The following is a 64,653-nucleotide window of genomic DNA, read 5'->3' on the forward strand; positions in this document are numbered from 1 at the left end:
GAAGAAAAATGGAATTGGAAGCCATTTCTGGAGCAGGGACCAGAAATGTGGGAAGAAGAGTGTAGAGCTTGTTGGACAGTGTTAAGAAAGAACTGGTTCTTGGTGTATTATATAGAGGTCAAGAGAAAAAGTTAGGCACGGTAGCAGAAAAACACGTTTTAGGTCTGAAGAGTGTTGTAAATAAAATTTTGTAATATATTTTTTTGCTGGTTTAAACATTTGTCTCAAATTCTGAATAAGGTTTAACAATGTATAATGTACAAGTGAAGAAATTTCGTATGTTTATTATTTTGAGATTATAGATTGAATGCTATGTTATGTTATGTTGTATTGTGAGTGATGAAAATTTCTCAATTTTCTTCTGTCATGAATCTCTCAGCAAACACTACAAAAACCTTTTCCAAACAAAATACCAACGAAACAAATCATATCTTAGAGGCACAAAGCAGAGAAATATTGTTAAATTTTTGTTTAGGTTATATGATTATGGTGGGAGAATTAATACCTAGCTGTCACCAAGTTACACTGACTCAAACAGCTTCGACCCACGTGCCTCTAACATTGTGTCTGTGCAAGTAGCATTATCTTAATGCAGAGTTCTTATTATGAGAGTGTGTGTTACCACTAATCAATGCAGATTATGTATTTGAGAAATTGAGTCAATCCACAACCTATAGAGAACACAAGTCCAAAGTTAATGACATAAGTTATGACGAAATCTTGGTTTGACAACCAACTAGTCAAACTAATGCAATTGTTATTCTTCACAATATTAAAGGTGGGGTTATTAATTGTTATCCATAGAAACTTAGTTTATGTTAGAAAATTTACAATTACTCACGTATTCTAATCAACTAATTTAGTTAGACTCGTGATATTACGGTATGATACAATGTGATGAAACCTATACTATAATAAAAACGTTTATTAGTGTTAGAAGTTCCACCTTGGTCAGAGATTAGACAATTTCATATTATATAAGTGAGGTGTAAATCTCACCTTATAAACCAATTTTATGGAGTTGAATTAGACTTAAACTCTACCTCTAAAAATAAGTTTTAACTACTTAAATATGTTAATAAAATAAAGTATTTAATAAAAGAGATGTCTAACGAGCGCAATCAAAATAAAATAAAGTATTTAATAAAAAAGATGTCTAACAAGAAACTACAAGCACAATCAAAATAAAATAATGTAAAAAAATATGAAGAATAGAAGAAAAAGTTAGAATAATTAACCAAATGCTTCAAAACTTTTATAAGAGTAATGATCAAAAGTTTAATTTTATGTTTTTGGAAAGTTCTTAGAAGTCGTGTGTTTGTAATTGTTTAATTGATTATTTTTGAAACTTAAAAAAAAATTATACCAAACACTACTAAAAAAATTCATATTTTTTTATCAATTTTGTTTTGAAATTTTTTTCGTAGGAAATATTTACAAATTTTGTTGTAAGAAAATTTTTGCAAGAAATTACTACCAATTTTTTTGTAAAATATTTTGTATAAAATACTTTTTGCAACAAATTTTGAAGGAAATAATTATCCGCGAAGGAATTACCTATGAATTAAGATTCTTAGAATAAATGACAGAAAAAAAATTACAATTTTTTTTAACAAATTTGCAAATGTAATATAAAAATTTTTAGTAGTAAAACTTATTTTAATAAATATAATTATTATTATGAGGTATAATTGACTGCATTATTGTTAATTTATTATAAGAATATAAGAAAAATAATATAATCAATTATTTAGGTCATAATGAATTATGTGTGAATGCTTTTATTTCAGACCAACTTCATATTTGAGACATATAGTTGAGCAAGCCTCTTAATATAATACATTAGATTATTTAATATAACCATCAATGAAGTAATTTATTATTGGTTAATGTAACACTTTTGTAATTTAAAATATAATAGATTATGTTATCAATTAATATCTTTTTAAAACAATTTTTAAAATGATCTACGTTTCTTTAAAGACACAATGAATATGATGCATACATTTATTTGCACTTAATCTAATACATGAAAGCCATTTATTGATATATAAAAATTAAAATTGGCACCAATATAAAATAGAAGGTATATGATAAAAAAAAAACAAATTGAAGAGTTTTCAATCTTGAAGGTCGTTTGACCAATTAAACCTTAAATTCTAAATCTTAAATTTTAAATTATAAATTAATTTGAACAATAAAAAATGAGTACCTTGCATAAAGTGAAAAAAAAAACTTTTACAATCTAGAGGTAGGTTTGTTGTGTTTTTTATTGAAAATGAACATGGAAGAAAATAAAAGAAAAAAAGATTAATTTAAAATAACCTTAGCATAAAATAGAGGTTTAAGAACAGTATAATAGCGGGAAAAAATAAATAATCTGTTAATAATATATCTGTCTAATAGTTCAACCTAGAAAGGGATCAGAATTGATTAATGAGTCTTTCACTTGGTTAAGTGAAATCTTGAAAGAATCTTTTAAGTCTTATAACCCATTTAATCAATTTCGCAGTTCTGTGTTAATGGACTGTTTAATGCAATTAAGAAAGATTGTAAGAGAAGAGATAAATCAAGACACAACAGTTTATACTGGTTCGATTCAAGATGAATCTACGTCCAGTCTTCTCCTAAGTAAACCCACTTAGGAGGATTCCACTAATACAATTAGGATCCAAGAATTACAAGAACACCTATATAATTCTATAACCTAAAACCCAAGAACTTGATCTACCAATCAAGAACCCCCCCTAGGAGCAATGCATCCACGCAATTGCACCTAGGCCTACACTTCACACAATGAAGCAATTGTAATCAGAAATACAATAAAAAGAATCAAGAAACGAATACACCTATTGTTGTGCAGATTTGTCAATTTGCTCCTAGATTCAAGCTAGACCCATCAAGGTAGAATCAACCATCAATCTCTTTGAATCTTCACTTGAATGATCTTCAAGAATGCTTAAGAACTCTATGAATCTCAGAGGGCTGTTTCTCAGAATGTTTTTCAGTGATTTGTAACTTTTTTCCCGACTAAAACAAATTTCATAAAACAACTTTTATATAGAGTTCTCTGTTGTCATTAATGGATTAGGAATTTACCTAATCGATTATCATGAGTGTATTTTCACTGCCTTAGTGCAGTACTCACAGCTAATCCATTAGTTAAACAGCTAATCAATTCATGATTGTACAAGCAAGAGTGTGATGGTTAATTACAACTTAATGCAGACTTGATTTAGATATGATATTTCATACTAACAGCCTAATGCACAGCCTAACTAAAACAGGACTAATTCTAAACTGGTAATGCACATGAAGTGTAGTCTTGGACATCATCAAAACCATCTTCATATGTGTTGAAGTAACTCCTCCTTTCAACATAATCTATTATAATCACGACATAATCAATTATATAGTTAAAATGAAATAATAATAAAATAAGATAACTCGACACTCTAAACAAATTAACTTATATATTATTTTCTATTTGTTCAAATCCAACCAAATCAATATTATTCAAAAAATCATATAGATGAAGTAATATATCCATTAAATATTGTGTTTGTTTTTAGTCCTCCAATTTTTAGTAAAAATTGGATTTAAATAATTAAATCATGCATTTCTAAATATGAGAGACTAAATTGGTTGAAGGTTTTCAAGAGAGAATAAGTTTAATTTTTACTGAAAATTGAAAGACAAAAAACATATTTAAACCTTAAATACGAAACATAACTCATGTGAATAAAAATTATTAAATAAAACTAGCATCAAAAACATCAATATTAACTAATATTTTACATTTTTTAAATATTAAATCATTTAATTTATTAATTATTAAATAATATATTTTGTTTTATAAAAATATTTTTGAAGTGCAACAACAAATGCCTTTACAAATTTAATAGGAAAAAAAACTTGTTCAAGTTATAGAGTCTATTGTCTAAACTTTATAAAAAAAAATCATTTGTCGAAAAAACTTGAGTTGATTTCACTCTAATTATTTTTTGTTCTATTTTTATCGAAAAATATTAAATTGTTATTTTAATTTAGTTTTAATTTTAAAAAAATATAAATTAAATTAATTTTTAAAAATTAAGATCAAATTGAGAAAAAAAAATATTAAAAAGACCAACTTACACTTTTCATCAAAAATAAAGATCATATGTATAATTAAATCTAAGAAAAACGTTGAAATATAACTCTAGTTAATGACTGACCCATCTGATGACAAAATAAAGAAGTGTTCTTTAATTATCATAATTAATTATATGATACCTATAGTCCATTATGGTTGCATTTTTATTATTAAATAACATTATACAATAAACAATTATTCTTTTACTGATTTATTTTCACCTAAACATTTATTTTTTATGATTTATGTGGTTGTGTAGGAAAGTAAAGTCCATAAGGTACCTGGTGTGGTGACAGCTCATACATAAGATGTAGGGATGTGACTGAAAAGGAAGGACAGTGTGACCCATTATTTTATCATTCCTTTCTCACCATTTTTAGAGTCAACTTTATATAAAGAGGATAACAGCTATACACATCCAGTTTCGCTTTAAATGTCTCATTTTTTTATTAAATAAAAAAACTTAAATATTTTTCATATAAAAAACTTTGATTTCTATATTTTTGGGTTAAATATATTTTTCATCTTTCAATTTTTATTAAAAATTAAAATTAGTCTCTTTTAAAAATTTTAAACCAATTTAATCTCTCAATTCTATAAATACGTAAATTTAGTCATTTTAATCAAATTTTATTAAGTTTATTTCACATTTCATTATAGCATTTTAGTTTATTTATATCGTCTGACACATGTTTGCTTCAATGTTAGTTGAGAAACACGTTTGAAACGTCAAATAAACTTAACAAAATTTGGTTTGAATGACTAAATCCGCGCATTTATAAAGATGAGAGACTAAATTGGTTTAAAGTTTATGAGGTGACTAGTTCCAATTTTCACTACAAGTTGAAGAATTAAAAACATATTTAATCCTTATATTTTTTATCCTTATCAAACTTAAGAGTATTGTTTCTTAATTCTTGTGTAAATATAATTTTAGTTTTTATAAAAAGTTGTCTTTTAATTTTGGGTTAAATATATTTTTGTCTTTTAACTTTTAGATAAAATCAAAATTAGTCTCTTTTAAAAAAATTTGTCCAATTTAGCCTTCCACCTTTAAAAATATGTAGATTTAATCCTTTTAACTAAATTTGGTTAAGTTTATTTGATGTTTTAAACACATTTTTCAGCTAACATTGAAGCAAAAATGTGTTAAATGATATTAACAACTCAAATACTATAATGAAACGTATTTGAAACGTCAAATAAACTAAATAAAATGCATTTTTAGAATTGAGAGATTAAATTGAACTAAAATTTCAAAAATGAATTAATTCTATTTTTGAGTGAAAGTTAAGAGATAAAAAAATTATTTAATAATCCTTAAAATTTTGTTCCTTCAAAATTCTTAATTGTTTTCATTTCGCAATATTTATTTTAAAATAAATTAATAACATTTATATTACACATTTTAAGATTTTTTTTAAATGATATAAGTGAATGTTATATATAACAGTAATATGTGTTTTTTGAAATAGTTGTCTACACAATTAGTTAGTATTATAAATAAAAAAATATAAAAGTTGTGATCATTTTCAATTTTACGTGAATTAAATACAAATTTCTTACAGCAATCAAAATTATAACTTATTGATATTAAATTAAAAACATATTTAAGTTATTTTGACGTGTAAATCATATGAAAGATGAAGATATAACAAAATTGTAAAGTTTGAAATGAGACTGTTACTTTGTATTTATGCTAGCGTGCTTTTATGCTTTGAGAATATCAATGCTTCATGTATTTTTTCAATTTGGATTGTTTTTCATAAGTTGTTTGATCATAGTTAAGACATTGATAATCTGTTTAAACGTTTTAATATTAAAATAATCGAGATTTAATATTTTAATAATATTATCAATTTAAAATAAATTAATAAATATAATTTTTTTTAATTTTTCTTTATATTCATAAAAATTGAATTGGATAATAAAGTTTAGCAATACACGCACTCGTTTAGATCTGTTAGATAAATTCTTTTCAGTAACGGGTTGAAATTTTATCTCACACCATTCATATTATTCACATTTAAACAAATATAGATAACAAATACAAATATAACTAAAAAATGGTGCTGAATTAAATTATATAGTGTTTATTTTTCACTGTATAAAAACTGTTTCTAATATTGTCATATATTAAAAACTAAATTATAAGAAATAATTAAAATCAATATTTAAAAATTTTCAACTAATTTTATTAATTTTAAAAACTAACATTTTTTGGAATTTATTTTAGCCCTACAGAGTTTTGAAATTAAAAACTCAACCTCTTAAGTTTTTTATTTAAGAGTTAAATATGTTTTTTATCTCTTAACTTTTAATAAATTTTGAAATTAGTACAATTTAAAATTTTTGATTAATTTAATCCTTGATTATTCGAAATACATGAATTTAATCCTTTTAATCAAATTTTATTAGATTAATTTAATATTTTATATACATCTCAAAATTATATTTAAATTATTTATATTATTTAATACATTTTTACTTTAATATTAAATCAGATATTATTATAAATTCCATTTAAAATATTAAATAAATTTAATAAAATTTAATTAAAATAATTAAATTTATATATTTTAAAAAATAATAAATTAAATAAATTCAAAATTTTAAAATAAATTAATTTTAAAATTTATAAAAAAATTAAGAATTAAAAAATATATTTAACCTTTTATTTAAATAAATAATCGTATTGCAGAGATTGCAATTATCATAAAGGTTAAAAGACAACGCTGGGGTTCTCGGTAGTCGTGCTCTATTCTTCAGATTGCGTTATCTTCGTCGATGTGTCAGTATCAGAATAAAATGTTAAATAAAAGTATAATCATTTAAAAAAAAATCATATAATGTCGCATAATGTGAAACAGCTGGAATTTATATTAGCTGTGATTTATTTACAACGTAGTCATTATTCAACATTATTCAAAAATAATAAATTTATTTTAAAACTGTGGAATGACGATAGGAAATCTTATGATATCGCTAATATAGTTAGATTAAAATTGTTCGATACATTTAAAGTGTTTGAATTAGTTGTAAACTGATATTTTAATAATTCTGTGTTTCATATAAAATTAAGAGTTAAATATGTTTTTTGTCCCTTAATTTTTAGTAAATTTGGAAATTAGTCTATTTTAAAATTTTGGACCAATTTAGTCATTTATTTTTCGAAATATGTAAATTTAGTCCTTTTAATCAATCAAATTTTGTTAAGTTTATTTGACATTTCAAACACGTTTTAATATAGTATCTGACTTAATATTAAAACAAAAATGTGTCAAACAATATAAATAACTCAAATACAATTCTGAAATGCATACGAAACATCAAATAAACCTAACGAAATTTGATTAAAAAGACTAAATTTATGTACTTCGAAAAATAAATGACTAAATTAATTCATAACTTCGAAATAAACTAATTCCAAAATTCACTGAAAGTTAAGAAACCAAAAATATATTTAACCCTAAAATTAATGTACGAGCATGTTAGATAAAAAAGCTTAAAATCACGTTTTGGTTGTGTAGTTTCATGAATTCGTCATCTTTTGCTTCTATTAAATTTTAGTTGCGATTTCATTTTTCAATTTTTTTCATATAAAGCATTTTTTTATTCAATATTAGTATGTTCTATTCGTTTAAAAATGTTACACAGTCCTAAATAATAACAGTATCAATTACTAATCAAAGTGAAGTATTAATAGTAGGTTTAAAGATTAATTTTAATGTCTTATTTTGATGCGCGTGTGTGGATATATATATATATATATATATATATATATATATATATATATATATATATATATATATATATATATATATATATATATATATATATATAGCTTAAATATTTAATATAAAAGATTGTGATTGGAGTAATTATAGTAATAAGAGCCGTTGGAATTATTTTTTATACGTGGGAAGAATCTATTTTTGTTATTAATAAATTAGAAAGAAAAAAATTTATTTTTGAAAATATCATTTATTAATAATTATAATTAAACGAGAATATATAGCTTAAAAATTTGTTTATTTGTATCAAGAACTATTCAATATATATATATATATATATATATATATATATATATATATATATATATATATATATATATATATATATATATATAAAATAGTTAATTTATATATTAAGAGTGAAATAAAATTTCTTAATTTTAAAATATTAGAAAACTAAATATGTAATTGAAATTTTATAGAAATAAAAGTTGCTTCCTTTGTCAAAGTATATAGAAAAAAAATGTATTTAAACCTAGATTTTAAGTTACATTGTTTTGTTTGTACTATTTAAAAAACTAATTTTAGAAAGTTATATATTATTATTATTATGTATTTAAATTCATAATTATCAGAACCAAAATTGAAGGGAAATGGTAATAAATTTATGTTAATTATAGTTAAAAGTTTTCACCGGATAAAAATTGTTCATAGTTTTTTAGTTTGACAATTTTTGTCAAATATATTAAAATTTTTAAAAATATAAAAAAATATATTTATGCAGACCTTTAATTTTTATTATTCATTATATTTTTTTATCATAAAGCTTAAGTGTTTCTTATGTGCTCGGTGATATAACTATTACAAAATATTAGACATTATATTATTTTTAATTAGAATTTATCATATTATTAAGTCAATAATAACTAATAATACAGTTATATTGATTTTAATTAATAATTACAGATTTGTTATTGTGTTTAAATTCTATCCATGCTATTATTACGTACAAGCTGTAAACTTGAAGTAAAAGACACGTAAGTTGACACATTTGTCTTTTTATTATCAATGCCTACTTTTTCAGTAAAAAAAAAGAATGTTTTTCATCCCTGCTTTAAAAAAATTAATAATTCAACTAAATTTATAATATATAATATTTAATTTGTAGATATATGTCCGATTTGTGGATATTAATTTGTAGATATATGTCCAATTACAATGTTGGTTAAAGTCTTAAATTTAATATGAATAAATTATCATCGGAGTTAACTATACTTATTTATAATTAATTAATTTGTTAAGTTATAAAAGGTTGCAGTGAAAATAAAAAAGTTATAACGGATTTTATGAGGTAAAATTTAAAGAATATTTTTAAAATGATAAAATGCGGTATTGGAAGTCCATATTGATCACAGATAAGATCCACATAAACTAGAAATAAAACAATTTCATAGTATATAAGTGAAATTTCATAGTATATAAATCTTACCTTACAAGCCAGTTTTGTGAGGTTAACTAAATTTAAAACTCAACTCTAAATTCATGTATGAGACGTATATATCATGACGATAAGGCCATTTCATAGTATATAGGTGAAGTTGAATTAGACTCAAAATCTACTTTTAACCTGTGATGAAAGTCTCTTAAAATTAAAGGAGATGTATATATCTTGACGATAAAACCATTTCATAGTATATAAGTGGAATTGAATTAGACTCAAAATCTATTTTTAACCTGTAATGAAAGTCTCTTAAAGTTAAAGAAGATATGACGAGAAAGATTAAATGGTTTAAGAATTTATTTAAATTAGTTTGAAAAATGATATTATTTTAATAAATAACTATTATAAACAAAATCAATAACTAATAAGCAGATAACGAGATATTCAATTTTAAATAACCAGATAATAATAAATAAATAAATTCGAATTACAGGAAGAGAGATAGAAGAGAAAAAGTTCGTGAAAATTGCACCAAAATTTTTAATTTTCAAGTAATGAATAAGAAACTAAACTATCATACCTTTTATCATATATGAAAAAGAAAAATCAACCTTTTCTCCATTGTCTATTTCTTATGAAAATATCAACCCTTTGTTTTTATTTTACCGCAAACACGAAAGTTGCAGTGGAAAAGGCATAAAAGTCTTCTTTTTCTTGTTTCTTTTTACATAAAAAAGGCATAAAATCAAGATAGTAGAAAGTGTGAAGATGTAGAAAATGTACCAGGATATTTTATTGATTAAAATTAAATAAAAAGGACAAAAATAGAAGAGAGCCTCGTTAAATAAGTTATGAGACTCCAAAATTGCGATTTTGGAAAAATTAAATAATGAAAGATATTGTATTAAACCAATCCAGATACAAATATATTTCTAACATTTCTCTTACATACTTTAGAATAATGTATATTATGTTTAACTTAAACTTTTAATATAGTAATTCTGAAGGAGGAAAGGGTTCAGAAAAAAAATTATTTATTTTATTAATTGTTAGGAAAATGGTAAATAAATACGAGTGAAACACATGTATCTATCACTAGATACGGTGGTTGTGAAACATGTTACTTAATCTTGTAGAGTAAGGGTGTAACATCACCAAACGTTGGAAGTAGGGCATGTGACATCACGTGCACTGTCCAACAAATTCTCAATGGGAATGGTCGACATGTTTTTTGCAGTCAAATTTAGGGTTCATATTTTAATGTTTCTTAATTATATATCCTACATTTTCAACTACATCTCACTTCTACACTTATTTTCTACAACTAATTTAGACAAAATAAGAATTGTACACTATTTAAGATCAAATAATATGTAATTAGTTTTTGTTTATTTATTGAACAGGTTAATTTACCATGGAGCAAAACTTTATTCAAATACTACTTCAACTCAATTTTGTTTAACCTTATTTTTATTTCCATCAAGTTAGATTAGTATCTAACAAGTTTTGACGAACAATATTCTTAAAATATTAAAAAAATTAAATTTAATTACGAATTAATCCATACATTTATATCTATAATTTAATTTTGGTTCCTATATATATATATATATATATATATATATATATATATATATATATATATATATATTAATCTCAATTGAATTATAATATTTATTAAATAAAACTAATTTGGTTTCTTCTTGATGTTAATGTTATTTGAAAGTATTACTTATCAAAATTTAATTTATCCTTCATTTTGAATTGAATTTATCTTCTACTATTTTCCTTCACCTTCCACTACATATTTATTTGGCATCATTTTAAGATAATAAAACACTATCATATCAAAAGGGTAATTCTATGCAATTCCAAAAATAAAATGTAATTCATGGATTTGAATCTCTCTTTGAAAATATCAGTTAACACTCAAAACTGATATGAATAAAAATAAAATACAGATAAATTTCTTTCGGATACTTCAACTAGAAATCTATAATTTTTTTGAATACTTGAAATAAAAACTAACCATATATTAAAATTGAAGGCAAAAAAAAATCTTATCTTTATTACGAGGTGATAGCATATAGGAGTAAATTACAATTAAATTGTTTTCGATAGACAATGGGGATTTTTATTTTTATTTATTTTGATTTGTTTTGTGCGAGAGTGGTTGGCACGTGGAGAAGGTTACCATAGGATTCCGAAGGTTATGATGAAAGAATATTATTATTAACAGTATATTGTAAAACATAACACATGTCCAAAAAATGGAGCTATTTATTTATCTTCCTTTTTCAGTAAGTCCTTGTTGGAAGACCCATTGCCAACCTAGCACTTCCATGATGGGACATCACAACCACATTACCAAATCTTCACTTTCATTTCATTGGGCCATACTCCCCTTCACCATCTACTCATCATCATAATTTTTTTTAAGTAAAGTTTAATTATTCAGATTATACCCATTTTAGTAAATGTGTCTTAATTTGTTATTCAGTTTTAAAAAAGTGTCAATTGTATCTTAATTTTTGAAAAAGTGTAGTTGACTAAAGTTGTTAACACTTTTTTAAAAATGGGTACCAGATTGACACACCTCTATCAAAGTGGGTACCATCTCAGTAATTAAATCTATCTTTAACCCTAATAATAATTATCATTACTATTCTTTAAAAATAATAGAGTTAAATATCTTATTGGTCCTTCAACTTTTAGTGAAAATTAAAATTAGTCCCTCTTAAAAATTTTAAACCAATTTAATCTTTTGTTTTTAGAAATACGTAGATTTAGTCCTTTAAACCAATTTTTTTAAAGTTTATTTGATGTTTTAAACATGTTTGTCAGTTAATATTGAATCAAACATGTATTATTATAATTGTATTTTTAATTGTTCAAATGATGTAGAAAAACTTATAACATTGAGGAAGGTGTGTGTGAACTGATTGAGATGTGTTAGAATTTGTTGTATTATGGTGAAGGTCTCACATGGGTCCATGCAGACCATGATCCAAAGCAAGTTTGCAGACACAATTTTATTTCATAAAAAGTTTGGTGTCTATGAATAAAAGGAACATGACCCCAATTGTTAGACAAGTCAAACCTAGGGGCCATTTTTTTTAGCATAATTTGGTGTTTATGAAACCTAATTCATTGCAAATAATGTTATTTTAACTCAACTTTTCCAAAATCACTTTTGAGTGATGCTTTATCGCTTCTCATCTCGTCTTTTTCCTCACAATAATATTAGAATGTCAAGTGAAATTAACTACTCATTATTCATTGTAACAAATAAGGGTAACTAAAGGTGGATTTATTTCTTTTTCATGTATATAAATGTTTGTATTCATTAATAAAAACATAAAAATGAAATTTGTTGAACTTAATGTTTTGGAAGGCGGACATAGATGGAGTAAATGAAAGTTTGTTATGAATACACAATTGTTCAAGAGAAATTTATCATTTAACAAAATATAATACACCGGTTGAAATGAATATAATTACAAAACTTGAATTTGTATGAACCAGCAAATTAAGATAATAGATTAATCAAATATTGTTGGGTAGTAATAAAAAATAAACTGAAATACGTTATATTATAATGTATTATTTAATTGTTATAAATATATTCGTTTACAAAAATATATTTAGATATTTTAAAATATGGATTGTAACTAAAATAGTCCATAAAACTCCTTCATTGTCATTCCTATGTTATTTAAGGGATACAACTCTAAGAAATAAGATTGATTTTGTTTTTTTTTACTCATACGCTCACTCTTCACTTAATTACTCATCGCGTGAACGTCCTTGTAACATTTGAACGATGCACTTGTTTCATCATACACAGCAAGTTTCAAAAGCAAAAGATGCATTGTTCACTAATGTTTTAGCGATCATGATATTGTTTGAGCATTGACATGTAACTCTATGTTCTCATATGTTTCAGAAAGTCATACATCACTGTCAAGACTAAATGCTTGAGCATCATTTACACTAATGAGAGAGAATTGTCTCAATTTCTCTTGAGCTTCAAGTCATCATTTGAGCATATGTGACGATGTTTGAGAAAGAGTGAGTGGTGCATGTAATCATAACTCGTTGTTTGAGTGTCACTTAAGTGATATGTTATTGCTTAAGTAATATCAACTTAGAAAGCATATATCACAAACAATGAAGAATGCGACTTATCATTTAACACTTATGATTTAAAAAATTTCAATTATATTGGTAATAAGATTATACCAATAAACAATATTGTATATCCTTTACATCATTCCAACCTTTTATATGCAAAGATTAACATATAAGTTACTAAGTGCATATAAATTCAATAGCCACACCACACATCTAAATAATCATTCAATTAATTAATACTAATGTTAACTTTCCTTATCTAGAGATAATGTGTTTACTTAACAACTCTTCTTTATAAATTTTAAAAGATTCAACTAAGATTTCACTAAGTCTCCAAATATCAAACTTTACACCAACAATATCTCCCTTTTGCAAAACACCAAGCAGGAAATGAACTATTTACCTTAATCAAGAATCTAAATAGTCATACTTGATCCTCACCTTACTACATCTTCAAAATTGTAAGTTATTCTTTAACTTAAAAAGGAGAAATAGACATTTTAAAGAGACACCTTAAACCATTCTTAAAGTTGGTCCTCTAAATTTTTTCTTCACTTGTTACTTGACTCTACTAACATAGAATGAAAAATAGTGAGTTTGTTTTTTATAGAGAGAAGCGAGAAAAAAAAAACTAAAAACGTTGTCTACAAAGAAATTTTTGAAACTCTTTAACAAAAAAGATATTCTAAGTATGTTAGTCAATATTTGTGATTCTTATTTCAACTTATTCAATTGTTCAAATATAGATAAATTTACTGAAATTAACTACAATGATGAAAATTACATATCATCCTAATCATGGTGGTTGTCTTATTCAAATTACACGTTATGAGGGATGAAATACCTTTTGTCCACCAATCAAAATGGTATTCAATGTTTATCATATTTTTGTAAACACTAATTTCTTTTTGATTATGTTGTCCATTGATTACATAACATGGATGACACAATATTTTTATACATCATACACTTCACAAATTAAAAATACGTCATTTTTTCATCATAAATATCATTATATATCACTCATTGTTTATTGTACGGGTAGAAAAACTAATAAAAAAAATATACCTATAACCATTCTTAAAGTTGACCCTCTAAATTTTCTCTTCGGTAGCTATTCGACTCTCCTAACATAGAACCAAAAATAATGAGTTTTTTAATAAAGAGAAACGAGAAAAAAAAAATAGAACAAAAAGACATAATAGAAGAAAACTTACAATTTCAATTTACTAAGAGCACCTCATGCTCTTACTATGTCTACCCCCATTTGTTTGGAATCTATTTAAATCTCTAACCCACCTCTTCAAGGTCCAAATTGTTTACTAACCACACCATCTATATTTATTTTTATCATCTCTCAACTTAAACACTACTATCTTCCTTCAACGGAAAAACAAAAACTAACCCATACAAAATTGAATTAAAGCTTATAAAGATAATATAAATTTAATCATCATTTCTCAAATTATATCACACATTTATATTAACATCGAACAGAAAATTGTTAAAGTCAAACTCACGTTTTGAAGGGAAATTTTTTTTTTTTTTAACTATTACTACTTTTTTAACAATTAAACTCGAGAATAAGAACCACATAATTTTGTAATTTTAATTAATATAAAAAGTTAAATTACTGACATTTATTTATAGAATATAATGTCCCAGTACTACTTGCATATTTATCACTGGACCAAGAGTGGTCTTTACAGCACTGCAGTTAATGCATTAAATGAAATTTGTTGTGGATACAATTAAATCACAGCAGAATGGTTACAGTAATGAGTATTGTACGATCAATTTTTAAAGTTAAGAATAGTCATGATTCTTTCCGGTGTGGAAAATAAAATATAGTAGAACAACTAGTTTATTTTTGAACTAAATATAGTTAGTTTGAGTGAAATTTTAAATTAGCCGAAACTTGCAAATATTTAGAGGTACGTAAATATATTTTTTTAATTAAATTTTGTTAAATTTATTTAATATTTTAAATACATTTTTGTGATTAATATGAAATGAATGATGTCAAATAGGATAAATAACATTGACTTATATCATTAAATGCATTTGAAATATCAATTAAATTTAACAAAATTTGATTAAAAAGATCAAATTTATACATTTCTAAATTTGAAACTAGATTAGGACAAAATTTTAAAGAGAAACTAATTTTAGTTTTCACTAAAAGTTCTAAAGGTGCCCCTATGACTAGGATTTCCTCTATTTGAGTATTGTTAGCTCTATACATCAGATGGATGTTACAACCGCATTTTTAGATGGTGAATTAGAGGGAGAAATTTATATGACTCAACCTCAAGAGTGTGTTGTTCCTGGTCAAGAAAATAAAATGTGCAAACTTTCAAAAATTTTGTACAGGTTGAAACAAGCACCAAAACAGTAGCATGAAAAACTAGAAAGTGTCTTACTTTGTGATGGTTTTTCACCTAATGATGCTGAAAAATGTGTATACTCTAAATGTAAAATTTGTGATTGTGGCATTATATGTTTGTATGTCATGCTAATATTTGGTACATGCATTAATATATTCTATAACTAAATTGTTTCTAGGATCTAAATTTGAAATGAAAGAGATAAGTGAAGTCAATGTGATTTTAGGTGTTATAATCATAAGGAAAGGAGATAGTATATTACTACCCCAAGAACAATACATTGAGAAACTTCTTAAGAAGTTTGAATATTATGAGTACCCCTTATGATGCTAACTCTAAATTAAAGAAAAATAGAGGATAGTTTATTTCTCAATCTTAGTATACCTAGATAATTGGGAACTTATTGCATATGTACACTCAAAGCCCAAATTAAGAGCATTGGGATGCAGTTGCAAGACTTATGAAATACCTAAGAAGTTTAATGGATTATACCATTAAATATAGAGGATTTCCTACTATACTAGAAGGATATGATGATGCTAATTGGATCTCTGATTCATAAAAGACAAAATTCACTAGTGATTATGTATTCACACTTGGAATGGTGTGATTACATAGAGATCAACCAAACAAACAATTATTACAAGATCAACAATAAGAATTGAGTTTGTTGCTGTCGAAATGACTAATAGTGAGATTGAGTGGTTGAAAAGCTTTTTAGCAAACATTCCACTAGGAAAGAAACTAAACTCATCTATGCCAATACATTGTGATTGCCAACAGACAATAACAATAACTAAAAACAATAATTGCAATGGAAAAAATAGATATATACAATTTAAAATGCTATTTAATACGTAAAAAAAATTGAGTTAAAAGAAGTATATTCTAAACCAAATTTAGGAACTATGAATATATTTAACTTTTTCTTTTTTAACTTTTCTGTTCTAAAAGTGTGTGCGTGGAGATTCCTAATCTCACTTCCACAGGATTTCATTAAGAAGAAATCTTTCACTTTTAAGAAAATAATAATTACAACTAACAAAGATAGTATCATAACTCATTGGTATCAAATTTTCTCGGTGTTTCTTCTGACAAGAAGATAACATGTTGCAATGCAACAACAATAATAATAAGGACGAAGAGGAAAGTTAACCAACAACAATAGTCAGATCTATACAAACCAAAATGTTTGTTGGAAGCTCTACTCAGGTAAGTGTGAACAGATGACTTCCCTAAAAAAAATTCCCTGAAACTATTGCTATTACACCAACACATTTAGTCTAGGCAACTGCAACTTCTTCATCTTCAAAACTAAGATTTAATGTCTGCAATTTAAAGCCTGAACCTTGTATGGTTTCTACCAGACCAGAAGCCACACCTGTAGCTTGAACAGTTGTCTGTTTCTTCAACTGAACCATAACACAAAGCCATTAATGACATTGCACAAAAACTAAACTCATTCAAGGATGTTTACTTAATAGATTGACATATTCTACAAAAAAAAAAAAAAATGCTTAATGGCAAGGTATTAGGATTCAGGAATAGGATGTGTCTCAACAATTCAACTCTGGCATTACTATTTTCAAATTTTCAATTCTATTATGGTGCCAACCAAGCCTGTAAGAAAATTAGTTTAACTCATGTTGGAGTTCATCCTTTAAAAAATTAAGCTTTGTGGCAATTGACAATTCCATTGAAGTGCTTGAAGCATACCTCTAAAATTGCAAGTCCCTCAGAAAGCTGAACCTTCAAATCAGTAACACCTTCTGTGTCCTAATGTACAGTGAAACCATGATAACCAAGTGTTAAGGATAACAAGAAAAGTTTCCCAGAGACAATGACATGATATGTTTCAGAGGAATGATTTTAATAAAACAAGGACATGAATCATAGGAATTGTTGCTGCTATGTTCATTAAGGAACCAATGGAAAAATAACAGCATGGGAAAACATATGAAGATACACGTCACCAAAGTTATTTACATCAAGTTTACACTCACATTGAAGCAATTGAGAAAAATAAAAGATTCAAAAGATCATAGAGATACCTCTAAAGCTTTGGTTAAAGCAGGAATAGCTGATTCACTCAATGTTCCCTCTGCCTTAATATATGCATAAAGTACACAGTCAGTCTCAAGAAAAGTGATACAATTACAAACAGAAAATGTATCTACTTTAAGATCCAATTGCACAACTTTTTAAGGGGAAAAAATAATTCTAAAACACTAGAAACTACGACTTAAAGCTATGATATCTAATCTGTTATAGATTTCGACAGCTAAAATGTTGATTAGTGTGAGAAATATTTTAGGCCTTAGTTCATTGGCCCGAGATGGGAGGGCACTAAGGTTAGTTATTGAATAACCATCAATCTACGCTTTGAATGATATTGTGTCAAACACGTTGGAACAACTCTGATCCAGGAGCTTATGCTGGTTTTAAAGTTAAGCAACTTGAATCGAAAATATCATTGCAGCAAATGAGTTATTATAGAAACTGCTTATATAATAAGTACAACCAAGGTTGTTTAACCATTATAAAAACATTTTCAAGTCAAAACTAGGGTTCCTTCTGTGAATGAAGAGACAAAATGAAACCAACTAAAATAAGTGAGTGGTTAAATCAATTCTTGCCTTCCAACACTCTTAGGACATGGAAATTACCCTCCCTACTGATCCTTAAATATATATTTCACTTCATTGACTGTTAACTCGGACTAATTTGAACAAAGAAATGCATATATCAACGTCTTAAGTACTAATCTTCATTTGTTGGGACTAACACAATGATGTTATATCTTTCATAAAGTTTGGTTCTTTTCACGCTATATGAGATTAGTGTGGTTATTTATTCTAATTTACACGACTTGGTCCAGTCTAGATTTGCAAAGACACAGCTTGTCCTATCCATGTTCAAATTTGATGCAATCCCCTTATAATTTTAACACCCCAATTGCAGGAAAATGACACTGATCGAGTCATTGGGTTGAAAAAAGATCAAAATTTGTGACTTGGGTAAGTGAGCAAAATTCATGAAAACTTCAATCCAAAGCCACATTGACAAAAACACATTGTTGTACCTGAAAGAACATGGTGAGAGTGTCTGATGGGGAAACTGGAACCACAACAGGTTGCTGTTCCGAGGATGATGGTTCTTCACTCTCATCAGCGTTGAGTTCTTCTTGCTGGGTTTCTTCTTCCACTGCCTTCACCACGCGCTTCTTAATCGTTCGTGCCTTCAGAGACGAACTGCGAGTGCGCAAGGGGAAGCTGCAAAAGACAAAGGAGGGAGAAGAAGATGAAGAAGAAGGGAGTGTTGAAGAAGAGGGGCGAATGGAGTGCAGAGAGAAAGATGAGAACAGTGTCGCCATTTTCAAACACAGTCTCAGAAAAGAGAAGTTCCTGTTCTTATTTCGCACCCTATCTATATCTATCTATTTATCCAAACCAGAAAACAACCTTGTATTACAACACATAAAAAAACTAATAATTGTTTAATGTTTTTTTATTTTTTATACATTTATAAATATTTTAACATCAATAATGTTTACTCACCTAAATTTTTTTTCTTCACATTTTTCATTAGTTTCTGTATTTTATTTACTCAGATTTTTATTTTCAGAAACCAATATTTGAAGAAACAAAAAATATAATCTTTAAAAAAGAAAAAATTTAAGTAACGAAATCTTAAAAACCAGTAGTTTTCAATTATGGTTTAAATTTTAACTTTTTAGCCCAACTTTTTCGATACCGTCGTTTATGAATCCAAATTAGATTTATTGGTAGAAGAAAGAAAAAGAAAAAGAAAAAGAAAATATGGTTGCTTGTAGATAATAATGTCGAGAATGAAAGAAAAAATGTCGGATCAATTTAATAATTCATATGGTTATAAAACTTATTATGTTTTTACTTCATAAAATCTGAAAATGAATCTGATTTTGGTTTCCCATTGTTTTATAGAATATTTTAGTCTCTTAAATTAAGAAAAAATCTTTTAAATTGACTGTTTGAGGTCTACAATGGTTTTAAAAAACAATTTAATCTCTCAAATTTAATATTAATAAATTAAAAACACATTTCTTTCAAATTTAAGAAATTAAGATTATTTTAACTTTCGAAAGATGGATTCATTCCAAATTTCAGAAACTGAAAATATAGTTGAACCTTAAATAAAATTATAAACCACTTATATTTTAATACTCTAAAGAATTTTAAGTAGTAGTACTGAACAATTATCTCTATGATCCTACCTGATCTCAATATAACACTATTTAAGTTTTCAATTACTCAAATGATCCTACCTAATTTCAATATAACAAGTGAATTAAGACAGAAAATAATCAGACTCAAACACAAAAAACGCAAAAATTTACTTACAAGACTTTATTACATTATATGAGGCAACACCATCTTAAGCAATTTCACATTCACTTCTCTTTTCCTTTAAAATTCACACAAATCCAGTTTCTCAAATCCATCTTAAAAAACAAACAGAAGCTGAATCATGTCATAGCACATTGACCAACAAAATTTCCAACAGTACTTCATCAGTGGCATGCAGTTTCCCAAGTCCACTGTACCTAAGACATTGCCTCTGTACAGAAAAAGGTCACCAACAGCTAGAACGCAATTAAAGCAATTGGCAATCTTCTTGAACTTCACCAGCTGCAAAGTTTAGGAACCAGACACAAAAATAAAATTTATACAAGGCTAAGTAAGAGGTTAATGGTTTATTCTACCTTATAGCAAAACTTTAAAGTTTTACAGGGAAGAGCCTTGAGACTAACCTTTGAGATTTATGGCCTGGTTTGCTTGAGCATCAGCTTCAGAGTTATATTCCTAAAACATCAATTGAAGAATAAGTTTCTAACTTGTAAAGTTGCAAGTAAATTCTAAATATACAGCACATGATAAAGTACTACCCTAAGAACATGACTGATCTTGAATGAAAGAAACTTATTCTTCAACTCCTTGGCCTCACTGCACAAGGAAGCCATATTCGGGTGTTTGATTTTCCATAAACCTTGAATCTGTTGCAAAGTCAATCGTATAAGAAGGTGAACTGGTCACGAAATGTATATAAACTAAAGAGCAATTGTTGGTAAATCCCAATTCAACTCAATTATCAGACCATTAGGAAGGAATGACTTCATGAATCCAAAGAACCTTTCATTGTTAGGAACTATACTTGTTACTTCAAATTTCAAATGTGTGTGCAAGATATTTATTTAATAGTTAAAGTAATTTTCTTTTATCACCATCCAGACGCTATTTCAGTACTGAAACACAGGATAACGTGGTAGAGAACAAAAGGGGAAATTTTGACAAGTACTAAAAATATAACAAACCTGGTTGCAGACAAGAAGAGAGTCTCCTTGGACAACAATGTGCTTATATCCTTTCTTAAGGGCACATTTCAATCCTAGTATTAAACTTCGATATTCAGCAACATTATTTGTTTGAGTTCCCACTCCTTCACGCAATCGATAGACCTAAGCAGAGACCTAATAGTTAGCTATATTCTGTAAAAAAGTATAACAAATAACCACAAGAATTTTCGCAGATAGTAGAGACCTTGTTCCCATCACGCAGTACAGCTCCTGCACCAGCTGGTCCAGGATTTCCTTTGGAAGCACCATCAAAATGAAGGGTGCACGAAAGCTACAAAAGACAAGCAAGATTTCATCGTCACTGTATAGTTACAAGATCGTTACTTTCAGGCATGCATGAATTAATGATAGTATAGAATGCTTGAAATTTTAGAGTAGCATGAACAATAAATTAAGAAGCCTATGAATGCCTGAAAAGGAGTTAAATAAAACAGCAAAAACTTAAGTATGTTTCAATCTTATAACTACAAGAACATACATATTTATTATCACTTGCAGATAAATTAGAAAGAAATAAAATCAAAGAATTGCTATGAAGCTGAAATAGTCACCAATTACAAAACACATTACCAAGTAAAGTATAAATTGTGTGGACATTTGTAAAGTATAGTATGTACAGGCACTTCTATGATGATGTAGAGTGTGAATGCCAATATTAGCAATTAGCAATGCAAAACATAATCAAACAGGCTTACAGAAGTAGACAACTTTGCTTGGGATCCACCTAGTGCATGATCTGACTGTGAATTTGTTCGGAATGAAGATGATCCAGCTAGCTTCTGCACAAGAAAGGAAAAGAACTAGTTAAATTAAGCTCATTAGTTAAATTAACTAAACTTGAGCAAAATACTATTCAAATTTGTCTGGTTCATGACTAACTAGCAAACATTATGATAACTAGCAACCATATGTTAAATTTTTAAAAGAGTACATAAGTAAACATTATGATATTTATGTAAGTAATTCCCAACTCCAGTCCTTGACATTGTAAGCACTGGTTATGATAGTCCCTAACCAAACAAAGTCATTTCAGTTTCAACTGCCATTTTTGCACAAAAAGTGCAAGTTTTACAAATTGGTGGACCTAACCAAATAGTTCATGAACTTAAGTAAACCCAACTTGAGTTGAAAAACTTGGTTCTTATAAAACTCAACTCGAGTTTGAATCAAACCAAATCTTATTGAGTTGAGCTGTGCTAAGTTCAGTTTGACTTAACCCATTTTCAATCCTAGCTCCAAATATGTGCTTCACTTAAATCTATAGCGTTTCTTGAGGAATTTAAGTGCAATTTCCTGTTCAAGGATGTGGAATCGTTGATAACTTACGCCAGTGTCAGGCTGAATAGCTCCTCGCAAGTTCCTTGATGAGGAACTCATGTCAAAAGTTCTTCCTCCAGCAGAATATGGATCCTGCAAAAAAAGCCCATCTCCTCTTGAAGTCAAACTTTTTTCAATTGCAACCAAGGTAGTTAAAATCAAAATAAAGTAGTTAAAATCAAAATTATGAGTAGGATTCCGAGAGGTTAACAAAATCATAAAATCGTAACACAAATCATAAATTCTTAAGTTTACATTTAATTGGATTTGGGTGAAAAGATGCACTTGCACACAATGCAAGCTACATGGAGAGTAGAGATGTTTGTAAGTTACAAGAGTCTTAATTGCATTTTATTTTAATTGAAACGCATTAAACCAAGAAGGTGAATAGTACAGAAAAAATACCCTTGATTTTTAGTTGATTAAAATAAAACCCAATTAAGGCACTTGTTACTTACAAACATCCATTGGGTACCCAATTAAATGTAAAATTAAGAAACTCATAACCTCTAGTGTACATCTCTTCTTCTCCCTACGAAATCCAAAGTAAAATATACTATTCGTGATACAACCTCAAGTTTAACTACCTAGTAAAAAACATGACCTTAAAAAACCTTTAGAAGTCCTTAAACTCTACAGTTAAAAAAATGAATTCATGACAAAATTACCATCCAACATAAAATGCAACGAAATAAAAGTTTCAACAAAAAGTTCAAGTTAACAATATCACAAAAAATGGTTTTCACCCCATACACAAGGAAAATTTTCGAGTATTACAGAACAACGGAAATAAGAAGGGTTCCTGAAACCTGATAAGGACAAGCAAGAAGGCTTCCAAATAGCCCCTCATTCACATCAGCAGCACTAATAGAATACGGGGCTCCCTTAAGCCCATGTGCAGCAAGGTATTCCTCAGTTTCCTGAGGTAAAGAATACCCTTTGTAAATACTTAGAGAGTCACTAGATACCTGCATGGAGAACGCAAATACTCAAATAAGAATACCCCCAACTTCTATAGTAATCAAAACATAAAAATAAAAAACAAAAACTTGCTGGAACTCAAGAAATAAAAAACCAAACCCAGAAATATAATGCATATTCAGCGTAAAGAATTAGGCCTTGTTTGATTCTCTTCTAACTACTGATTTAAAAACTACTCCATAAAACAATTCCACTCAAGTCAACAATCAATTTCTAATCCAAAACCTATGAAGTTATGAAAATTGTTTCTAAAACCACTGTTAAACAAAAAAAAAAAAAAGCCAAGTTTTCTCATCCTCCTGAACTACTTTCTTCAAGTGCTCTATCCAACAAGAAAATAAAACTTTTAGGAAACAAAAATGTACTCAAGAGACAAACAAATTTTAGAAAACAGATAACAGTTCTTAGAATCAATAATAATTCAAAGCCTAAATTTCCAAACTACAAAACACAGAGGCTTAGAAATGCGCCCCTACCCAAATGCAGAAAAATACCAAAGACGAAAACAATGCAACATGAAAGAAAGTAACAAGGTGGGGAGATGACATACAGAAGACGTAAGTAACTGTTGGATGTCACTCAAAGACTTGTAAATGCCAACAACGTCCCCTTTCTTTACAACATAGAAAGCATCTTTCTCCTCCTCGGACATTGCAACAACACTGCAACTATTCACATTCACAAAGGTATGATTTTTAGCAGAGAAAAAAAAACATCGTGCGAACAGATAACCCCAAAATTTGAAGCAAAACATTATACAGTGAACAAAGAAACCCAGTTGCAGAATGAACCACTTCCAAATTACCAAGAATTTGAAAAGGCACAATTTCAAACTTCCTGTTTTTTTTTATTTTGACGTGACGTTATGTTGAGTAACAGCGACAGAGTGAGAAACCATGTCAACCAAAAAGTTCTAGTGATCAACCATGTACTATGTCATGCGTAGCACAGTGTAGGTGTTCGGAACAAAAACGTAAGACCCAATTGTACATTAAGGCCCATTTAAGTGTTAACTTCTAGTGGACTCCTACTGGATCTATAAGCCCATATCAATCAAGATTTTAAGCCCAATATTGAATTTTTTTTTTTAACAAAAAGAAAAACCCTAAACTTGGTTTAATTTTGAAGACAAGTTGAACTTGACATTTTCTCTCTCCACTCCTTACTTTCTTATATAAAAAATAATAATCAATTCCAAAATAAATTATAAATCATGTAACTTTAAAATATAGTTATAAATTACAAGTTTTAATCAAATTATATTTAAGATGGTATAGTACAAAACAAGAAATACAACTTTAAATTACATAATCTAAAATATATTCCGATTTATAAAGCTCCTTATATAATCTAATATTTAAAATATAATTTTGAAAGTTCATTGTTAGTTTTGAATTACGTAATGTATAAACCATTATTAAAATAATTATTATAAACTTTTAGAAACACCAAGTTCGAAATGTATTATTGGATAAACTTTCCTAGAATCTATTCATCACACATAATCTAAAAAGAAGTGTATCATTTGATAAAATTTTCTTTATCAAGGTTGATTATGTTCTTTACAATGACATCACCTAAAAAGTGTAATTAACTTCAAAGAATGTACTTCATGTTATCAATAACAGATTATATTTCAGAACACAATTTGCAAAAAGGTGGGAGTTTAATGTACACTGTTAATAATAACAGATGCAATGGAGAGAAAATGTTACTCATTCCACAATCTGTTCTGAAAGATAATAAATACAGTTATGTTCCAACAAGATTCTCTCAATGATCCTAAAGCTTTACATAAGTGAAAATCCACAACAAGCCAATAAATCACCACTCCCTGACAAAGTCTTGGGAAAAGAAATAAAAAAATTTAATTTTGTTTGTCTATGATATCATGATCCTCAATGCTTATTATTGTTCTTTATATGGAACAATCAACTTTACTCTATATCTCATTTCTTGGCAGCTGCTATGTAATCTTACGATTGTGTCTTGAAGAACAACTTCAACTGAAATCTGGACTCAACCAAGTATTGATGTAAAACACAAGTGAAAAAAATTTGCAATCTTTGTTTCATTCAGCTAACTTGTTCACCGATCAAGTCCAAACCCATTACGAGAAATGACAATCCTTGGAAGAGCAAAAAGTAGAAGTGAACACCATGTGCTGACATAAGGCTTCTTGCAGATGCTGTGAGCAAAAGAAGTGCAAGTGCAAGCTCCTTCCTGTAGAGTCTGTTTCTTTTTTTCTTTGAAGGGACTTCTTCTGATTGCTTGAGTTTTCCTAACAGTTCCAAGCCAGACTCTGAGTGTCTTCTGAGAATCTTTTCTTCATTTGAAGACTTTGATTCTCTCTCAGCCAAGGCTAACAAATCTGACTCAGAGGATCTCCCTGTCTTCTTTGTCACTACCCACTCATAGGCACTTCCTAGCTGGAAAAGTCCAGAAATCATGGCATTGAACTTTGTGACTGACATGGTGTTCTCAAACAGAAGATAAGGAACTAGGAAAGGGACAGATTTTGGGGCTGGAAGGATGTTCAAGAAAGACATGAAAATGGGGACATAACATATCACCCAAAGGGGTAGTTCAGACTCAGGGATGAACATAGTCAAGGGTAGTATGATGCAAAACAAGGTGAATGAGTAGAAGGGAAGTATAAGTTTCCTCAATAGGAAGAACAGAAATATCAAATTAGACTTCTTCCAGACTGATATCTGCATAGAACAAAATCAAATAAGAACTCAGAATTACGAACATATGATATATAAACATTGAGTAAATAGTGTAGGCACTTATTTTTTCACTCTCATCATCCAATTACAATCAATCATATATGATACGTTTGTTTATTTTTCATATAGCTACTTCAAAAGTCATGCTAATGACACAGTGACAGACCTATGTGTACACGAGAGTGTGGTGCAGGTGCAACCCTGGTTTTGTTAAAATTAGTACTAAGTATCTAACAAATTTTATTTTGTCCCTCCTAGTCTTATATATTTGAGCCCTTGAGCCCCCGCTGTTCTATGATAGATCTGTGTGTAATTGAGAGTGTACAAATATACTATTTGACTTGCTTCATTGACTTAGGGTCTTAGATCCGTCACTGGTCTGAGATCCGTCACTGGTCTGACAGTATAATTTTTACACAAATGTTCAATAGAAATTAAAGTCTTGAAAAAGAAGGGAAAAGTAAGAATACCTTGGAAGTTAATATTGCAGGAAGGCACAGTCTGAAAAGCTGCATTGGACCAGAGTGCCAACGATGTTGTTGTTTCTTATAAGCTTCATAAGACTCTGGTAATTCACATAGAACTTTGACATCATTAAGGAAGATAAACTTCCATCCATTCAGATGAGCTCGGACAGCTATGTCCATGTCTTCAACTGTGGTCCTCTCCAACCACCCTCCTGATTCCTCCAAAGCCTTTATCCTCCAAACTCCAGCTGTTCCATTGAACCCAAAGAAATTCAAGAAATAGCCATTAACCTGTTGTTCCACCTCAAAGTGAAAGCACAGGTTAATGTTCTGGAGCCTTGTCAGTAGATTCTCATCTTTGTTCACAAAGGACCATCTAGCCTGGACCAGCCCCAAGTCAGGTTTTCCCTGAAAAAATGAATCATGAATTAATTTATCACTTGTTTACACTTTAGACCATACCTAGAACACTTTTTTCCTTTGTCCTTATGAGGGTTAAAGTATCATCAGTGCCTACCTTGAAATGTGGAATGGTTAGTTTGAGGAAATCAGGATTGGGCTGAAAATCTGCATCAAAAATTGCCACAAATTCGTAGTCTTTAACATAGTCACATGACATTGCAGACTTAAGATTCCCAGCTTTATACCCAGTTCTAATCAATCTGTGCCTGTACACAATGTTGACCCCTTTCTCTTTCCAAGAAGCAACCTCCTCTTTGATGAGCATCTGTAAATTTCCATCATCCGAATCATCTAGCACTTGAATCAAGATTCTGTCTTTTGGCCAATCGAGTTGAGCAACAGCACCAATGGATTGGGAATAAACCTTAATCAGATAAAAAACAACAACAATCAAGTTGAGCAGCAGCACCAATTGGCTGGGAATAAGCCTTAATCACATAAAAAACAACAAAAATAATGATTCAGATTCTCAAGTAAAACTGGGAAATCATGAGCCTGAACTAGTTTGCTTAAGTACAAATCATAAGGATATTCTAATTTTCAAATTTAAGCCAGACATAATCATAATCATAGTCTTAACCAAAATGTTTATCATATTCAGCAAGTAGAAGCATTGATTCGGTTACCTCTCTCTCATTGCACATGGGAATCTGAACAAGAACCATTGGAAAGTTTGAGGGGTCCTCAACATCACAAGCATCTGCATCAATGGTTGGCTTCAACTTCTTGTACTTGATCCAGAAGCATCCGATGCAAAGAACAAGGCGATCCAGAGACTGAATCAAGAAGAGCACAATGCAGAACTTGGAAACAAGCAGAACAAGAGGAGCAACATAGTCTTCCCTGAAAGAGAGCCAAGCCATATAAGACCATTGCAGCAGACCCTGAACCTCCCAAGGATGAATCATGTGCAAGTTCCATCGGTTGAAATGAGCAATGATCTCTATCACCAAGCCTCCAATTGAGAGAGCAAGAAAGACCTTGATGAACCTGTACAACCTCCCTCTACTCTTAGGACCCTCGTCGCTCATGTCAGCCAGTGAAACGCGCTTCTTCACCAAAGCAACAGTGGATTTGAGACCATTGGTCAACCACGACAAACATGTCATAACTCTGTGGAGTTTAAGGAGAAGAAACCACGTGAACTGCTTGCGGCTCGTGGCTTTCTGCTTCTCTGGGAACATGGGAGAGTCAGAATCATGAACTTGCAACAAGGTGTAGTTGTTGGTGCTGGATTTCTCAGCTGTTGTTACAGCAGAATTTGGTGCCATCACTCTCTTTTTCTCTCAATTCCGTGTAAGTTCTCGGGAAAGAGAAGAAAAAAAAATAAGATTTTGGGAAAAGGGTTAATGCTCGCTCACCAATCACAGTTGAAGCTAATCAATCAATCAGAGATACCTTCCCTCAACATCAAGAATGTATCAAAATCAAAAAACAAAAAACTCAAAAGGGTCATTCCCAGATGAGACTTTTTCCTCTGTTGTTTGCTTTCTCAAGCAAATCTCAGAGCTTCTGATAAATTCTGAGTTTAGAGTTTAGCAGAGAAAGACACTTTGAGGGGCTTAAACTAGGTATTAATAGTGTTCATAGTAACAACCATAGCTTAAAAATATGATTTTTTTATCATGGGGTGAAACTTGAGAACAAGAATAAATTGTACTCTCTTTATTCTTTGGATGTGTCTCATTTGAATGGTTAAATTTGAAGAATTTGAGGTAAGGAAGGTGAAAGAACAGGCTGGCACGTTGAGCAATGTTCAGTAGACACGTAAAGAACCACACCATAACGAGTTACACCTCAATCACACCAGAAACTTTTTTCCTCTCATTGTGACAATAAGATACAGCTAAAGTGCAGATCACACCAGAGGGAAATGCTCGTTGTCTGCTGTAAACGAATCACCACAGAAATTTCCCTCACCACCCTCTTTCCTTCTCTTTTCGCATCATCATCATAATATTAATATTATTTATGATTTATTATAAATAATACGGTTAAATACGTTGCTGATATCGATTTAAAGTGAAAATTGAAATTATTCATCTTAAAAATTTTAAACTAATTTAATCTTTCAATTATTTAAATGTATAAATTTAATTTTTTTAACTAAATTTTGTTAAGTTTATTTGATGTTTTAAACCCATTTTATTATAATATTTTAGTTTGTTTACACTATCTTGATACATGTTAGTTGAGAAACGAGTTTAAAATTTCAAATAAATTTAACAAAATTTTGTTTAAAAAACTAAATCCACATATTTTTACAAATAAAGGACCGAATTAATTCAAAGTTTTCGAGAAACACTAATTCTAATTTTTACTCAAATAAACATTTATAACTTTAACTTAATAATAAATATTTATCCATGGTATTAATTCCTTTTAACAAATTCTTGATTTTGGGGACATTAGACTTTAATCAGGTTAAAATCTTATGGATCATAATGGAAAGAAAAATCCTTGATTAGAGGTAGTGAATTGGGTTTTTGCTATTTTATCATTTGAAATTTCCATAAATAAAACAATGAATACATGTCTTTTTATGGTATGATTTTATTAAAATTGTTTACATCCTCAATAAATAGATAAAGTGAAGAATAAGGTAATTGAAGTTAGTCAACTATGTGAAGAGAAATTATATAAAATAATTTGACAGTACATTGTAAGATTTTGAAAGGTCAAAACTGGACAACACAATCGCAAGATGTTTTGTAAATAATGTTTTTAATGTGGAAAAAGTTTACATAAATAAACATTGATATGTGTTATGAACTTATTATTACAAATTTAAATTTAACATATATAGACAAAAACGTGTGATTAGATGTGATTAGATGACAGCATAAGATTATTTTGTTCTGTGTAATTTACTTTTTATATTTAGACAATAATATTTTTCAATGGTTAATTTATAATTTAAACAGTTGTACAAATTATCTTATATGCATAAACTAACTTTAGAAAGAAAAAAAAGATAGTACATACACTCAAAATATAAAGAAATACAATCATAATATGTTATATAAAGTAAGTTTATTAATTTCTACTAATTGATAAGCATAAATTAGTGCATAAAAATTTAACTTTCCTGAAAAATTGTTAATTTTGTAATAATGATCTTAACAATCATAGAAAAATTGTGTGATTTGTTCACTACACTGACGTCTATTAAATTCATAACTAAATATGATTGTGCACAAAATATTTGTTTCTCAATTATTAGCCTTTTTTAATGATTCAGCCTAGAAAATTATTTATTATGAGATTGGTGGATTGCATTATCAACTATTTACTAAATTATAAATTATTATCGATCATTACATTGTTAAGAATTTTATGATTAAATATGTTTTTGTCCATTAATTTTCAATGAATTTTGAAATTAGTTTATTTTAAAAGTTTGGATCAATTTAGTCCTTTATTTATCGAAATACGTGAATTTAATATTTTTAATAAAACTTTGATAGGTTTATATGATGTTTGGTACGCATTTCAGGATTATATTTGAGTTATTTATGTTCTTTGACACATTTCATTTTTATTTTAATGGTAAGTTAAATATTATTATAAAACGTGTTTAAAATGTCAAATAAATTTAATAAAATTTAATTAAAATAACTAATTTTACGTATTTTAAAAAAAAATAACTAAATTAGTCTAAAATTTTAAAATGGACTAATTTCAGAATTTTCTGACGAATTCTAACCTTTTGAGATTTTATTATTATTATCTTTTTGTGTTATTTGAATTTGAATTATCAAATATTATATGTCTTAAATAGTTGTGTGCAATGTATCTATGTTTATATTATTTTTGTTGATAAGACATAAAGTGAAGCCAGATCATCCATAGTAGTCATATATGACAAATTGAGAAAAGAAAAAAAAATAAAAATTGTGCCTTTATCTGTGCCGTGTTTAAGGGTTTAATTTGATATATAGTCAAAAACAACCAAGAACAAGTTGACAAAAATGGAGTCTTCAACTCCTATTTTAATAAAACCAATTCACACCCAATAAAAATTAATGAGAACAAATAGAATAATGTGTTCTATCATATTATTAGAATAAAAAAATATTTTAACTTTCACCCATAATTAATCTTAACAAAAATTATAATAATAGCAGTAGTCAATTTTAATAAAATAAAATGAAAAATTTCGATTCAAAATATTTATAATAAAAACCTTCTTTAAGAAATAGAAGCATAAAAGAATCTGCAATGCGAGCAGAATTCACCAGATGAGTCAGTTTTGGATATTAGTATAATCCATAAGGAATATACCTATATAGTTAAATATAAACATTAATAATAATTTTGTATTAATTAAAAAATCAATAGATACACTGCCAAACATGAGATTAACTAATTTAGTTTTATTTTACTAATTTTAACTGGATTTTTTTTTTCTAAATACTTGTTAAAGCTTCCTATATATGAGACAAAAAATCTGTTGAAAATAAAATGTTTGAACTATATTATAAAGCATGTGTAGTATCCACTACTAATGTAAAGTTTCCATCAATTTGTTCAGAATGATGCTGCACAATTTCATTTTCTGCAGCTTCTAAATTTAGATATATTAACATCATCATCAAATGATATACTAATATGTTAATATAAATATAGAAGTTTATATATATATATATATATATATATATATATATATATATATATATATATATATATATATATATATATATATATATATATATATATATATTATATAGAATTTGTTTATTTGTAATAATAACAATTAATTAACATTATAATGGACAATGATAATATAAATTTTATTTCTTATTCTTATTTTATTCTCCTAGTTTAGTGTAAATTATTGATTTTTTTAAAGAAAAAAAATTAATTATATTTTTTATCTCTCAACTATTGCTATTTTTTTTTTTCGTCCTCTATCTAAAGTTTGCACTATTTTAGTTATTGATATTTTAAATTGCATGGAATTTCAAACGTCAGAAACTAAAATAGTGCGACCTTTAAATAGAGGATGAAAATAAAAAATTAGCAATAATTGAAAGACGAAAAATATAATTAACAAAAAAAATAGTGTTATATTAATTAATAAATCACTATTAAATCACATTAGAGAATAAAGGATGAAAACAAAAAAATAGAAGTTATTGTCTATTATACAATAATATTAATTAGTTGTTATTATTATAAATAAACAAATTCTCACTGATCTAAGTATCTTAGGTCCCCACTAAGAAATTGATTTTAATGTTTGGCATAAAGTAGAACTATTGGATTGTAGAATTTTGAAAACTTAAAAGTTTTTATTTTTACAAAAACAGTCATATAAACGTGTTTTTTTTTTTCATATGTTTCCAGTGAAAACATTAGACTGTGACATGGTTTGGTTTGAAAAGTGTGTCGGTGGAATTAGTTATCACGCGGTCTTGGTTATGAGTTGCTTAGGTTAGGTACGATATTCAACCAATAGTAAAACGTTGGAATCATTATAATTTATTTTTTTTAAAATAAAAGTCTAATTAAAAGAAAAAAAATGTTCAAAGGTTAAATATATAAAAAGAAAAGCTATATTGAAAAGAAATAAAGGAATTGACTATGTAAAGGTAGTGGGCAGTTAGAATAGTTTAAAAGAAAAATAATGAAAGTCTAAAAAGTAGTTTGAGAACAAAGATTTTTGTCTCTAATAACGTATCTGTCTACCTTAAAAATGGATAAGATAATCTATAATAACATTAATAATATTCAAAATTTTGGAAAAATATTTTTTTATCAATAACTAGGCTTTGACAATTCACTGTAGATATAAAATAGTCATAACAAAATTGTAATTTTATATTCATAAAAGATAAATAGAAAAAAAGGTAAAAAAAAATAATATCAAAGGAATGTAAAAACCTTTTTGTGTCCAGTAACTCTACTAACTAATGAAGTGTGTATGTTTAAAATGGATAAGATAATTCATAATTAATAATATTGGTAGTATTGAAAAATTTTAATGGAATTTTCTACCTTAATCATATATGAGTATAAATAACATTTAATTTTTAAAGTGATATACAACGGCAGACCTAATCCATGACAGGCTCCCCAAAATTTTTGAAATTTATTTTTTATATATATTTATTTATTTTTTAAAATTATATTTATATATTATTTATATTAAATTTATATTATAAAAAATTATAATAAAAAATAAAATAAAAAGTTTAATAGAGACATTGATTTATAAAAGAGATTACAATTTTTTTTCTATCTATAAGAACTTTCTATAATGTAAATTATCATGAAAATGTGTGAAAAAAAATAAATACAAAGAAATAGATTAGAAAATAGAGATTGAGGAACACATAAATTGAAATTGAAGTATACATTATCGGATGATCTCTCACATATCAAGGTCAGTATCTTATTATAATTTATATATGTTTACGATTCTTTTTAGGATGTTTCTCCCAAATTAAGTTTATTCCAAATGAGTATAAATCCTAATTTTAATTTTAGAGATTGTTTTATGAAATTTGTATGAACCTTAATTATAAATTTTTCCAAATTATTATAACCCTTAATTATGAAATTTAGGGATTTTATGTTGCTTATTTAATTAAAGTTATATGAATTTTGTTATGTTTTGCATTGTGATAATTGTGATTTGTGAATACAAAATTTATTTTTTTCTAAATAGGTGAGAGGTGATAAATTTATATTAGAAAGATTATGATAAAGAGTAAAAGAATTTTTTTTTTTTTGGAAAGGGGAAGGTTTGTGATAAAGATGAAAAAAAAAGCATCTACATTAACTAAACTTAAGAAATTTCATCAAAACCAAAAATTCAAGATAATGAAAAATAAATCTCTAAATTTCATAGGGTTACATATAATAAATTTAACAATTCATTAGAACACGATCTGGGAAAAACATCCTCAAATTTGACAATGCCCACCAAATCAAATTGATTAGGTACGAAGGGCTTATCAAAATGGTATTCATGATTTATATCATGATATAATAGCATGATATAATAACGAATGATAGTCATTTTTTTTTAAATTTTACTATTATGTGTGTTTGTTTTAAGTCAGAGAAATGAAGAGAAAAAATAAAAAAAAAATTAACTAAAAAAATTATATATAACAAATTTAATTTGACGCTCCTAAATTTTTTATCTAATCTCCGTCACTGTCTATATACATATCATTTTGTGTTTATTTAAAATTGTTTTAAAACTTATTATTGATTAAGTAATATAAAAAAAATATTTATTGTTAGTTTATATTTTTTTTATATAATTAACTTTTTTCAATTATTCTATTTTTTTAAATTGATAAAGGTAAGCAAATTTTAAATGGACCATTTTTTGCTTATCAAAACTTCTAAAATCATTTTCTGTTTTAAGAAAAAAAAGGTTTCAATTTTGATTAATCAAATAGTTTTTATATTAGTTTGACTTCTTTTTAATATTTAAATTTATTATTTTGTTTTGATCACAATAGAATATTTGATCACAACTTGAAATGTTTTACTCTCACCTCATTTAAAGAATTTTGTTTCATTAAAAAAAAACATATTATCTCTTACTAATTTGACTTCTAACTTCTTTGATATTTATTTCTTTTAAGATATTTTCTATTATGATTATAATTTTGATTACACATTTATATTTTTTCTTTGTAATTTGATTCAAATAATTAGTTTCTTTGAAAATGTAAACCTTAATTTCATTAAATCAACACATTTAGTTATTTTTATTGTTTTCTATAATTATTTAACCATTTTTCAATTATTATTTTATACTTTAATTTGATATTTAAAAAATGATAGTTTTTTCCTAATATTTTACATTAAAAAAGGTAAGTCTATTTTGATGTTAAAATAATATTATATTTGTTTTATTATAATTTTTTATTTTTAATTATAAACTTATTTAATCAATATTTAAAATAATTAAAAATCTAAATGCTAGTAAAAGTAAACCCATAAAGATACTCGTTTTCTTTAGTAATAATATTAAGAATGTTTAAGAAAATTGAAACTCAAATTTCTTCAGTCCATTTTTTACCCCTAAGAAGTAAAATTTGTAAAAGGGTAGAATTCATAATAATAATATTTTATTATCTCTCTCCACCACATTAATTAAAGATGTTACTCTGTACATATTTTTTCTTTTTTGCATATTTATAGATTTTCTTTATATGTGTTATATAACTTATTTTCTAAAATGTTTATTCAAATACAATTTTCAACTACCCTAATAGCATTTTAACTCACAAGTTTATTTTTCATACTTTATTACAACTTTTAAGGAAATTAAAACAAATAAAATATAAAGGTTTTTTTTTTTTTTTTACCAGCAAATGTGAGTTATTAAATTATGTAATGAGATAGTTGACTTATTATTTTTTTATAAGATTATTTTAAGAAAAATAAATGTTTACTACCAAATTAATCTTATAACTCTCATTATTTCTTTCATCTCTGTCACTCTTCAATTTTATAATCTTAACCTTTCCATTTTAAGAAGATTTATTTTAACATCTCTCACTCTTCCCTCCATTTTTACTCATAAGTCAATTTTATAATTTCTATCGAAAGAAATTGAATCCATGATTTATTTTACTATTTTCCATCTTTATCATTGAATTAATCTTATAACTCAATTAATCTTATAACTCTACAAATGATAATATGTTTTTAAATTTAAATAAAAGTAACTGTAAACTTATATAACGTGTTTTAAAAATTAAATAAAAGTAATCAAATGATAAATATATTTTTTTAATTTAATAATATTTTCTTCTAGTAATTTAAAATAAAATAAATACACGATTAGATGAGAAGAAGTTGAAAGTTCTATATTGTTATACACTAATTACTTTAAAAATAATGCTAACCAGTACACTTAAATACTATTTAAAGTACAATTAATAAATATTAAATTATGTAAATTCTATAATTAACTATAATATTAAATAAATTATGATCTTAATGGTTATTAGTGCAGTTTTACTTTATTTAGAAAGACAAAAATATTTACAAGTATTATACATATATACTTAATTTTTTTTATTAATATTACAATATTATGTTACTAAAAATTACAATATAATTAAAGGTAAAAATATAATTAACAGAAAATAAATCATTGTTTGTAATACAAATAATATAATATTAATTTTTTTATCAATTTTCTGTTAATTTAATTTTTTTAATTATATTTTATTTTTTAATAATATTAAGATATAGTTATTTTATCATTTAATTTTAATTTTTTTACATAATAAATAAATTATCAATTACATTTGTATAATATTTATAATAATTTTATTCTCTAAATAAAATAAAATTATATTAATAATTATTAAGATCATAATTCATTTAATATTATCATTAACCATGAATCTTATAAAATTTAATGATTATTGCACTTAAACAATATTCTTAAACACGGATTAAGAGACCCTTACTTTAATATATTTTGAATAAATAAAAAATAATTAGATAATATTACATAAAAAAATGAATTTATCTTTTTATATTGATAATAAAATTTATTAGTACACTTACCATCTTGTTTATCTATACCGTTATATAAAAGAATAAACTTTTCTTAATGTTGTTTTGAATAATTTTTAATTTAAAAATAAATAAAAGTAATGTATTTATTTAACGAAACAAGTAAATACACAACTTTAATTTATATAAAAAGCAAGTATGTAATTTTTTTACTTAAAAATAATTGTTTTATAAAATTATATATTTTATTGAAATTATATTACTTTAGAATATAATAAAAAAATACATTCTCACAGTCAACGAAACGCATGTCTTGAAACTTATTGCATAATAAAAAGAATTAACCTCGCGCGGAAAACACTAAATACATTAAGTCTAAAGTTTTTGTTATTATTTTAAACTAAAATGCTTTTCTCATCAAATAGAAAATGTAAGGCCCCATTTTATTCCTGTCCTAAAGTTAGTGGGCTGCCCCTAAGTGGGCCTAAGGGTTGGCCCAGTGTATATAAACCCTGCTACGTTGCCCTAATGGGAGGTCTGTGTTTTTCCTTTCTGAACCAGTCGTCGCTCCGCCCCTTCGTACCGCTAGAGCTCTGCTAGGGTTGCCCTGAGGTCCTCCTCGAGCTAGCTCAAAGCTCAAGTCCTACTTCCTGCACGACGTAAGTGACCCTAAAACATGCCGTCTTCGCCTCCCTTCTTCGTATTCCACTGTTTAATGTTGGTTGATGACTCTGTTCTTCCTTTTGTGCCACTGTTCCACCAGTTCCTGATCCGTCTCCCGAACTGCTGTGCTTCGGGGCCCAATGTCGAGGTCTGTGCGAACCCTTTTCCAGGTACGGGAAGTTAGGGTTCCAGTATTTTAGGTGTTGTCTTGGCTGTTCTTGAGTGAGTTAATGATTTCATAAATGAATCCTTCGTTTTGGTGTGATTAAATGCTTGTTATGCCTGGTTGATTGGATATGCATGACTGTTACAGTGAAGAACAGTGACGAGACCTGTAAATCTCGCCCAAGCGAGTCAATCTCGCCTAGGCGAGATGAAACAGGGAGCTCGCCTAAGTTTTTTGCGCGAAACGTCGCCCGGGCGGCTCGCTCAACTTTTGAGCGAGCAGGCAACTCGCCCAAGCGAGAGGGATCTCGCTTAAGCGAGATCCCGTGTTGCCCATGCCCTTGTTTTTGGCGCTCTCGCCTAGGCGAGGGGGAGGCTCGCCTGAGCGAGCACGTCTCGCCTGAGCGAGACCCCTCAGCCTGAGCGAGATGCTGGGCGAGACTGTGCTATAATTTGGACGTTTGATGTTTCCCGAGTGATCTGTTTTGATTGGGTATGATTGTGTGATGATGGACGTGTATATAATGGAGTATGAGATATATTTCTGGCATGATTCATGAATTGTGAATGAATGGGTTGGTATGAGACTTAACGTGTGAAATGAATGAATGCGTTGGAACTAAAGGGATACATGATTAATATGAGATGAGACCCCAGACTCATTGGGGTGGTGATGATCAGAGGTATGGACTTGAGAGGTGATGCATATGAGGATGTTAATTCCAAGGGTGGATATGGGATTGAAAAACATGATTTAATATTCTCTTATCGATGAATTATGAATGTTGGTCCGTGTCAGCGTGTAATTCCTTGGGGGTCTCTAGGTGAGACCTCCGGGGTCGCGCTTCAGTGGTCGGGACGTAATTCCATGGCCCCTGCTAGTGGGTGTTCATGGTGGTGCCTCATCTGTATAACTAGGTAAGGATTCAAGGTAAGGTTGTATCCTGACGCTCCGAGGAGTCAGTTAGTCTCACTTAGAGCGGACTGACTCTTGTGGTGGGAGTAGCAGGAGGCCTGAAACTCACTAAGGGCTAACCTTGTGGTGGGAGAGATTTGTTTCATTGCAACACTGGTAATACATGGCTCAGGATCGAGCAGCTCAGGTTCGAGCAGGGGTACCCACACAAGTGCAAGCATCCGCTGAATCCGACCAAGTTATACGTATCCGGATGAGTCGAGTCGAGTCGTAGTGTATTGAATGAAGAGTCATAACCTGTTTGGTTGCTATGTGGATGAGATAGTAAAAATACATTTGATTGCATGTTGAATATGTTGATTGGCTCTAGCTTACCCGTTTTGTTGCATGTTTGTGATGTATGTGGCTGTTCTTCTTGCGATGATCATCAACTTGGTTGATGGGAGCAGATGGGCGAGGTCCTCGTGGTCAGCAAGGGAGTGGTGATCCAGCAGCTTAGCCATCCGGGCTAGAATTCGAACGTCTTTCTTTCATGTTTCTTTAGGGCTATGGCCCCTGTATTTGTTGTTACCGGATTTGTAAACTCTTAGTCAAACTGCTTATCCTGCTTTTGTTGGCATCGCGGTGTGCCTGGTTTTGTAGGGGTGACGTTATGAACCCCAGGACTGCATTGTCGATTTATCTATGTGTGACGTGTCCTTTAATTTTACGTATTAAATTAAATGGGACGTTACAGAAAAAAGAAAATACATGCAACCAAAAAGTTAAATATCAGTTAAAACAAAATAATTAAAAATGTCATTAAATAATTTAAAGTAGTTAAAATTCGTTTATATTTAAAAATGTGTTTTTTATTTTATAAACGAGAACAAAGGTGGTATATTTTAAAATTAAATCATATAAAAACAGGTAAGATAATGTCTTTATATAAAATGAACACATCCTAAATTCAGTCTCTATGAAATACTTTTTATTTTATTCCTTAAATGTTTGACTTACTATTTTTCTTCTAAGATTTATTTTAAGGTAAATAAATAATATATTCTTTAAGATTAAACTGTTTTTATATATACCGCTTGTTGACTCTTTACCATCAAACTGTTTGACTTATTGTTTTTATTTTAAGGTAAATAAATAAATAATTACTTTTATTGACTTTCATCCGACACTTGAATTTGAATGAACATCAAAACAAAAAATGACACATTTACACAAAGTAAAATAAAATAATTAATATTTATAGAGACTAATACAAAATCGACATATTTATGAGTAGGGATGTCAAAAAAATCCATATCTGCGGGTATCCGTGGATAAAACTCGTAACGGGTAGGAAATGAATATTAAAAATGGATACCCGCTACCCACAGATATAAGTATTTTTGATACCCGCATGTTAATGGGGCAGGTACAAGTATCATAGTATCCGTACCCTTGAATACCCGTATCCGCTAAACTTTAATTTAGAAAAAATATTACCCCACAAATGAGTCAAAACATTATAAGTCTTCATTATATTAATAAAAACTTTAATTCAGAAAAATTATATATATATATATATATATATGTATATATATACATATACATATACATATGTATATATGTATGTATATGTATATATATACATACATATATATATATGTATATATATATATACATATACATATGTATATATGTATATATATACATATATATACATATATATATATATGTATATATATACATATATACATATGTATATGTATATATATATACATATATATATATATACATATATATATATACATATATATATATATACATATATGTTTTTACTAATATATATATATATATATATATATATATATATATATATATATATATATTAGTAAAAATATTACGAGTCTTCATTCAATAATGGTGATCAGATTTTTACTCCACAAATGAGTAAATTATTTTTATATACTGTGGAGACATTGATGTGTCTTTAAGACTGGTTATGGACTAACATGGAAGATAATGAAATTAACACTTTTACTTAGATATTTTAATTAAGTGATTGTTAGCAATTTTTATTGAACTCCTTATATTTTAAGGCTCTTTTAGATTAAAATCGGACAACATGCAACTTTATACAATGTTGCAAGAGGTGGACATTGATAAAGTTAGTAATTTCTTTAATATTTTATTCAAAAATAAACTACAATATAAATTGGTAGTGATTTTTTATTTGTTTGTTTTTCAAGAATCAATCAGAGAAAGGGGACTTGTTGATCCAAGCACTAATTATAGTTAAATAATTATTTTTTAAAATATTTTTGTAAATACCCGCGGGTACCCGTGGATATGAAAAAAATAAACGGATACCCGACAGATATGAATACGGGTACGGGACAAATATTTATTCGGTGGGTAGGGTACGGGGGAACTACTACCCGTACCCTATCCGCCCAGTTGACATCCCTATTTACGAGGATTAAAATGAAAATAAATATTTACAAACACTTATTTGATAACGGAGATTAAACTTACAATTTTTCACATTTTCTTTTTCAAATTATTAAACTAATTTTATATCTTTCAAATATTAATGAACAAGTTGAACTCACAATATTCTCATTTCACCAATTATTCAAATTATGCTAACTTTATATTTTTCATTGTGTCACTTTAATAATGTCATCATTTATTAACTTATTTTTCATCACCAATTAATGGATTATTTTTCTTTTTGCCAAACCCTCCCTTTGTTTCTTTATCTGTGAAGCCATAATAACAAGTTAACTAATTTAATAACTGTTTTTACCATAATATCCAAAACAACAATGGTACCATATCCAAATTAGTGGCTAAAAAACACACAGAGGAGCAACAACTAGAACAAAAGCTAAATCCAAAAAACATGGACAAATTGTTTTTTTTTTCTCATACGAAATAAGATTTTGATGGTGCAACCTGGTCACAAGTTCATCATTTAAGGAGACAAAGAAGAACAAGACCTTTTTAGAAACAAAGTACTCAAGGAGTGGTGTTTATACCCACCAGTTTCTAAGAATTTTTTCACCAATTTAAGAAATCAGAACCAAATATTTTAAGGATGAATTTTATATGTTTTGAATAATTTGAATATAGTTTATGCTATATATCTTTAAAAATTATAATTTGAAACAATTTTATATGCATGATACAATTTTTTTTGTTTATAATTAAAATAATATTCTATACAATATTATTTATTCTTTAAAATGTATATGTATATTCTTATTTTCACTACTAAAAATTCTCATATTATATAAGATTTTTCTTGCAAAATTTGTTAAAAAAATTTGCAAGAAATGACTTTTTTCTACTATTTTTTCTAAGAATCTTAACTAACAGATAATTTTTCGTAGATAATTATTTCCTATAAAATTATAAAGTTCGTAAGTATTTCTTACCAAATTTATTGTAAAAAGTATTTTATATAAAATATTTTATAAAATATTTTACAAAAAAATTAACAATAATTTCTTACAAACTTTTTTTCATAACAAAACTTATAAGTATTTTCAAAAAAAAAATTCAAAACAAAATCAGAAAGAAATATGAGTTTTGCTAGTCATGTCTTATATGTAATTTTGTAATTTAATAATTAATATATCATATTAACAAAACAACTTGATTCTATCTATCCCATCTTTATGGTATCCTAATTAATATAAGATCTTCTTTTGATAAATTGATAAAAAAAAAACATACAAAAAATATAAAATGACTTTTCTTCATAAATTAAAAAATATTACACAAGAAAAGTTGTACACTTAAATCATACATTTGTTTTAAAAAATCTGATTTAGTTTTTTTTTTTTTCAAGAAGTTCATACAAAAAAAAAATTATCTTAATTTACAAAGTGAGAATCTGGTATATTAGACAGAGGTACAGACAAAGTTGTCCCAATCCTATGAACAACCTTAACACTAGGCACCATGTACTCAATGTTTTGAGTTGATGAGTGAAAGGTGGTGAGAAAGAACACATCTGGGTCTGGAAGTGTTTATTTGATTGGGTGATTGCAATATATGCAAGCACAGTCGATGGAGAAAACCCCACAAGAAAGTGAAAATGGTGAAGAAACACAGAATAATATGGGCACATACAACGGGATTTGTTGTCTTGGTGGTTGAGTTCAGCACAGTCATGTGATGTTAGAATCCTTACAAAAAACTCCCATGTGATCACCTACCCTGGTTATGGCTGTCCACATCAATCCATTGCATTATTTAATTTTTCTCTTTCATTCATCCAAACCCTTTATATATATATATATATATATATATATATATATATATATATATATATATATATATATATATATATATATATATATATATATATATATATATTGTTTCGGTATACCCAATAAGTTCCACGTCGTTTAGAGTCGAGGTCAAGCGAAGTTTAAATACTCTTACATTTCTTCATCATTCGATGTGTCTTTTAAAGACAAAACCGTGACGGAGCTCAAATGTTTCAAAGTCGACAATACCTCGAGAACGCGATGATTATTCCTAACGATGACTGCTGGACGAACTTGGATCGGTATCGGAACATTGGTACCCACCGTGGGACCGACAACCCCATAAAATAGACTTATAAGGTGAGGCTTGCAACTTCCAACAATAATACTTAACGTAATTTTATTTAAATTATTTAAAGATTTTAAGTTAAAAGTGATATAATGATATCTTAATATGAATTTGTTCTCGATTTATTTATGAATTTTTCGTAAAATTATGTATTGGATTCAATACTATCAAGATGAAGATTGCTTTGTAGAGAAATTAGTTAGATATTAGAAATTTAGGATTGATGAGAATTTGTGGAAACCCTAGATACTTGTAGTTAGATAAAAACAAGATACCGATATAATTTCGATTTTGTTCTCACAAAAAGTAAAGTGATATGAATATTTAAACCTTTTCTTCTTAATTATTTGGATTGATTCATGTTGCGAATCAAATCACAGTTTCCAATCATGCATGTGGTCTAATGAATCTAACTCCAATTATTTGATGGAAACCCATGTACTTAAGTGTTGACTCTCTCATTTTTTTTTTTTTTTTGTGTAAACTGATCTTAGGTTTCAGTTAATTCTATATCTATATACATATAGTGTGATTTTACAACAAAATTATGAAAAATTTACCAACTTTTTTTATAAAAAAACTAAGTGTTGGAATTGTTTTCATCAATATTATAAAGTTGTGGACATTTTGTATATATGTATTGATACGAGTGAAAGTCGTTTGTTGAATTTGTTGTGTTATTTATATATACTTTTAAAATAAACTGATGTTCATATATTAAACAAAATTTGATGTATTTTAAAATATCAAAATTAACACTAAAAACTCAGAAAACAATAATCCAAAATTATGATGAGAAAATGTACAAATAACTTTGATAAAAATTGTACGAATTATGATAAACATATATGTTTAACTCAGATTCTATTAATCTTATTTTAGATATGGAATAAATCTGGTTGAGAAGAAAATAGATGCTCTAGAATTAATTTATTATTACTATTTTTGACAATATGTATTGATGTTATAGTTAAATATATTTGACATGTTTTTGAAATGATTATAAATTATCTTTGATACTGAAAATATAATTTCTTTTATTGTAAGATAATGACTTCCGAACGAAAAGAAGGAAACTGAGAGAAAGTTGATGTTTAGAAATTAGGTTTTCTGTCTTTGTTTATTGGTAAGTATTTATATCTAATAATTAATTTCACTGTTAAAAGAAAGCACCGAAAATTGGATGCATGCAATTCTTTGTGTTTATGTTTGTGGAAATCTTCTACAGTATTGTTCAAATAGGTCAAATATATATATGCATTTGAGATATTATTTATTATAGAATTTAGAATATCATGATTTTTCATTAAAATGCTCTTTTAGAAAATTAAAAAAATGTAATCAAAATATTGTTATCGTTGACTTATTTTAAACATACTAAAAAAATAAATTTATGACAATAAATTCATAAAATTCAAAGACAAATGTGAGTACAATTTGAGGGAACTTTTTTTTACTGAAATAATATTATATATATATATATATATATATATATATATATATTATAACAATAATAGAGGTTAATTTTGGCAACTATTTTTCGTGTAAATATTTTTTTATTTGTTTTATTTTTTATATCTTTACATTCCTTATATACTTTTGTTTACCATATAATTATAATAATTGATGAAAAAAATACATATCTCATTTTATAACTATTTTTTGTATATGTATTTTATTATAATTCTACTCTTCATGTTTTCATAATTTATTTTCATTATGATAATAATTATATTAACACCCTTTTAGTTAACATTTGAAAGAGGAAAAATAAAATAAAATAAAGAAATAAAGAAAATAATAGTAACAGATATTATAATATAACAATATACGGTGACATGTCTTTATCTATTTTAATGACTTAGAGGTTTCCATCATAACACTGTAGGACCAGAAATAAAAATGAAGTTCTTGTCATTTGCAATCACTTTCATACCCCTCAAGACCATGTGTTCCACATATGAAAAATTCCTATATATGATTATCTTAAATATTAACTTCATTTCAAAATCCTTTTTCATGATTGTTTCTAGGGTTTTTGAAACACTCTGATAGCATTAGTGAGCACCATTGACATATCTCAGGAGTCATGATGTTTAAAATGAAAGTTGGGAAATTATGGTAAATGATAACTTACAATAAAACCTTTTTAGACCATTAAAACATGTTTTCTCTTGTACATTTTAATATTTTATATCAGACTAATATAGGTAATTAACCTAATTATTACTTATTTTATAATACACACTATATCATTCACAACAGACAATCTGTTAAAAAATCAAACAGTTAAATTAATAGAAGAAAGTAGAAGACGATTTATTAAAGAATGTTCTTTATTGTAAGTATTTATTTCCATATCAATTCCATATATGCAAAATTGAAATTGTTTCTATTCAAAATTTTAATACATTTTTTGTCCTAAACTTTAAAAATGAATGAATATAATTTTTTTAACCTAATTAATTTTTTTTTTACGTGTCAAACTCGTTTCATACTAATATTGAGTTGTTTACATTATTTGACACATTCTTGCTTCAATGTCACCTAACAAATTTCATGTTAGTATTTGAATTGTTTACGCGGTTTGACACATTCCCGCTTCAATGTCACATGAAAATGCGTTTAAAAAAACTGTATATACAAATTTACTTCTAAAGTTTAAGAACCAAAATATATCAAAGTTTCGGATAGACAAATTTTAATATTACGTTAAAATTTAGTACTAAAACCCCTAAGTTATATATATATATATTGGCGGAGCTATACGGATAAAAAGAAAGTTATCAGTAATGATGAAAACAATTCAAATTTAATATCTTATCTTAAAGTATCCCGAATCATGATACAAATGATTATATTTTTCAATTAGAGAACATGTTTTATATTAATTTTTTGGAACATGTTTCTATTTACATCGGAAAAAAAATAGTTAAAAATTTTAGTTTTGATTCAATGAGTTCAAAAATCTGAAAGAACGAAGGACAATTTGTATATGTGTGATTTCTTTTATAGGTACAATTATGCTAAATTATATATTCATTTTTCTTTATCGTATTAGTGATAATAATTAAATATATAAATTTTGAATTTTGAATATATTATTTTGACTCTCCCAAAATTATTGGTCAGTATACGCAACTATATATATTTAGTATAGATTAAATTGTATCAAATCCTCTTTCTATATAAACTTTTTAAAATAGTTAAAAATGTTTTGTTTGAGACGATTAAAATAAAACAAACAGAGCTTTGTAAACTGAAATTAATTAGGAAAATGTGATTCTGAATCCCTTATTATTAATGTTAAGAAAGACGTTGAATGAGGGATGAAAAGGAGCCACACTGTGTGTCTTGAAACATAACCCACATGTCTCATTATTAACCTCAATCCACAGTGGCATTAGATATGTTGGACAAAGGTAACATGCTAGGTGCCAAATGCAGAAAGTGTTACAAAATACTATTGAAGTTTGAACATGAATGCACCCTGATCACCGGACAACACCCTCTCCCATGTTGTCTCAGAGGTGATGCATCACCAGCTTCACCATCCTCACTCACATTCTGTCGCTAATCATATCATGCATAATATTCCACACCATTCAAAATTTTCAATAACACTTCGATTCAACCATCACCATGCATAAATTCCAAACTGCCTGTGTTATAGAATTTATGTGTGGACTCCTTCATCTCAAACTGCTTCATTTGTTTAAACATGTCTTTACCCTTTCGACTTAATAATCTCAAAAAAATAACTTTAAATCTTATCCAGTCTTACAAAATTATTATTTTGTAAGGTAATGTTTCCATCTATTTGTAAATTTATTTTATTTTTAGTTAATGTAAGATTTTCAACACACTTTTTACACCAATATACATTCTGAGCATGAAATTGGATATTTATAAATTGTCTGATATTAATCTGATAGCGGGTGATACAATACGTCTAACAAATATTTTTTTAGATGATCTATTACTATTTTAAGAAGTGAACTAAACCTAACTCAAACTTACAAAATTAACTAATAAAGTGAGATTTACACTTATTTTTAGGGTTAAATATGTTTTTGGTCTCTTAACTTTTAGTAAATTTTGGAATTAGTCAATTTCGAAACTTTGGACCAGTTTGGTTCTCCATCTTTCGAAATATGTGGATTTAGTCCTTTTAATCAAATTTTATTAAGTTTATTTGATGTTTTGTATGCATTTCAGGATTGTATTTGAGTTATTTATATTATTTGACACATTTGTGCTTTAATGTTAAGTCAAATACCGTTATGAAACGCGCTTGAAATATCAAATAAAGTTAACAAAATTTGATTAAAAGAATTAAATTCACGTATTTCGAAAGATAAATGACTAAATTGGTCTAAAATTTTAAAATGAACTAATTTCAAAATTCACTGAAAATTAAAGGAAAAAAAAACATATTTAACTCTTATTTTTATACTGTAAATTCACCTTATTTTTAGTGTATCGAAATTTTTGACAAAGCAAATCAGAACCAAACCAAAAGAGAAATTTTGAGTTCATTGATATCGTTGAGTTTTATGTTTCACATTTTTTTTTACTGAATTTTGCATAGTTTTGTAATTGTGATTTTCGGAGCTGTTTTCCAACTTTCTCTCATTTTATTAGGATTTTATATTTCTTTTATTAATAGATCTTTTATCAATCAAAATATGACCATATAGTTGGTTCGGCTTATATGCTATATCTATATTTAGAACAACAACTTTTTATAAAGGATGAGACACTCCCAATATTTCATATTGGTTATGAGGCAAAAAAAATGAAAAGCTTGAATTATCTCAATCTATTCCAAAACTCAATCATAGTGATTTAAATCTTATTTAAACTCAATCTATTAAAAAAACTTGTTATTTATGCATGTATTTTTTAACTAGTTTCTATAATTCGTAAGATTTGCTCTCCATCAAAATTTCAAAATTACTTTAGAGTGAGAAAGGTCACGTGTAGTGGGTAGATGACAAGGAAGTTTGATTTATATTCCTTCACAAGTCTTTTTCTTCATCAACCTTTAATGCCAAACCTACAACTGTTTCCTGGTCTTCATAATCAGTAATTTTATCTACAATTTCATATATATATATATATATATATATATATATATTTACAACATATGAAAATCACAGTAAAATTATTATTATATAAAAGGATAATGATATTATGACTTCATTTTTCGACTTCATCTTTTACTTTCTGACGTAACTTAGTATGAATCATTGATTAATGTACAACTACTATTTTTAAAAGAATAATCAATTCTTCACATTAAACAATGTCAGAGAGTTAAAAAATGAAAATTATAATATAAATTTTCTACGTAAAATTTACCTAACATCATGTCTACTAATATTTAACTTTGTAATATTATATTTAAGAGATTTGTTGAAAGTTCCATATTAACTAAAAATAAAATAATTTTATAATATGTAAGTGAAGTGCAAATCTCATCTTACAAACTAATTTTATGGAGTTAAATTAGGTTTAAAATATACTTCTAACATAAAATTAAAATTATTAAGTTAGTGAGATTTCTTGATATTCTGTTTTCGTCTTATCGGATTAATAGATAAACATGACTCTTTCATTTTCAGCAAGAGATATAAAATAATATTGGTGGTTGAAAGATGAGAGCAACTCACTGGATTTTTACTTGCACACAAATTGATGCAAAAGATAAAGATGTTGATAAACTATGGTCTTAGCTTGGAAAAATATTAAGGGACAGCTAACACAGGTAGATTGATGGTGCATTTTTTTTTAATTAATATTATTATTTATTATTGTTATAGCACACATATCGATCTCAAAGAAATATAAATTAAGATCTTAAGATGTGTAGCAATTAATTATCATAATTGATGTGAATGTTAAGAAATCAAACAATTAATGTCATTCAAATGACACTTTTTGGTTTCCCTATGCAGTGCCAGAAGATGGGATCTAAGATACCCAATACAATATGTTGGGTAAAATGGGAAGTTTCATCACTAATCAATAATCCACAAGTTTACCACATTTTATCTAACCCAAATTATAAAGAAAATATATTTATCAATTTATTTTTCATATGATTTCTTGTATTTTCTTTTCAATACTTAATAATGTTTAATCCAACTTAAAAAAATATGAATATTAAACATAAACTGAGTTATGAGAGATATACGTTACAACTTGAGAAGATAGATTAGTCGAAAGAATAAACTCCATAAACATTAAACATTGTTACAAGAATGCAAAGAACTAAACTAGTGTAGTAGAATATAATTTTTTTAATGATGGTTGACTCAAAACTATTATTAAAAGTCAATAATTGAGAATCAACCACGATTCCTTAGTAAATCCATTGTAAATTTTGAAAAATAATGACAGTTACTTATACATGTTTTTTAAATTTTACCCTACATTTTGCTTTTTAAAATTAAAAAAAATTATTTTATTAATTTCAATCACTTTTTTTTTTAGATTTAACCATTTTTTTATTTTAACCATTCTTTTTAAATTTAACTATTCTTTTAAACTAAAATAACTATTTATAACAAAAAGGTTATTTACAAAAAAAAAAAAACTACCTACAACAAAATTATTTAAATTTACTTTTATAATTATAATAATAATAATTTTATTACTATGAAAAAAATGAACATGCATATGCATAGCATAGCAGATGAATTGTCACTGATTGTTACTAATAAACTTTGTTTAATCAAATATAAATGATGAAAATTTTAATCGTTACTTTCGTAATCAATAACTATACGACTATCAAAGTTTATTACCATTTATACTTAATTAGAATTTTGATCTCTATATATTTATAAATTCTGTCATTTTGGTTTTTGAATTTTTATACACAATTTCAATCTTTAACTGTCAATTACACATAACTTTGTTTATTTTTTAGTTTTTCATTAATAGTTATTTCTACTTTAAACAAAAGAGTGAAAATATGGAAACGTAAAAATTAAAAAGAGTAACCCTGGTGTGGGGAGTTACTATCGGTTGTAATTTGATTAAATTACCGATAATTTAAAATTAGGAGATAAAAATTATGTAAAAAATTAAATCATGAATAATTAAAATTAAGAATAAAATTAAGTAACAAAACTAGGGAACAAAATAACCTATAATTTAAATATAACCCATACCCTTCTTGGAAATAACTTTTTCAGTAGAATTGTTAAAAATAAGCACATCAAAATTTTAAATTCCAAGTCATTTTCTTTGTTCCCCAACTGTACCCGGTGAAACGCAGAACACGAGTGGTAGAACAGGTTTCTCCGTCGTCGTTCTCTGAATACGTTCCCCGGCCACCGTCAGGTATTTTCCGCCACCATTCTTTCCGTATTGAATTTTTTTTTTTATCTCGTGGATAACCCTTGACTCAATCTTCTGCTAATAGTTTCTGCTCATAACTTGTTTGATAAAAGGTCTGAACTGTTGAGTTATAGTCATTACAAGTATCAATGGTGGTTCATAATTCTCAAGTATGCTTGACTCTTTATGGTCACTGCATTTCTCCGCGTTTTTAGTGACACATGAAGCCCTGAGTATTGTATAGGTTCTGTTTGTGAAAGTCGTATGGGGTGGTCTATTGCTTCTTGACTCAGATTTTTATCAGCATTTGCTTGATTATTCTTTAAAAATTATGTTACTTCGTTCATAAACTAGATTCCAAATAACATGTGCATTTTTTCTTTGCTGAATCCGCATTTGTTGCTGTTGCTATCATTAGGTGGCTTTGTTAATTAATTACTCATGCTGTTGAATTCCTCTTTTCCCTTTTATTGTTTAGTATTTTCAAGAATAAATAATGCAAAAAAAAAGGTGCTTGAGGAATTCTGAGGCCATTGTTAACTATCCTGTCTAAATAGTGAAAATAATAATGGCATGTACGTATATGTATAGGAGTATAACAGCTAAAGGATGGCCATCTGAACAAGTATCCATCCTCCGTATGATCACAGAATAGTATGTCGAATTGTTATTATGGATACATTGGGTCTTAACTGCATTGGGGTAGAAATTAACTAATTGTTTTATCAACAAAATAGAAATTTACTAATGCTGACAGGTGGTAGAATTTGGTGTTTAGAAAGTGAAGCTAAGATAGTAGGTTGGTAACCTTCTCTTCTCTAATAAATGCCTATATTTTTCTTTCTGGTTTCTGTCGTGAGCCGTGACCATCTCATCATTGGCAACAACTGCTGTGGTCTAAGCTACTTTCCTCATTGTCGGCCTCATTCTCAACTTCTCCTGGGATATCGTTGTACGCATTGGATATTAAACTTTTGCATTGTGGTTGTTCCAATCAAAATTTCAAGAATGACAGGAAGAATATTGTAAGAAAAGAAGGCGGTGAAGAGATATGTAGAGCACAATGTCTATGCTACTCCAACAAAGCGTGTTCGGTTTCCTAAAAAAAGTTATATATACAAGCTCTATTCACCAAAATAATTCACTATCAGATCTAATAAATGTATCATGTGACTGTCCATAATTTACTGAAGTAGCTAAGAATGCCTTTTATCTTTGACTCTTCCCCTGCTGTCTTTGCACCATTTCTTTCTCTCTATTTTATTGATTTGAGTTTCCTTATAGGAAGCAGTTCAGGGTTCATAAAATGACAAGAAAAGAGATAAGATAAGATAGAGAAAGGGGGACTTTGTTATAATCATCATTCTAATATTAGGAAGTATGGTTGAAAAGAAACCGTATGTAAGTAACAAAAGCAGAAAACAAGGTGAAGACCACCTTTCTAGAATATTTTTTTCTGCTTAGATACATATAGGTTGGATCGAATTGCTGGTGCATTGAACAATAAGCCGCCTAGGTCGTTTTTCTCCTGGGTTTAATCAATTTTAATCATCATGGCAAAATGGGCGGGACTGGCTTAGTATTTAAGTCTGCTAGTCCGCATTGGCCCAACCTGCATTACCTGCAGCCCGTATGGTTTTGGGGCGGGTCAGCGTGCAGCCTGCGTCTCTTTATTTATCTTGTTCTAGAAAAACTGAAATTCCTAAACCAATGTCCTGCTTGTTGCGAGCGTGTTCAGTTCTTTTCTCTCAATCAGTTGGAGTCCAAAGCTAAGTCCCCCAGCAGCTTGGGTTTTTTTCATCCTTACTGGTGACACACAGATCTTGTGTTTGTTCCATCCTCACCAGTGACAACAACGGAGCTCTTGGTTCAGGCATATTGTTCTGTCCTTGGCCTTTGTATTGGTTTTATTTGTGCATAATTAAATAGGAAATAAGAGGGCTATCTATTATTTTGTTTTGTGAATTGGAGTGACCAGTGATGTGTGGTAATTTAGTGAGAAGTGAATCCAATCCAGTTGCTCTGTAGGACATGGTTTGGGATATGCATTTTTCTTTGCAAAGGGTGTAACTTGGATGATACAGTGTCTGTACCGGGATGTATACATTACTACCACTTTGATAAATTCGTTACCTATTAACTTGTTGAATTTATATAAAATATTTGAAGTTTCCATAATGAACAAATGATGAATTGTTGATGCGTAGGTTCCATAAGTGAATCCAATGTGTGCTAGAATTTGACACCTTTTTATTATTATAAAGTTGCAGGAATGCAAGTAAGTGTGGAGTACCACTAGATAGCTCGCATTGATGTGTCATTTAGAAGGCATATATCCTACTCCAATTCACATCACATCCTCCTAAACATAAGTTCAGTATGTCTTAACATCAAACACATATATTAGGCTAACGCAGACTAGCCCACAGGCCTGCAAGCCAGAATCTATGCGGGGCGGACCAGAAGTTGAGCCCACATTTCTAAAGTAAGGTGAGCTAACTTAACCCGCATTTTGTGGGTCAAATGCAAGACGGGCCTAAACGGACTGAGCCGACACACATTGTCACCCCAAGTATTTGACAATATGACACCACCTTTTTTCTCAAAGGTAGTAGCAGCTAATTAGATGTTACAACTAGACTGAGTCTAAGTTACTTAGGCCACATGATAGAGTGCAAGAAAAAACAGAAACTAAGGTAGGATTTTCAATATTCAAGCAAGATAGTAACTATTTTATATTAAATATAGTTGTGTTTTGCTGAACATTAACTGAAAACGTTGTCTCGTGTCTGATGCTCATTGTCATCTATGGCAATAAGTAGCAATAGGATATATGTATAGCTTCATCATTTCATTCCTTTACAAAAGAAAGTGTATGTGTAGTCCAATCTACAAAATTGGGAGCTAGAGAAATGTAATAATACATTCTTTGACACTCTCTTTAATATTTTATTTATTATTATTTGGTGAAATCTTATGCTGTTTTACTAATGAAAAAGTGAGTCCAAGTAATTTACCGAGGCTGACTTGAAACTTGATAACACAAAATACAAAAATTAGATTGCAACTAACGCTTTTTGACAATATCCTGAAAGATTCCATTTTAGTGGATTAGTGAAATAGTGATAGGATGAAATTCTGGATGATCTTCTCCATTACTCTTTGAAACTGTTAAATGATATAGAATTCTTTGGTTGATTTGCCTTGTTGTATCATTCAGTGTAATTGTCTGGGCTTGGATGATGATGTTTGAAATGATTATTGTACATTAACAGATCTTGGTTTCTTATTGCATAGAGTTTTTATGTATACTTGTACAGTCTCCTGATGTAATGCTTTCAACCACAAACTTATTTGAATTTCTAATCTATTTGGTGAAGAAAGCAGATGACTAGTCAAAGATATTTCCTAAGTCTTTTAGCGAAGAAAGAAGTATGATGGTTTTGAGGAACTCTTTCCATGTGGTTATTTTTTCCTATTTTCTGTTCATCTAGAATTTAATGGTTTGTCTTTTTCAGTGTACTTTCAGTTGTCCTCATCTCTCCAATCTTTTCAAATTTGTTATTAGTTGAAATAACAATCAAAGGATGAATGATAACTTGTGTTTGGTATTATTTGCTCAGTCTGTACATTGACTCGTGATGATTTTTGGCTGTGTTTTCATGGAAAAATGATTTGTAGAAAAACATCAGTAAAAAAAAGATTAGTGATACATTTGACATATGTGTGATCTCTCTTCATGCTTGACAACTTTTCCGAAGCCATACGCTCATATCTTTTTTGCATCCTATGCAAGAATTAACAGTTTTAATTCTAGGTTTCTGTATAATGGAGTCTTGAGAAATTTAAGTGTAAGACGCTTTGATTGATGAATCAATTTCAATAGATATCAATATATTCAAAAGATCAGAGCCTTATTTGTTTTGATTTCTTTTCACATCTGCTTGATGCATGTCTACTGTTTATTCGTTTTATTTTTTTATATGCAGTGGCTACTTTTCTGTCAACTGTTAAGATTCTTGCTTATAAAGCAAGAAACATGAAGACAAAAATATATTGACACTGAGATTAAGTGCTATGTATAAACCTTTAATAACCACGTTGGTTTCCTCAGGTTTCTCCTCTTCGGATTGGTCACGATTGTTTAGGAAATATTGAGTCTCAAAATGGTGATTCTTTCCACGTTGCCACTGAACTATTCAGGTTTTTTCTGCCTACATCGGTATCTTCTAAGTCGTACTTTATTCACTCCCTGTTTAGCTTTATATTTCTTGATATATTGCAGCTTTCCTTCACCGAGGTGCTCCTTTTTTGCCATCAAAGTTGGCAGCGAGAGTTGCTTGTCACAGAGATGTTTCTCTAACACCCCAAACGGTTGTTATTACTTATCTCTCTCATCTAGTTTAAATCTCCTTCAATTTATGTGTTTGTGCATGTGTTTCTAGTGGTAACTGTGGTTTTAGATTACATGCTTTTCTGTTTGCAGACTTTTAGCATACAAAAGAGAGAAAAACATGCAAACCATAGTTGCAACAAATTTTTTATCCATGCTGCAAGGAATGATCATCATATAACCTATGATGACGGCTTGCCTGAAGAGCCCTTTTTGCTATCATTGATCAAGGATGTCATATGGTATTTGTTAAAGTTTAACCTGTCATTAAACTGCATTAACCTAATGAAATACTGTTTTTACCTGCATGAACTGAAACTATTTTTACTTTCATTAAAGACCAGTAGAATTCACCTTTGAATGTTATTGAAAAAATACAACCGTATTTCTAGTAACTATCTCTTTGTTTCCAGGGGGCTAAAATATTTGTTTGTATTTTTGGCTGAGCAACCTAGCCAGCTGAAATACGTGGAGTGGCCAAGTTTTAGCAGTACGGTACGCCAATTAGTTCATTATTTGCGGTTTCTATTTCATTTAGGATTAAATATGTTTTTGGTCTCTTAAGTTTCATTGAATTTTGGAATTAGTCCCTCTTCGAAACTTTATACCAATTTAGTCTTTCATCTTTATAAATGTGTGAATTTAGTCATTTTTACTAAATTTTGTTAAGTTTATTTTTCATTTTAAATGCATTTTATTATAATATTTGAGTTAATATTAAAGCGAAAATGTGTCAAACGGTGTAAACAATTCAAATACTATCATGAAATGTGCTTGAAACGTTAGATAAACTTAACAAAATTTGGTTAAAAAGACTAAATTCACGCATTTTTAAAGATGAAGGACTAAATTGATCAAAAGTTTTGAAGCGGGACTAATTTCAAATTTTGCTGAAACTTGAGGGACCAAAATCGTATTTAACCCTTCATTTTATAATTTGTGAAATGTATTGAATGATTACATGCTTATATTAATCCTTTGCAGCTGAGGACAGCGGTTCTGACTCTTATCCTGGTTGCGTTGCTTATTGTTGCATTATCATCTGTTGATTCGGTCCTCTGCTATCTTTTGGCATTAGCTCTTAGGAAAAAACCATAACCTTGTAACCTTGTGGTGTTGCCAATGTTTCCATAATACATAAGCATTTCATCTGGTACTTGTAATCTATATAGGTCTATCCTCGTTAACATGTAAATCTTAACTCTTCTTTTGAACTGGAATGAATTATGTTATTCAGGAACCTTTTATTAAAGCCATTGCTTTCCATCTTAGTGAAAGAAATGGTTGCAATGGCATAGAATCTTGTTGATTCCATGGATGGAATTGGATATTTGAGTTTAACAATAGAACCAGAGGGTAAAAGGTTATGGCAGCTCATACTTCTCAAATTTGCAACACGTGTATAAGCTTGTATCACACACATTAATTTAATATCTATACAATTAATTTAGGGTAAAATGTTCCTTAGAAAATTACAATTGTTTGTTTTTCTTTTCTAAAACTTGTAGGTTCTCTAAAATTATAAATGTGTTGTTGATATCGATAATGTTGAAATCCATTATTATAAATTTAAACATGTTTGCTTTTAGTCCTTTTAAATTTTTAATATTTTAGATTTTTCATATTTTTAAATGTGTTATTTTATTGATAGAGCCAAAATCTGTTAATGACCTTTAATATTTGATTAATTATTTGCTTTAATATAATTATTTACTTTGCATGATTGATTATATATTTATAAACTTAATGTAATTAATTATCCATTTAATATAGTTTATCATCTTTTCAACATAATTAATTATTTATTTTACATAAATTTTCGTATAGTCAATTTTTTTTTTTGCAGATAATAAATTAAATGCTGAAAATCATTATTGGGCTTCATCTCTATTAACAACGATGATACATTTATAATTTTGAAAATCAAAAAAGTACTAAATTTTTATGAAGGATAAAAAATAATACGTTTACAATTTTGAAGACCTACAAAGTACTACAAATTTTTGAAGGGTGAAGAATAATTTTATAAGATCAAACGCTATATTTTATCATACAAGTAATTAATGGATTTGAAATCCTAAAAATTTTAGAGAGACGAAAAGCAAACATTTGTAATTTTATAAGGATGAAAAGCATATTTTACTCCTTAACTCAGTCTTTTTTACAGATTCACATAAAATAAAATTTAGTCATTTTTGTTTTCAAATAAATAGGTTTAATAAGTGGAGACAAGAAACTATCCCCATCCACCATCTAAGTCAATTATATAAAAGTTATCTTTAAATATTAGATTAAAATATTTAATATATTTTAAATCTATTACTTATTTACTATTTATAATGTGTTATATTGTAATTCACCTCTAATTAGGGTAATCAAACTAGCTTGCTTCAACATTCCACGTAATCAGAGATAAAACAACATCAAAAAAGAAATTAGTTCTTTTTATCCATATACGTCAAAAGGGAACCACTGTAACTTACTCAGTAACATAAAAAGAAACATTACCACTTATGTTGAAGTAACTCCAAAAATACTTCCTAAAATGTAATAAAATAAATTTTTCAATAAAATAAACATAATTTACATATGAATTTTTCTTTCTACAATCACTCTTTCAGAAGTGTATCAAAATATGTCCATTCACAAAATGGGAAAGTGTACAAAAATTGAGGAGGATGACATTGAAACTTGATGAGATGCTGTTTGGGTCAGATTTGGCCAGTTATCCATTCCCTGAGAAGTCTTTTTCTGCACATCAACCTTGGGATTTAGCACTAATTGAAAGTGACTTTTGCTGCCAAAACCACTGTTTTCAGGTCTTTGTGGTCGGTAACATGATTACAAAACCATGGTAATAAGCTTACCTACCACCAATGTTTGTGAATTCCAATGCAGCATTATATTTTTCTGCTCAGTATTATTTATGATTATGGAAATGCAGAAACAATGATTTAGCTCAAATCAGTTATGCACATATTATTCTTTGTAACTTCTGTTATTCACATATTTTGCTCCCTTCAGATTTAACTGAAGCTTGCCCTAAAAGGTTCTACTTATGCAATCAAATTTTGAGAACTTTTAGTCACTAGATTCTCTTTTTCCACTAAAAGTTTCTATTCATGTTCCACTGGTTTACTTCATTTATCAATGACACATGGTGAACCAATCCAGGTTAAATCAGATACAGAAACACATTTTAGGAAGAAATTTCCTATGAGCTATTAGGTACTACAGTTCCATACTGTTGTAGTACGTGTGTTCAAAGCTACATACAAATGTTCTGAACCTGTCAGCACTGAAAATACAGTATAAGTGTACAACTGCAGTTGCATCATCCCATGACAAAACCTGTTTTTGCATCGACTTTTGGATTAACTAAAACGTTTTACTCAGTATGTAGAAGTAGAATTATTATCACCATCAGTAATTCCAAATCAACAAAATGATCCAACTTTCCTCACTTAAGTGAAAATAATGCCTTCAAAACCTTAACAGAAACCATATGAAAATGATGCTGTGAAAACTTTTTTTTCCATGTTCAATCGAATACACAACCCTCTTACATTAATATAATAATAAAGTTTAAACACTATTTTCCTTACACATATCCATATTATTATAGTAAGGTTGTGAAGTAGTTGAACATAAAATGAAAATTGTCAAAATATCATTCCTTAAAACCACAAGACATTAAGTTTTTGTCTGTTTGCTGTAAAATCTTTGGAAACAGCAAAAAGTTTCACAATTTGGTGATTAGAGTTGTATGTCTAAGAGAAGGTAAATTACATTTAGCTGCATAACCAAACACATTTGAAGTATGAGTCTAAACTATTTATAAATTGCTCAATATGTTCATCTTCATTCAATGTGATATATTTTAGTCACATTTTCACTTTCACTGCAACAATTATGCACCAACCATTAACTGGTACTGCCCTTTATTTTCACTTGGAATCAGTGTTTCACCCCTTTTATATGAGGATCAGTACATTGTGAGGTACATTTCTTTCACATCAACAATGAAAAAAAATCCGTGCAGCTCTTTTGCGTGATTCTGAGCAGGAGCCTACAAAAAACACCATGAAGACTATTGTCCCTCTATATGATACCTGCAATTTTTCCTTTTACAAAAAGTACATTGTCCTTTGTTTTTCAATTATACAGTGATATATGAGAATCACCCCAGATGAAAATTTTCATGCTTTTCTTCCGGATCCTGTTTGGATCATGTTCAATTTTTCCAGAACTGATTTCAATTTGAAGTTTAAAGCCAAAGCAACAAATAGTTGTCACCAAATTCAAAGTAGAAAAAGGCTATGCAGTCAGACCAATAGTGATTCATAGGAAGCTGATGGTTTCTGACTTGACTCAGTGGTCAAAGTTCATTCATTGCAGTGTTCTTTCAGATGCACCAGAAAATATCATGGACAGTCAAACAAACTATGTACCAGGTTGATCGTGTTTGGAGGGATTTTGAAAAGTTCATAGAATAAAGTAATGTGAACATAGAGAATAAAACTTTGCTGAATGCTGACTTTATTTACAATTTGAAATTGGACTTTAAGCAAAGCTGTTAATGATTACTTGTTCCACAAATTCGATGAAGTAGGCATGTGAATTTGAAAGGGTGCATGGACTTCAGAAATTAAAGTCTTGGATAGACTAATTAGCCAAATAAAAGGAGAAAGAAACAAATATGAAGTCATTTTGACGTAGCTATTACAACCTTGAGTGCATATTCAATATTCAACAAAACAACCTAATATCAACAACAGTACAGAGACTGAAGAGTCACAACATAACACAACACAACAGAATCTATCAGACTTTGGAGTGTTGGAAAACTTCTGACATTGCCTATTCAGCAGATTAAAGCTTTCAAACAACATAAATTACAAACCTAACCAGTGAACCAATATCATGTAACATGGTTGAAAGAAAACAGTTTCATTTAAGCATTTGGTGAAGAGTTATTGAATGCTCATGTCTATGTTTGTGTAATAGCATACGCTAAATGAAGCCAATCTCTTGATTAGATCAAGAAACTAGCACCAAACCAGTGTATGAATATCATTCTTCAATTCATTGTCTTGATGGATTGTACTAAAACAGAAAACTAGCAACAAAACCACACCAGCCAAATGAAAAACCACAACATCTTACCTTACATAATCCCAGAACACAAGCTGATATATATAATCACTCCTTCATCCCTGATTCATAGAACTGTGTATCAAAGTGAACAAACCCTTTATTGCTTTACCATCACAACCATGATGGTTAAACACCAAAACCTACCAATTTCATGAGGAAATTAACAAGTCCAAAAGCAAGACTTGAAATGAGCAACTTTTGACAATAAAAAACAGATCTTGACACTGACCTTTGTTTGAAGAGAGAACTTGAAAGGTGTTTCACCCAAAGGAAAGTTTTTCACTGCTTCCCCCTTTGTTCATTACAATGATTGAGCAGTAGTGGCAGTGGCACACATTCGTGTATCTTATCTTATCAATTCCATCAAGATCCCCACCAAAGTGGCCATTATCAACACCATTATTACCATTATTATTATGCTATGGTTTTTGATTTTGGTTGGTTTTGAGTCACTTTTTGAGACCCCACCGTGAGCATCCAATACAGAAGATGGTAAGTGAAAAGACTATAGCGTATGAGACACATTCCAAAAAGTGACAAAACCACATTATCATGATTGTGCAATATCATGTAACATATGTGCTCATAAGTCTGAGGAATGCTGAGAAAAAGGCAAAAGAAAAAGCAGAAAAAGAGAGAGGTGGAAGAAGACCATCTGGGCCTGTGGGCCCTCACACAAAGAGACAAGTGGCAAATGAACTCCTTGGCTGGCCCACCAACCGGGCCCAAACCCATCAGCCACCGCTCCTGAAGGGGGCAACAACTGACTTTAGGAACATCCCTAAAACAAAAAACAAGTTGTTGAAAGAGACATGCATCAATATATATATATATATATATATATATATATATATATATATATATATATATATTATTTTCTTTTGGTAAAGGAAGAAGAAGGCATCAAAAGCAGAACACTGTGTACAATATTTTTTTTATCACTTCTCTCCATGCTTGTGGAAGAATTTGGGTCATCACTTTTGACATGATCTCTTCTTTTTAACTACATTTTTTTTTTCTTTTTATCGATAGGGTTCATATTCAAGATCTTGGAATTTCAAGTTTGTTTTAATTACAGAACTATAACTTTTTTCATAAAAAAAATTAAATTTTTCGCACTTTGTTTTCTTTTAAAGATAATCTCAATCGAATTGAAAAAACAAAAATCATGAATATCATCTAAAAAAACTTATTATATTTTGGCTTACGTAAATCAAGATGAACTAAAAAGAATGGTCAATATTAATATTTATTAATAATTATTTAATATTTAAATTTTGTTTAATTAAAATATTTAATCTTGTAAAAATATACTATCTAAAAAGATTAAAATTTAACAAATTTGAAGTATGTTATAAAATCTATTTAGTATAACTGTGTTAAAACAAAATGATGCATGATGATTAAGATTTGTTTATTAATATTTGTTGTGATTTGCAGGCCAAAATCTTTCGTTTTCACTCTCACCATCTTTTTTGTGTTCTTTGTAAACTCAAACACGCACCCATCCAACTTCAAATTTTGTTCCCTCACATCACCACCTCATCTTAATTACCACTTTCACACTCATCGTTTTTTTTCCATTCAATAAAATATAATTCATGTTCACATTGCCAAGTGATACAATTCACTTCAAATTTAAAATGTCCCTACACTTCCAATTTTTTTATCTTCAGTTTACAGGTAACAAACCTGTCAAACATTGCACCATTATTATAAACAGAAACTCATTTTTTTAGTATTTAACATAAACAAGAAATAAATCCATGGTTATTGGATGAATTAGAAATTCTAGATCGATCATAGATAAAAATAATTATTGATATCTTATATCAATGGAAAATAAATAAGTTTACGATATTTAAGTAGATATAAACTTCATCTCATAGGCTGAATTTATTGTATATAATTAAATACAAATTTATTTTTATAAATTGATTTTTTAATATTGAGTTAGGTTTAAAGTTCACTTTTTAAGATGGTATCAGAACCATCCAAACTTTATCTTAGCAAGGTTTATTGTTTCTTATACCTATCATGTCACCCATCGGACAACGATTAATCATCTATCAATGTCTAGTCTTATGCTTGATATGTTATGCATTAGCATGAGATGTGTATTAGAGATCACACATCAACTATAAATAAAATGAATTTACTGTGTATAAATATATGCAAATCGTACTTACAAGCCAAATCTATAATGCATAATTAGATACAAATCTTTTTTTTACAAGTCAATTTTGTGAAGTTTAAGATGACATCAAAGAAATATAAGTTTATCTTAACAAACCTGTCAAACATTGCACGATTATTACAAACAAAAACTCATTTTTTTTTTTAGTATTTAACATAAACAAGAAATAAATCCCTGGTTAAACATAAATTTATGCTTGGATGAATTGGAAATTTTAGATCAATCAGAGATATAAGTAATTGTTGACATCTTATATCAATAGAAAATAAATAAATTTATAATATTTAGGTAGATATAAACTTCACCTTATAAGCTGAATTTATTGTATATAATTAAATACAAACTTTTTTTAATAAGTAGGTTTTTTAATATTGAATTAAGTTTAAAGTTCACATTTTTAAGATGGTATCAGAATCACACAAATTCTATCTTAACAATATTTATTGTTTTTTAGACTTATCATGTCATCCATCGAACAACTATTAATGTTTAGTATTATCTTCAATAAATGTGTATGCATCCACATGAGATGTGTATTGGAAATCACATATCGATTAGAGATAAAATATGAATTTACAGTATATAAATGAATACAAATATTCTTTTACAAACCAAATTTGTGAGGTTTAAGATATTATCAGAGTGATCTAAATCTATCTTAACAATATTTATTGTTTATTAAACCTATTATATGGTCTGTTTTTCGATTAAACTTAGTTTATATTTTAATATAGTATCAGAATAATTTAAAATCACTTAAGTTACTTATTAATATATCATGATTCTTGTAGTGGTTGTGTTTGATGGTTTGACTCTTAATCCCTAAGGAAGCGTTTTATTAATTATGAACAAAGAATATTTTGCACATTACTTGACATAGTCAGCTACAGCTAAATTTTGATGTGAATTATTTGACTAATTAAGGTGAGTTATGCTGATTTGCCCCGGTCACCAATTCAAGATACAAAATTTGTGATGTTCACGTTTTTGTTTGGCACAAGATAGATGATTCAAGGAAAATTGTGCGGCTATACGTATTGGAAATAATCATTATTTTATGAGGAAAAATAAAAATGAAAATGAAAAATGATTTTTGACTACTAATTTTTGACAACTTTCACTTATAACTTTAGGTATCATTTTCTAAATAATTTTTTATTTACTTAAAAAATAACACCTCATATTATAAAAAAAAAATTATTAAAATTTAGTAGTCAAAATATCACTATCTAAATAAAATAAAGAATCGGAAGAAGAGAGAAAAAGAGACGTGTAATTTGAAATGAATGAAGCATGCAGGATTTTCTCACTCTCTCCCTTTTGTCTTATTGGATTGTTGATTAACTAATCTGATGAGACTTTGAAATTCTGAAAATGCTGGCCATCATGCATCACATGAAACTACCAGATTGTGACCCAAACCTTGCATTATACCACAACTTTATTGCAATGAAAAAGACCATTCATTATATCACAAGTTTTTGCTCACATTTTTCCACACTATTCAAGTTCTTTTGGTATTCATGTCAATTTTTTTTTTTTTTTAATTTCTGGACTTCATTTTTTTTTCTTTTTTTTTGGTGTCTAATTTATTATTGAAAAACCATCAAACAACCTTTGAAATGTAGAAAGGGAGTTTCCAATATTTTAAGAAAAATAAAATACTCACTTTAATGTAAGAGTGAAACTAGGTAGTCCAAATGTCAATTTTTTAAATTAATGTTTGAATAAGTATATTTAAGCTGATATCAAGTTTGATGTATTTGATTTTAAGTTCTGAGATGTTATGGTTGTGATCGATTGATGTATTTGAATCGAAGTATATTGTTTGTTTTAGAGTTTGAAAATTTTCCATAATTTTGTATCTAAAAAATATTTTCTGTGATGCGAAACATTAAAAATATATTAATATTTATATTTTAAAAAAATAATATATTTTAAAATATCAAAATTAGTGTTCGGAGTGTATTTTGAATATATAACATGAAAATCATACAGAAGACTTCAATGAAAAATTCAAATCTGTATTAAATTGTGAAAGACAAAAGAAGTTTTAGTTGAGATAATAATTAAATTTTAATTTTTAAAAGATATAACAATAAATTAATTGAAAAATATGTATATAAAAAATTATGATTTATTGAAGATATCTAGCTTTTGGGTGTATAGGAATTTAAGGTTATTTTCAATATGTAAAACAAAAATAAAGACTCAAACCCCTAGAAAAAATTTGATGCTTCATTTGGTTGAATATCGAGATTCAAATAAATTGATATTATTTTGATTAGATTTGAAAGAATAAAGACACAGGAACAATTTTCTTAAAAAAAAAAAAAGAAGTGACTTTCGTGTTGTGTTTTTTCTGTGATGAAAATAAATTAATTTTCTTATTCATAACATCTTACAACTCAGTAATTACCCTCTGAATAAGTTATTCATCTGGTTTCTAATGTATAACCTGAGATAATTTAATCTTTAAAAATATTATATATATATATATATATATATATATATAAAGATTGAC

At 27.9% G+C, this 64,653-nt stretch overlaps 5 protein-coding genes and 2 long non-coding RNA genes across 12 annotated transcripts in view; 2 read left to right on the forward strand and 5 right to left on the reverse strand.

The window, feature by feature from the left end:
* The window catches only part of LOC114181162 (uncharacterized), a 2,270-nt gene extending 2,167 nt beyond the window's left edge, over positions 1-103 (reverse strand). Inside the window, exon 1 of the mRNA XM_028067521.2 lies at positions 1-103. This exon is cut by the window's left edge and continues 29 nt beyond it. Coding sequence (XP_027923322.1) covers positions 1-25 — 25 coding nt within the window. The 5' untranslated portion in view covers positions 26-103.
* A 16,760-nt stretch (positions 104-16,863) lies between these two features.
* On the reverse strand, positions 16,864-19,255 carry LOC114181370 (Heavy metal transport/detoxification superfamily protein). Its single transcript, XM_028067802.2, has 4 exons — positions 18,914-19,255; positions 17,883-17,936; positions 17,548-17,607; positions 16,864-17,243 (listed from the first exon to the last, which is right to left on the reverse strand). Exons 1-4 carry the CDS (start codon positions 19,202-19,204, stop codon positions 17,115-17,117), a joined length of 534 nt encoding a protein of 177 aa, XP_027923603.1. The 5' UTR covers positions 19,205-19,255; the 3' UTR covers positions 16,864-17,114.
* A 924-nt stretch (positions 19,256-20,179) lies between these two features.
* On the reverse strand, positions 20,180-24,476 carry LOC114181596 (uncharacterized). 4 transcript variants are annotated; one of them, XM_028068094.2, is made up of 10 exons: positions 24,327-24,476; positions 24,072-24,189; positions 23,350-23,508; positions 22,550-22,633; positions 21,919-22,002; positions 21,408-21,494; positions 21,182-21,325; positions 20,756-20,863; positions 20,621-20,672; positions 20,180-20,498 (listed from the first exon to the last, which is right to left on the reverse strand). In XM_028068094.2, exons 2-10 carry the CDS (start codon positions 24,171-24,173, stop codon positions 20,464-20,466), a joined length of 855 nt encoding a protein of 284 aa, XP_027923895.1. In that variant the 5' UTR covers positions 24,174-24,189; positions 24,327-24,476; the 3' UTR covers positions 20,180-20,463. The 4 variants fall into 4 exon arrangements, with proteins under 4 accessions (XP_027923895.1, XP_027923898.1, XP_027923896.1 ...); XM_028068097.2 differs by having other exon boundaries at positions 24,072-24,183; positions 24,327-24,442; XM_028068095.2 differs by having other exon boundaries at positions 24,281-24,438.
* Positions 24,477-25,219: 743 nt separating this feature from the next.
* Positions 25,220-28,825, reverse strand: CSLC04 (Cellulose-synthase-like C4). The gene is made up of 4 exons (XM_028068165.2): positions 27,809-28,825; positions 27,238-27,546; positions 26,724-27,128; positions 25,220-26,235 (listed from the first exon to the last, which is right to left on the reverse strand). Exons 1-4 carry the CDS (start codon positions 28,451-28,453, stop codon positions 25,597-25,599), a joined length of 1,998 nt encoding a protein of 665 aa, XP_027923966.1. The 5' UTR covers positions 28,454-28,825; the 3' UTR covers positions 25,220-25,596.
* Positions 28,826-37,232: 8,407 nt separating this feature from the next.
* Positions 37,233-39,131, forward strand: LOC114182689 (uncharacterized). The gene is made up of 3 exons (XR_003604166.2): positions 37,233-37,342; positions 37,447-37,516; positions 38,877-39,131. It is a non-coding gene; the product is annotated as an uncharacterized LOC114182689 (long non-coding RNA).
* Positions 39,132-50,225: 11,094 nt separating this feature from the next.
* Positions 50,226-56,147, forward strand: LOC114181498 (uncharacterized). 2 transcript variants are annotated; one of them, XM_028067972.2, is made up of 7 exons: positions 50,254-50,385; positions 52,647-52,872; positions 54,497-54,585; positions 54,668-54,756; positions 54,869-55,017; positions 55,189-55,270; positions 55,760-56,147. In XM_028067972.2, exons 3-7 carry the CDS (start codon positions 54,549-54,551, stop codon positions 55,871-55,873), a joined length of 471 nt encoding a protein of 156 aa, XP_027923773.1. In that variant the 5' UTR covers positions 50,254-50,385; positions 52,647-52,872; positions 54,497-54,548; the 3' UTR covers positions 55,874-56,147. The 2 variants fall into 2 exon arrangements, with proteins under 2 accessions (XP_027923772.1, XP_027923773.1); XM_028067971.2 differs by lacking the exon at positions 52,647-52,872 and having other exon boundaries at positions 50,226-50,385.
* Positions 56,148-58,416: 2,269 nt separating this feature from the next.
* On the reverse strand, positions 58,417-60,679 carry LOC114182362 (uncharacterized). 2 transcript variants are annotated; one of them, XR_014994252.1, is made up of 2 exons: positions 60,162-60,679; positions 58,417-60,004 (listed from the first exon to the last, which is right to left on the reverse strand). It is a non-coding gene; the product is annotated as an uncharacterized LOC114182362 (long non-coding RNA). The 2 variants fall into 2 exon arrangements; XR_003604074.2 differs by having other exon boundaries at positions 58,417-60,072.
* Positions 60,680-64,653: the final 3,974 nt, after the last annotated feature.

This window comes from Vigna unguiculata, chromosome 4 (genome assembly GCF_037176805.1).
Source record: "Vigna unguiculata cultivar grain cowpea cultivar isolate G323 ecotype 2 chromosome 4, ASM3717680v1, whole genome shotgun sequence".
Lineage (NCBI taxonomy): Eukaryota > Viridiplantae > Streptophyta > Magnoliopsida > Fabales > Fabaceae > Vigna > Vigna unguiculata.

Bases quoted from the DNA above. Each gene is read 5' to 3' on its own strand.
- CSLC04 (XM_028068165.2), bottom strand. From the start codon at position 28,453: ATGGCACCAAATTCTGCTGTAACAACAGCTGAGAAATCCAGCACCAAC. The intron at 27,129-27,237 runs GTAGGCACTGAT...TCATTTTTTCAG, and splicing joins TAACCATTCCACATTTCAAG to GGAAAACCTGACTTGGGGCT. The intron at 26,236-26,723 runs GTATTCTTACTT...TGTTCTATGCAG, and splicing joins CTGCAATATTAACTTCCAAG to ATATCAGTCTGGAAGAAGTC.
- LOC114181498 (XM_028067971.2), top strand. From the start codon at position 54,549: ATGGTGATTCTTTCCACGTTGCCACTGAACTATTCAG. The intron at 54,586-54,667 runs GTTTTTTCTGCC...GATATATTGCAG, and splicing joins GTTGCCACTGAACTATTCAG to CTTTCCTTCACCGAGGTGCT. The intron at 55,271-55,759 runs GTACGCCAATTA...AATCCTTTGCAG, and splicing joins GGCCAAGTTTTAGCAGTACG to CTGAGGACAGCGGTTCTGAC.
- LOC114181596 (XM_028068093.2), bottom strand. From the start codon at position 24,275: ATGTTTTGCTTCAAATTTTGGGGTTATCTGTTCGCACGATGTTTTTTT. The intron at 21,495-21,918 runs GTAAGCCTGTTT...TGTCTTTTGTAG, and splicing joins AAGCAAAGTTGTCTACTTCT to CTTTCGTGCACCCTTCATTT. The intron at 20,499-20,620 runs GTTAGTCTCAAG...TAAACTTTGCAG, and splicing joins CCAGGCCATAAATCTCAAAG to CTGGTGAAGTTCAAGAAGAT.
- LOC114181370 (XM_028067802.2), bottom strand. From the start codon at position 19,204: ATGGCGACACTGTTCTCATCTTTCTCTCTGCACTCCATTCGCCCCTCT. The intron at 17,937-18,913 runs GTACAACAATGT...GCATATATTAAG, and splicing joins CTCTCACCATGTTCTTTCAG to GCAGAGGGAACATTGAGTGA. The intron at 17,608-17,882 runs GTATCTCTATGA...ACTGTACATTAG, and splicing joins CTTTAACCAAAGCTTTAGAG to GACACAGAAGGTGTTACTGA.